At 33.7% G+C, this 71,065-nt stretch overlaps 7 protein-coding genes and 1 non-coding gene across 10 annotated transcripts; 2 read left to right on the forward strand and 6 right to left on the reverse strand.

Annotated features, from left to right (window-relative positions):
- Window positions 1–1,032: 1,032 nt before the first annotated feature.
- On the reverse strand, window positions 1,033–2,964 carry LOC110655888 (thaumatin-like protein 1). The gene is made up of 2 exons (XM_021812372.2): window positions 1,894–2,964; window positions 1,033–1,667 (listed from the first exon to the last, which is right to left on the reverse strand). Exons 1-2 carry the CDS (start codon window positions 2,643–2,645, stop codon window positions 1,469–1,471), a joined length of 951 nt encoding a protein of 316 aa, XP_021668064.2. The 5' UTR covers window positions 2,646–2,964; the 3' UTR covers window positions 1,033–1,468.
- Window positions 2,965–11,402: 8,438 nt separating this feature from the next.
- On the reverse strand, window positions 11,403–13,758 carry LOC110655886 (thaumatin-like protein 1). Its single transcript, XM_021812369.2, has 3 exons — window positions 13,485–13,758; window positions 12,702–13,392; window positions 11,403–12,054 (listed from the first exon to the last, which is right to left on the reverse strand). Exons 1-3 carry the CDS (start codon window positions 13,546–13,548, stop codon window positions 11,859–11,861), a joined length of 951 nt encoding a protein of 316 aa, XP_021668061.2. The 5' UTR covers window positions 13,549–13,758; the 3' UTR covers window positions 11,403–11,858.
- Window positions 13,759–21,884: 8,126 nt separating this feature from the next.
- LOC110655846 (uncharacterized) lies at window positions 21,885–24,269 on the reverse strand. The gene is made up of 5 exons (XM_058131602.1): window positions 24,209–24,269; window positions 23,957–24,054; window positions 23,778–23,824; window positions 23,206–23,364; window positions 21,885–22,149 (listed from the first exon to the last, which is right to left on the reverse strand). The coding sequence occupies exons 1-5, from the start codon at window positions 24,267–24,269 to the stop codon at window positions 22,071–22,073; spliced, it is 444 nt and encodes a 147-aa protein (XP_057987585.1). The 3' UTR covers window positions 21,885–22,070.
- Window positions 24,270–24,673: 404 nt separating this feature from the next.
- Window positions 24,674–27,360, reverse strand: LOC110655885 (ferredoxin--NADP reductase, leaf isozyme, chloroplastic). The gene is made up of 9 exons (XM_021812368.2): window positions 27,079–27,360; window positions 26,763–26,997; window positions 26,519–26,652; window positions 26,278–26,356; window positions 25,827–25,918; window positions 25,621–25,698; window positions 25,461–25,523; window positions 25,130–25,364; window positions 24,674–25,052 (listed from the first exon to the last, which is right to left on the reverse strand). Exons 1-9 carry the CDS (start codon window positions 27,181–27,183, stop codon window positions 24,985–24,987), a joined length of 1,089 nt encoding a protein of 362 aa, XP_021668060.2. The 5' UTR covers window positions 27,184–27,360; the 3' UTR covers window positions 24,674–24,984.
- A 565-nt stretch (window positions 27,361–27,925) lies between these two features.
- LOC110655884 (chaperone protein dnaJ 11, chloroplastic) lies at window positions 27,926–28,673 on the reverse strand. The gene has a single exon (XM_021812367.2). The coding sequence runs from the start codon at window positions 28,662–28,664 to the stop codon at window positions 28,128–28,130; it is 537 nt and encodes a 178-aa protein (XP_021668059.2). The 5' UTR covers window positions 28,665–28,673; the 3' UTR covers window positions 27,926–28,127.
- Window positions 28,674–39,503: 10,830 nt separating this feature from the next.
- Window positions 39,504–42,108, forward strand: LOC110655854 (L-ascorbate oxidase homolog). Its single transcript, XM_021812319.2, has 8 exons — window positions 39,504–39,854; window positions 39,940–40,049; window positions 40,123–40,375; window positions 40,450–40,552; window positions 40,648–40,999; window positions 41,083–41,451; window positions 41,576–41,654; window positions 41,747–42,108. Exons 1-8 carry the CDS (start codon window positions 39,714–39,716, stop codon window positions 41,969–41,971), a joined length of 1,632 nt encoding a protein of 543 aa, XP_021668011.2. The 5' UTR covers window positions 39,504–39,713; the 3' UTR covers window positions 41,972–42,108.
- A 327-nt stretch (window positions 42,109–42,435) lies between these two features.
- Window positions 42,436–42,542, forward strand: LOC131171660 (small nucleolar RNA Z279/snoR105/snoR108). Its single transcript, XR_009142318.1, has one exon. It is a non-coding gene; the product is annotated as a small nucleolar RNA Z279/snoR105/snoR108 (small nucleolar RNA).
- Window positions 42,543–42,611: 69 nt separating this feature from the next.
- On the reverse strand, window positions 42,612–49,411 carry LOC110655883 (protein PSK SIMULATOR 2). 3 transcript variants are annotated; one of them, XM_021812366.2, is made up of 13 exons: window positions 48,962–49,411; window positions 48,570–48,866; window positions 47,157–47,482; window positions 46,976–47,068; window positions 46,788–46,878; window positions 45,729–45,822; window positions 44,768–44,865; window positions 44,309–44,378; window positions 43,954–44,057; window positions 43,759–43,875; window positions 43,550–43,626; window positions 43,349–43,393; window positions 42,612–43,243 (listed from the first exon to the last, which is right to left on the reverse strand). In XM_021812366.2, exons 2-13 carry the CDS (start codon window positions 48,822–48,824, stop codon window positions 42,742–42,744), a joined length of 1,872 nt encoding a protein of 623 aa, XP_021668058.1. In that variant the 5' UTR covers window positions 48,825–48,866; window positions 48,962–49,411; the 3' UTR covers window positions 42,612–42,741. The 3 variants fall into 3 exon arrangements, with proteins under 3 accessions (XP_021668058.1, XP_021668056.1, XP_021668057.1); XM_021812364.2 differs by having other exon boundaries at window positions 48,570–48,829; window positions 48,962–49,410; XM_021812365.2 differs by having other exon boundaries at window positions 48,570–48,846; window positions 48,962–49,410.
- Between the last annotated feature and the right edge of the window lie 21,654 nt (window positions 49,412–71,065).

Genomic DNA, 71,065 nt, shown 5'->3' on the forward strand with positions numbered 1-71,065 from the left:
TTATCATTATCTTGCTTTTTTAAGTATAATATTGTTACTGTTGGCCATTTGGGGTTAACAATCAATCTTTAATTCTATTGACTGCCCCGCTTGACCATATACAAATTGAAGCAGTATGACGAGTGACTTATTTGGGAACTGTAAGTTTCTTTCTTCCTCATTGAATTTGGTTACATTAATCATGAATATGTAAGAAAAGGAACTTGAACCTTTGATTTTTGCTTAAAATCACTACTTTCTTAACTGCCCTAAATTACTTGAACCTATGAGATGTCAAGTTGATCTCAGAGGAACCTGGAAAGATGCTGCCTTTTGAGGATTCTTCATGAACTAACAGCTCAGGAATGCCTTTGAGAAGATGCCATTTCTAAATTTGATGGATAAATATTGTTGCTAAAAGTTGCTGTATCTGTGGTATTGGGCAAGTTGGACCATAAAACACAACACCCATCCATCTTTATTGCAAATTGTATTCCTGTATTGATGAAGGGACAAAATTCTAATTCTTTTTTGCTTTTGAAACTTGGATTTAAGACCATCCTCCTTGCTTATATATATGAAATTGTACACTCTAATACAAGAGCATATCCCATTCCATTAATTAAATCTTTAATTAAGGAAGAGTACCTTCTATTTATTTGTTTATGTTCAAGAATTCTGCAAGACAACAATATAGAATGTCAACTCTTGAAATTATATCACAAGCAATCCAGCCTAAAAATTCCAATCAAATTTAAATTAATCTGTATGGATCTTAGTATAAATATTTGATATAATAGTTATCAAACTCAGAGAAAAGATATGTTTAGTCCCATCTGCTATCCAATTATTAAAGTTCCAATCACTTATTGACTGTGTTTTGGAAATAATCAAATGATGATTCTGTATCTTATACGTCAATACTAATCCAACTTAAGGCAGATTCATGCCACTCTAGCTTCCTACAAGGCTACGCAAACAAGGAAACCTAATGAGAACAAATGTTGGGTGCATGGCTAATTCTCGTACAGAACCATGATAGCATTAACATAATAGCATTTGCTCCTTGGAGCCAACATCAAATCATGAATCTAGAAAATCTTGCAATTCCAGCAAAGTGGGGTTCCTTTACCACTCACCCACCAACCACATTACTCAAGATTCACAATAAAGCCAACACTTTCTTTTCTTTTCTTTTTTTTTTTTTTTCTCATTCGAGTGCCATCTAAATCAAATATAATAATCATTTTCCAATCTTGAAAGTCTCTTCCTTTCTAATTTGTTGCTTTAGATAACAAATCCTTCAGAGTCCAAATAAAAAAAAAAGGGTATATAGTGTTAAACTTCCTGGAAAAAAAGGTTATAATTTTGTCTATGCGTGTGTGGCCTGGAAAATTGGCTTTCCAATCTGGAATTTCATCATCTACTGGTCAGGCTTTCCTCTGAATGCAAAAGTCACTTCTGAAGTTGCATGTGCAGAAAGAGCAATCTACAAATAAAGGAAAGAGAGGAACAGAGAGGAAATTGCAGAAACGATCAATGTGAAGGGCCAAGCAGAAGAAGAAAGAGTTGTGGATGAATCTCCTGAGAAAATGTTTGACAACCATGAACTGTTGAGCCCATCTCCCGACCCTGCTTCTGACCCATTTGTGCTTGGAGTTTGAGACGTGTCTCTAGCAGATTTTTGACTGCAGAAAGCAAAAAAGTAATTAGAAAATTGTATGTAAATATGGATTAAGAAGCTTGATGCATACAAAAGCAAAATGAAGAGGGGTTGAAAATGAAATCGAATACTGAAAAGGAAGAGGATATTTTACAGATTCACATAATAAGAATTTCATGACTCATCACACTAATAACAAACAATTAGAAATAGAAAGGAATAAAGAAATTGCGTATAATAATTATCCTCACCTTGTTAATGAAGGGCAGAATGTGATCGCGTAATCGGCTCCAGTACATGTAAATGTGCTCGTTGCATCATCGTATGCATAACTATAAGATCTTGGACACGCAGCTTTAAACATCTGCGAATAAAAAGATGGCTTACACGTGTCTGGTGTCCTATACGCTCCACTGCAACAGTACTCGGGGCTCCCAAAAGCCTCACATGCACTCTTACAAGCCTCACCAGACCCTACCCGTAACTCAGCAGGGCACTGCTGATTCAAATCGGTTATACATCCAGTTGACAAGCAACTACCCACCCCGCCACTGGGTTCTACAATCATTGGTAAGTTATACCCATCAACTAAGCTAACATCGTAAAAGTCTTGGCTGCCGGACACTATTGTGAATTCTGCTAGAGTAGTTGGTGGGTTCGCATTATTACCGTTGCATTCAATTTGGTTGGTGCTACAATCACCCGTTAGACAGCTTCCTTGACCAGAAACTGGATCGAACGTGCAACCGGATCTTCCCCAGAATCGACCCGACCAATTTGGTGGTGATTGAAATGAACGAGACGCACCGGGTGGAAGCTCAAACCCGGTGCTATCCATTGCAGGGCTTCCAGCATTGGCAAGAATACCAGGCCACACTGTGTGGCCACATCTGTTGATTACTGTAAATCCAGCCCCTGAAACTCCTTCAATATTAAAGGAACTAAAGATTGTAAGCAAGGTGAGGGTGACATATATAGCAGAATTGGACAAGATTGGATCCATTTGGAGGGACTTCAGGTCAAAGAAAATGATATATGTGTGTATATATATATATATGTAGGTTATGGGTGTGAATAAGGATTTGAAGTGTTCTTCCAATGAGAGAAACTAAGGCTGCATTGGCCAGACAAAGAAGAAGAGTGAAAATAAGAAAAGGCTTCTTGGGTTGATAGATGTTGGTGAGGAAAGACGAATGGAGATAGGATAGGGAAAGTAGAGAAATTACTATAGTTTAGTAAGAGAGGATCAGAAATGGAAATGGGAGGAGAAGATTTTGATTGGGATTTATAAAATTCAATGTTGGAAGTTGGAATGAATATGAAACTACAAATCATCTTCCATTTTATACAAGATAGAAAAGTTAAGTGAGAGGTTATTAGGTGCATCCGATGTACATGCATTATCTTGAATTCTCTCTTTACGTTACAAGGAAGACTCGCTTTCCTGTAGGAGAATGAATAATACTTTTATATACACCGAAAGTAGATGCCACCTCATCTTTTGTAGTTAAAACTCGAAACCCATTAAGATTTCAGTAATCTATTTTAAAATTAATTATAAGCACTAAATAATATATGCTTCTTACAAATTACAAAATAATAAAATAAGTGAACGAATGAGAATGAATGTGTATTGTACACCATAGCTCATAGGGCAGTTCACGTGGATTCCCACTTGGGAGAAAGAAAAAATGAAAAAAGGGCAGCCTGAGATTTTGGTGATAGAAAAAAAAGTAAGAGAATATTTACCCTAAAGTAAAGATAAGGGGAAGAAAGATTAATGTATTAAAAAAAAAACCCTAATAATCCTTTTTGGAATAAGTGACGAGGATCAACGATAATAAAATTAATTCAAAATTTTTCAACATAAATGAAAAAATTTTCTTATTTTAAATTATATATTTATATAATATTTAACGTCTTAATTTCAACCACGTCCATGCATGCACATTAATAAAAACTTAAGAAAAGAAAGAAATTTAATTTAATCCAATTGCTACCGTCTTAATTATCTTCCTTTTTAATCTTTTGATTTAAATAGATTTAATATTGATCGTTTCTTGCTTTTCATTTTCACATTTTGTCCACTTGTAAAAAGTTCTGTGGGCTACTAATCATTTACATGACCTCAACCCCATCACCTTACTACCAATTTGATTTTAAAATTTAGTTTGATTGATTAATATTCCTAATCATTAAAACGCAAAGTTTTGAAATAATTTTAGTTTGATATTATTTTTTTTATTTAAAAAAAAATCAAATTTTTAATTATAAATTTAAAACTAAACTAAATTATTTAATAAATTAAAACCAATAACACTTAATATATAACTATAATCTAGAAAGCAATTGTATTACAGTATACAGTATTGATCAAATTCATATCTTGAATAGGATCTGAACAACTTTGTCAAAAGCATCTTTAAATTTGATTTGCAGCCAACTTATTATTCCTTCTACCTAGCGTGTTTGGAGAAATAAGCTCTTAATTATAATCATCATCTTACTGTTTTTTATAAAATTCAATGTGGCTGCCTTACACGATATGCATTTCTTTGGTCTTTACATCTCTTTATTATAATGGAATTAGATTCCTAATAATCTGATGGATTATTTATTATGTTTTTAAATTGATTTTTTATTCAATCCAATGATTAATTAACAAGCTCCCCAGCTGTTTCCTTGCATTCAAGATACAAATGGAGATAATATAATATTGTCCTCAACTCCATAATTCGACTGGAAATTAAGGGTAATTTGATAGAGTGCATGGGAAACTGACAGTTGCATGGACAATTGGGACTTGGGATCGTGGGTCGGTGCATCCCAGTTTGCCACGCGTATGCCCAACACGGTGTAACCGACCATCAGAGACAATGACTCCGTTGGTAACGCCGTCAACTGCCACCCGGCAGCAACGAAAAGATCCGTGGACTTTGCTGACGATACCTCGTCTTATGATCACTCTCACATTCCCTCCTCTCACTCAATTTTAAACCTCACCTTGAAAAATGGCCACTCTCATAATAATAATAATAATAATAAATATAAATTTAGTGATATTAAAATTATAAAAATTTTAATTTTCTATGATTTTGAAATGAAGAAGAAATGAAATATGGTAAATGGGCCGAGTGGAGGGGAACATGGGGGCCCGTTTGGAACCTTTAAAAGCAAAAAAGTTGTAGGATTTAGGAACCGACTTTGCTTTTGAAATTAGCAATAAGAGATGCCCGATGCTAACATGTTATGCCTCATCCACGTCACTGTGTTCATGGTGCTGTGGATGTCACTCGTTCGTGGGACCCTTCTCTCCTATCCTGATAGTAAATTATTAGGTGCATCCCTATTCATTAATAAAATAATAAATTTTATATTTTTATTTTTATTATACAATTATTTTTATGTAAATATATGATATATTATTTTTTAAGTGTATTGAGTATACTCTATAATTTGTCCTTTCTAATCTTCATTCATTAGTTCTCACTTCACACACGATATCATTTCAATTCTATATAATTATTTCTCAATATAATATAAAAAACAAGAAGAAAAGCAAAAACATGCAAAGGGTTTTAATTTTAGAAATAGATGCGTGGAATTAATATCTATACATATTTAATTTAGAGCATGAAAGAAAGAAAGATCATTGAAACTTCATATCTAGATAATTAATTATTATTTTTAAACGATACTTATCGATTGGTAATACTTTATTTACAACCTTTTCCATATGCTTGATATTCGTCTCATCTCTCTTGTGGTTTATATTCAAGGTGCTGAAAAGATTTGGTTTGTAAGCGAAGCTTGGGCGGCCATTAATAATCTAATTAGCATTTTTTTTTAATCTAGGTTTGATCTATTATAGATTATTAATAATTTTGTGTCTTGAGTTCATTATAAATTGATCTGTACAAAAATTTCCCGATTATCATAATTAATTAAAGTTGCTAAAACGTTAATAAGCTAGTAGAGGATAAGATGGCAAGAGATTATACACTTTTCTGCTGCTGGAGTTTGTTGAAACTGTCTATAGCTCACCAGAATTAGTGGTTGACCATGCATGAAAGCTAGTCGTGCATATTAACATAAACATTACACCATGTCATGCAAAAGTTAAATGCTATTTTATATTGTAGGGCCACGCATTTGTCCTTTCATCTGCGGAAACTGCAGGAACTATTTCTCATATCAAGTACCGAACGCTGTATCTTTTAGACAAAAATCATCCTTTACATTCTCAGAAAGACTGATCAAATTATAAAGTCTCTTCAGCTGAGTAAATATGAGGTGGAAGCCATCTTCACCACCTCACTTAACCTTGGAATCAGTCGCTGATAGTTAAGTTTACGTCTTTGAAGAATCAGCACAGCAATTTTCACATATATAGTCCCTTTTTATTAATTTTTACATATTGCACATAGACTTGTGAAATATGATAAACCAAATGGGTTATCGAACAACTTATATGATGTTGACGAAAAATATCAATCTAGATAATGTTGGCAGCAACGTGCAAGAATTCTTGAAAGCAGGAACTTGGTGGGGGGTCAACATGTACAAAAAAAAAACAAATTGACAATTCCTAGCTAGTAGCTACCAACTTTTTACAAGTGAAGGTCGCTGTTTTTAAACATCTGCAAATGGTTGAATGTCCTTTGCCACATGTTATCTGTCGTGTAAAGTATACCATTATGGATAATTGTTACCGTAATATATTGCTTTTTAAATGTTAACTTTGCTTTCTTTACAAGAGATTTGCGTCACACTATAACAATACATATCTACAATATTTCAAGGCTACCGAAATTGTTCATCTTTTTTAAACTTCCCCTTCTTGCAATACTACCGTCTACCCATTTCATTTGTATTCCAACTTAATTTCTTCCCCTTCCTTCTTCCCCATGCAAGATCTCTGGATGTGGATTGCATGAATAAAAACATTGAGAAGATGCATGCTTTAAATTGGAGAAACTTTCTCTGAAATTTGACTAGCTTAATGCTGGTTGGAGGTCAAAAAGCAAAGTCATCAGTGATCAGATAGGTGTAAATATGACATCAAAAGTGAAGGTGGAGGAATTGTTTATTTACACATTACATTCCATCCTTTTCATTATCCCTCAGAACAGTGAAACTAACAAGCATCACTAGCTTCCAAGCTAAGTTTTTGCCCCTTTTATTTTTAGAAAATTAAATAATAATAAAGAAATTAAAACGAAGGCAGTAGCCGCACGAACTTCATTCTTAAAGATTTCTTTATGACTTTCTATTCAAACCCAGTAGTAGAAAAATGTTCATTGCATATGTTTAAACTTCAAATTAAAAAGGTTTTAGGGCCACTAAATTAACCTAATATTAATTAACAAAAGTGGAAGTGGGAAGTCGAGTGGCAAGTGATCGAGGCATACTCCATTAAAGAAGACGTATTCTCTGTTAAAATGCAACTCTAGTTTGCCATTGTATATTTACTACATTTGATATCCCAAGTGACGGTTAATCATTGATGCTTTAATTGAAGAGTGTGTGTATATATATATATATATATTAAAATCATTTTCTGATCTTGGTAGCTAATTCACTGGAAAAATATTTTTAAGAAAATGAGAGAGAAAAACAAGCTCATGCAGGCATTTATTTGCATGAAGCTGGAGAGAATTGAGTTTGCACAGAGAGTGAGGGCCTAGCCCATCTTAGGGAATTGGAAACTGAAGCCCAGTTAATTAAAGGTTCTTCTCGAATGACAAGACCCATCTTTCTCCACTGGACGTGGTGGTAGAAGGCAAGTATTTGCAAACATTAACTTCAGATAAAAATTTTTCGAGCTTATTGAAAAAAAAATTCAATTAAAACATCACAGGATGACCTCCAGAGGAATCAATAATTTATTAGAAATTTTCTATTTAATTTTGGATCGACTCATGAGAAAAAGCCAAGATACTTTCAGTTACTGCTTTGAAATTTTCAAAAAATAAAATACTTTCGTTTAGGTAAATCCATTGATCTATTCTGAAGGTTTCAAATATGCAAAGTTGTAAAATACGTTTTAATATTTAAAAATATTTTTTCCTAGAATATTAAGAATCTAAATATATCAAATATTTTACGCTAAATTATTATTTAGCTGATAAATTTTACCATTATTAATATTTTCATTCATTTATTTTAAAAAAGATTAAACCATTTTTGAAATTATAAAATAGTCATTCAGTTGATTTTTGCATTATTTAATAATTTAAAATAGATTAAATTATTATTTTATCTCTAAATTTCGTTCTCTTTTTTTTTTTAATATTTCTCCTCTTTATTATTTTGTCTCGATAAATTATAATTTAAATGGGTTATTCTATGTAGGTAATCATAAATAGAATGACAAACTAAACATTGAATAACAATTAAGTTATAATGGATCTTACAAAATTCAATTTTGTCTATATATTAAAAATAAATTTTTTAAAAAAAAATTATAACAATATTTTTGTTCTTAATTGCCCTTTTATAGTTGGTTTATTATTTCATATCAAATACTGAAATGAAATCACGGTTATTATATATAATTTCTCTTCCCTCAACCTCAGCTTTTGTCTATATCTATCACTATTTATGTCTTTCTTTATTTACTATTCATGTCAAACTCCAATTTATTAACATTAAAATCAAAATCAATATAATAAATTTAACTACTTGCAAAGAGAGCGAGAAACAGAAAATTTGTTGATTTTGATTTAAAATTTGATGAATTAAAGTTTGTCAATAACAGAAGTAGAAAGAAATGGAAGAGACCAAGAGGAGGAGAAGATAGAAAGGAAGAGAAAGATAAATGAGAGAGGAAGGAAGAAACAGAAACAAGCAGTGCTAATATGACCAAAGTGTTAATATCCAATAATTGTGTATATAATTTACATACAATTGTTTTAATGTCCAATTTTGCATATATTCAGAGTATGAACTCACGAATGTTCAATCAATCTACTTTTCTTGTTTGAGATGGTTGGATAAGACTGCATTGCTGCAAATTATCTTTAAGGAACAAAAAAGTCGTGATTAGAGATAATAAAGTTTGACTAAGATTTGATGCAATAGAGTAAAAGAGTCTCATTTTGTGAAGAATTTGAAAAGGCCAAAACGGTGAAGGAGAAGGTTCATGCAACAACCACATTAACTGTCTTTGTCTTCCTCTTAACACGTAGGATGGGGACTCTGTGTGTGTGTATTGTCTATGTTTCCGCCTCTGAAAAAACGATGATGTCTAGTCAAATTATTTTGTCTTTTATATCCTTTATAATATATATTAATTAATCCACAGCTAACCATATTCCATCCTCTTGTATTAATTCCTGTCTCACATCTTTGACTCCTCTCATTTATTATTATTATTATTGCTGAGTCCATGAAATAAGAATGGCAATAAATATGATATTCATAAAATTATTATATTTTAATTTAAAACTGTTTAATAATTTAAATATTTAAAATTATTATTGGGCTCGACATTCACTCATGCCCTCAACTCACGGGTTAGGTTGCGTCTTGTGGGGAAACTTTCAAAAGAGTTAGGTTCTTTAAAGCGAATGGCTGCTTATGGATCGATGAGCTCTTTCCAGCGTAACTTTTCTCCCATATGTGTCAACTCTAGAAGGCGAGAAAATGTGCCTGTCCAGTAAGAATCGTACCTACCGGCTGCTTCTGGAAATTAAATTAAGTGTTTTTGGACATCATTGGCTTGTTTTGAAAAGAGTCATGTCTGCTTAAAATTATTTAGAAAGCGAATTTAATTTTTCATGTATATAAATTGATCCGCAATTATTACGATATAAATAAAAATAATAATAATAAAATGAGTGATGGACTACATCCAAAACAATTGCTATGAAGCTATATGTTGCAACCATCCACACTTATATTTAGAAGTATTTGATTCACTTTTTATATAGAACTGATAACTTATGAGTAATGAATATAATATTTATCAGTTGTAATTTATATCAACTTAATTTTTAAAATTGATTCTTATCAGCTAATCTCTGATTTGATTTTGTCATTTATTTAGATCATATTATCATTTTTTCATGTAATTCAAAAATTAATATTATCTTTTTTAATTAGCATATTATGACTGTGTTAAAAATATTTTTTTATTAACAACATAAAATATAAAATGCTTATTTATTATGAAATAATACATTTTTTTTATATCTAATAACTTAAAATTAGCTATAAATTTTTTCTTTATTAATAATAAAAATTAATTTATTATTTTATAACTATATTTTTAAAGTTATTTAATTATTTTTTTAAAGAATTTAATCATTTTCTTATTTTAATAATAAAATAAGCAATATAATATAATAAATCAACAATTATATATCTATTTCAATAATAAAATAAATGATATAATGTATTAAATCAATAATTATATATTTATTTTAATAATATAATAAATGATATAATATATTTAATCAATAATTATATATTTAATTTAATAACAAAATAATATAATATAATATAATAAATTTATAATTTTATATTTATTTTAATAATAAAATAAATTATATGATATATGTACTTATTAAACAATTTATATATCAACAGCAATAATTAAACATAGTTTTACTAAACACTTAACATAAATTAGCTATCATCAGCTACTAGTTACCAACTAATAGTAACAGTTATCAATTGTATCTAACAGTTAAACTAAATATGCTCTTAATATAATATCTAATAATCCATTGATACACAAATATTTTAATATCTAATTTTTTTATATATGTAAGGGTGTACAGTTCCGGTTCAGTTTGGGATTTACCTAGGAATCGAAACTCAACCGAAATTTCATTATGGTCTCGGTTCGATTCTTCATTATTTTGGTTCCTGTTCGATATGATTCTTGGTTCTTCTGTTTTGATTCTGTTTGATATAATTCTGGTTCGATTCTTAATTCTTAAAATAATTTGATATAATTATTTTCTTAAAAAGTTATACTGAAATTAGCATTTAAGTTTTGAATTGGGTTGTTAATACATAATATATCTTTTAACTATTTCTAAATTATATAACCCTTAACTATAAGGTGCATATATAATTTAAGATTAAATATATTATATAATATAATAGTATAAGTATATCATATAATATACATTTTAATTATTTATTAATCATATAATATTTAATTATAAGATAAAAATATAATTAAGAATATATATATATAAAATAGTATATTTATAATTAAGAATTATAAGATAATTTAATATATTTGTGACTATATAAAATTATTAAGAAAATATTAAAAAATGAAATATAATATTAGGTTATATTTAATTCATAATCATGTAAACATATATAAATATATATAATTATATTAAAAATATATAATACATATAAAAAAATATATGTATAAATTTAGTTTTTGATTCTATTCTGGTTTGATTATGATTTAGTATGATTTCGATTCAATTTTGATACGGTTTCGGTTCGGTTTGCAGTGAAGAATCAAAATCAAACTAAAGTATCAAAATAATTTCATTTCATTACGATTTTTATTGGTTCGATAAGATTATTCAATTTGATCCTCAAGAATTGTGCACAGCCCTACATATATGCTCTGGCATATTCCTTATTATATGTACAAATTGCCAAGTGACAATATGACCACAAACATCAAGGTAAACTTTGTTTTGTCAGTAAATAGACACATATACATACGACTTAATAATAAAAATAAATGCTTGTTAAAATCATAAACAAGACAAACTTGAAATTGAGAAGAGAAATTCATGTTATTATTGGGCATGCACCAAAATGTGGTGGGTTACGTACATTTAATATTTATGATGTAGAAACCAACAAATGAATCCCATTCCACCATTAAAAAAAAAAAATACTATATCTAATCTAAAAACTATAACTAGAAAATTAGAAAAATTCCATCTCAACTTCACCACCACCTCCCACTACAATATAACCGTACAAATCGGTGTATTGGATTTTATGGGAGTAACGGGTGAGCTTTTTCCATCAGGACTCAGTGCCGCGTCACCACTAGGTCACATGGCCCATGCATCGAAAAGTGCAAACCACCAAAATAGTAGGGGTCCACGAACAATACGACAAATCCCATTCCGGCCAAAAATTATATTTGCCTTTTTTTGTAGCTTCCTCAGCCTACCCTTTCGCCACATTTATATAATTAGCCAGCTAATTAACGAGTTAGAACTCAGAAGAGATGTCTCAACTGCCAAATTGCTACTGTGACGGTGACTATCCTCGCAATGGCATTTGAGCCGAACACGTGGGTACGCGTGGACGGTGATGCTCCACTTTGGTCCAAGGCTGCACCTTCATAAACCATGGTGCTGTTGACTGTGCTTGTAATTGCACAATCAGTGTTCTGACCCTGCGAAGCTTTCTGGCTGCAAAATCACCCAACAACCATCCGTTAGGGTCTGTAAGACGGTAACATACACGTTGCTTATAGAAAAAAACATAAAAATACTATCCACTTGCGCTCTTAGGATTGGGAGTCAGATTAGCTACCATCACTGGCAGTTACGAAGTTGGGTTTGGGGAATGCGCATCACTTTAAAGTTATATAGGGATTCGGGAATAGCTTGTAGGCTTGTGCGTCTTTGTTTCAGATTCTGCCCCCTGCTTTCAAGACCCCGCATGTGGCGTGGCTTTAGCGTAAAGCCAGAAACGATTATAAACTAATTACTTTGTTTTTTTTGTCTACTACAGTATATAACCCATTTCTTAATTTTGCTCGAAAAGACTATAATGCCCCCATTCAATAATGCAAATTACTGCCAGCCATGTAAATTATACACATAGAGCTGAAGTGACTTGATGCTTTGGTAAATGTCAGAACTGACAAAGTAATCTCAGATATTCTTTGTTTAGCAGCAACGTTAAAATTCGGGTGTTGTGTCAGAGGACAAAATTAACCCAACGTTCATGTCTACTCTCCATGCCCTTAATTTTTCCAACGGTCATATATAATTACCTTTTTGACGGTTAAACTGCTGTAAATCAGTAAAAAAGCGAGAAATTAATTATTTACCTTGTGTTAGGGGTTGGGCAAAAGGTTATGAGGTAATTCGCGGAGATACATGTGAAGGTGCTCGTCTTGTCATCGTAAGCGTAGCTGTAGGCGTCTGGACACGCGTTCTTGAAGATCTCAGAGTAGGAGGACGGCTTGCAAGTGTCGGGTGTAGCATATGCGCCATTGCAACAGTATTGTGGTTGCCTGAAAGCTTCACACGCGCTTTTGCAAGCTACGCTGTCGCCGGCGGAGCTCGTAACCTTAAGCTCCGAAGGACACAAGCCGTTCAAATCCACCACGCAGCCGGTTCTTGAACAATTCTGCCCGGAGCCACCCTGAGGCACCACCAGCAGAGGGAGATTGTACCCATCTACAAGACTCACATCGAAATAATCCATTCCACCATAGCCGTCCAGCTTGAACTCTGCCAGTGTAGCCGGAGGAGCAGCTCCGCTGCCTGAGCATTCTAGCTTACCAGAGCCGCAATCACCTGTTAAGCAAGAGAATTTTCCAGTGGAGTCTTCGGAGCAAAATGTTCGACCCCACATGCGGCCACCCCATGAAGTAGGTGCGGTGATGGTCTTTGTCTCACCCTTTTGGAGGGCGAAACCGGTGGTAGAAAGCGCCGGCGCATCAGCGTTTGAGAGAATGCCTGGCCATACCGTATAGTCACACTTATTTGCTATTGTAAAGGTAGTTGAAACAACTCCTGCAAAGAGAAGAAGAAATCAAGAATACCCGTTAATTTATTGAAGCTTAAGATTTTGAAAGACCCCTTTAAAAGCAGATTGCCATTATTACCTGATATGAAAGAATGCGCAACAAACAGAGAGAACATAGCAATCGATAATGTAAGTTGAGCCATTGATGCAGAACAAAAAGCCTATAAAGAATATTAATTATATATAATATATAATTAAGGGAGAGAAGGAGAGGAAGTTGTGAGAATTCTTCTTCTTCTTCTTCTTCCAGATGAAATTGTAGAGATCGTAGTGAGATTTAAGAAGACGGAGGCCAAATGGGTATATTTATAGGGGCTGCAAGCGAGCGCATAGGCGAAATGCCGCCGGACTCCCAAAAGAAATTTGAATTTGCTATTAATTAATAAGAAATTATTAGGTGGTTTGGTGTAAATATATCATCTCTAATAGATATATTTTTATGTATCTTAAAGTGTTTTTTATAGAATATTATTTTTTAATATTTTTAATATGTTTAATAATTAGCCATAATTAATACTGCCAACACTCAATAGTAACAAATTATATGCTAACATTTCACTAGGGATAACTTTAATGGATATATAGAATGATAAATAAATAAAAAATTGATAAATAAACAAAATTAAAATCTATAAAATTAATATCACTGTTGTTATCTCTTTATTTTTAATATAATTAGACGTTTTATTATAAAATTTTTCGTTAACCTTGATATGTCAAAATGAATACAGTTTTATTAATTAATTATGATAGGATTTAGGTTGCAATTATATATATAATGATTATATTCAGTAATTTTTCTTAAAAAATGGTTAAGAGTTTAATGTGTGATTTTCTTATTTCTTTTGAAGTTGAGTAAAAGATATTTGTGAATATATTCGAAAATAATTGAATATCAAACAGGTTTTGTAATTTTATTTTAATAAATAAACAGGAAGTACCTTAAAAAAAATAAAAAACAGGAAGTAATATGTGAAAAAAAAAAAGGATGTAATGGGAAAGAGTTGGTGAGTTGCAAAAATGGGCTAAATATATATTATTTATATTTTAATTAATATATATTTTACTCAAATTTGTTTATATAATTAATTAATTATAAAATATATCTTTATAATAATATTTATAAATTATTAAATATTATATGTTCAATAAACATAATTTAAATATTTTGAGGATTATTAAAATTTTAAAATTTAAATTGTTAATAAAAAATGTTTTAATATCAATTAATAATAATTAAAAGATTTAAATATTAGTAATTAAATTTAAATTAAAAAAAAAAGATTTTCATAAGTATCCTACCAATCACCATCTCTATAACCAATCAATGGGTTTCATAAAATTTGGGCAGTGGAATGTCTCCAAAAACAAGATTCGAAGTTTACCTTGTCTACCATTAATGGAAAAAACAATGAATAAAAGAAATAACTTATAAAAGAGCCATGACTTACCTAACGCTAATTGGCCAACAAAAAATACTAAATATTTGAGTGTATTGAAATCCAACAAATTCTTAATTTAAATTAAAAAAATTTTAAGCATTCAATTACGAAATGAATAAGTTGATGATTCAGTGATTATGCACCAAGAATAGCTAAACCAAATGCGAGGAAGATGCTTGGAATTGGAATTTGGTCCTAAATCCAACTGGGGGACCAACGAATGACCTGGTCGAGTTGCATATTCTCATTAATTAATGTTATCTATAATGAATGGATAATAGAGAGTCGTCCTTGGTTTGCCCCTCCATTTTTTATACATAATTATAAAGGCACGTTTTTTAAAAAAAAAAAAAAATCTCATAAAGAGTCAAATCCTAATAATAAAGAATTTTCAAGTCAGACAACCAATCAGCTCCACATCACCAAACACAGATTTTTTTTTTTTTTAGACTAAAACCTTGATTTTTTCTTTTAAGTGACAATAAATTTTTATATTTTTTTCAAAAATGATATTCATGAACCAAGAGAAACAAAAATGAAGTTGCTGGATTGGAGGGTGATAATATTCACTGATATTAGAAGTATTGTAGATGAATGAAACGTGAATAACGTCTCTGAGGGTATGGATACAGTGATGGGAATACGGGTGATTATTTGGGTTCAATATGTGTTGCCCAAATGATAAGAACTTTTATCTAGACTGATAGGAAGTAATCTATATCTGCTTCTGCAGGATAGTAAGTATTAGAGAATCAAAGGGGAGTTGTTCCATGGTGGCGTTCCGATTAAGTTAGTAAAAAGTTAGAAAAGATAATGGTCAGCAAAGAGAATAAGAAATTTGAGTATTTGAGTTCGAATGTTTTATCTTGCTGCCATAAAATTGTATGTACCGATTGTTAGATCAATGATGGAGTGCCAGATGCTTTTACAAGATATAGGTTAGGTGGTGGTATTTAGTTTTAATGGCGTGGGATGCAAAATTTGTTTATTATGTCAGGAGCTTGCTATCACTGCAGTTGGTTATACTATCAATAATGTTGACATTGGTCATACTTCATGATATTTTATGGTAGCTCATTAACGCACTTATCAAGTTTTCACTCTTTCTCTTCAATTTCCTGTTCGATCCTTATTCATGAGCTATCTAAGGGATCGGTCTTAATAACATTTAGATAGTTTTTCTAAGTAATCTGATGAACTCCTTATCCGCTCAGCTAAGGATCACTACCATTCGTATGCGGGCATGACATTCTATATATGTGAAAGTGATAGTTACCATAAACCCACGTGTCATCAATCTATTGGATAGATATTTTTACATATATAAAGGGAAATTTTTTTATTTAATTTTTATGAATATTTAAACTTGAAAATTTTATAATTATATAAATAATTTAAAAAAATTATAAAAAATATCATATGATTTAATATCTTTTTTAAAAAGTTATATGATTTGGTTTTTGGTAAAAAGAGACATGTAGTTTTGCATTATTAACAAAATGTCTATATATCTAATGACGTTACTAATATTAATGTGGCATTTAATATTCAAATAAAATAATTTTAATTATAAATATAGATCCCAATTAGAATAAAAATAAAGTAAATGTTCAAATCCAATTAAATCCACAAGCATAATTAAACATGCGCCTTAAGATTTAAGTTTTGAGGACTTATTCAAGTTTACATGTTCATGTATTATTAGTTAATTTATTATTTCATGTAAGTCATAATTTGAAAAAATAACTTACAATTTTATAATTTTATAGCTAACTTACAATTTTTTCTACATATTTATATATTTATCTAAATATTAATTATTTTATAATTTCATGTTAAATGTTAACACAGAATCATCTCGATACTACATAATTTTTCCACCTGGAAACCAATCAATTGGAGCTTTTAGTATGGCGAAACTCCATTGTCGAAAATGCGACGACGGTGATGCAATGATTACACGTGTTGGTATGCAGTGTACTTTCTTTTTCTATTTATTTTATTTTAAGTTGGATCTAAATTTATAATTAAAAAATGTTTTAAATTATGTGTTAAATGTCGCATTAGCATTAATATTGGCTGACTTTATGGAACAAGTCATACTTTGCTGCCAGGAGAAAAATCAAATCACATAACTCTAATTACAAATTATTTCAACCATAATCGTGGAAAAGTCGTGCTACCGTCAAGTTGGCTTCAACTTCCAACCGTCTCAAAAATCCCATATGTTTGTAATTTGTTTGTTGAACTGCCTAGGGTTTGGTATCTGTCGTACACTAATTTAATTTCACAGGATTTGTTGTTCCACAGAAAATGGTCTTACCAGCAAGCAACTACTCGTCCATATCAATTCTTGAAAGATAGCTTATTCAGAGAAATGTCTGCCATATAAATACATGATTAGACCATGCTGAAGAAAAAAAAGTATATTCATAGAGGTTGATTTTGGAGATTTCACGTAAGAGTTACATAGCCACCACCTTAGACTATACCTTGTATTGTTCAACTTCAACCTTGCATGTTAGAAACCAGAGCACGCTATCTCCAGGGATTATATTACATCCCTATATGGTTGTCAGAATGGTTGTAGCTGAGGGTTTATTTAATTTGTTTAGCCATGGCCCATGGGGTCACTTGCTGTAATATATACAAAAGCCAGTCCAATAATCATGATGATTTATCATATCAGTAACTGCAGCTTATTGGGTGGTCAAATAACATGTTCAAGAATCCAGAATAATAAATTAAGGCTTCTTTAGTCTGCTCAAGCAATTACATGAATCTTTTACTCCATTCAAAAGAAGGCTGTTATTCTATCACTTTCCCTTCAGAGTTTGCAAGGTCAAACACTTTCAGAACTAGTTGAAAAGGATGAGTCCTTTGAATACCATGTTCGCAGCCATGGAAAAACTGTCTGCAACCAACTAGTGAAAGATTCTTAATTTGGGTAGCGCAGAGGGATTTTTAGTTGTCCCAAGTCCCATGGGTGCTGCCTGCTGCTTTTCACAGTAAAAGTGATAAAACCTTTCAATATGAGATCTTCTATCTTTCATTCTAATATCTAATATTTACTATTAAAATATTAAAAATAAAAAAGCTCAGATACCATATAATAAATAATTTTATCAATAAAAAAAATAAAGCAGTCGGCAGGGCATCAAATTCAAATCATTTTCATTCCATTGGCAGAAACTCATCGCATCGTCCCCCACACAATAACCGGCAATTAAACGTGGTGAGTTACGGTGTCCAAATTCTATGCTTCTTTCTTTTTGATGTAACGGTCAGAATTGCATTTCCGTTGAAAAAACAAAAAAAAAGCACTGTCAGATTTGCATGTGTAAACAAAAAACATTAGCCGACTTTGCTAGAATTGCCAAAGCAATGGGAAGAAAAACCCTAAACCAGTCGCCCTCATTAATGTTGGGGCCACATAAAGAATTTTTATTTTGTCATAAATAAAAAGAACTTTACAATAATCATGCAAGGAGAGCTTGTCACAGCTGGCACACTAATTAATTAGAAAATGACATTATAAAATTAGAAAATTTTTATATATACACATGTTATTTATATATTTAATCAATAAAAAAATATAACATCTATTTCTAATATTAAATTTCACGTCACCCAAGTAATATATATAATATATAAGTATGTGCATAACTACCTTCTAATTAGCAATTATTTGAAAGCGTAAATGTGTACAATAAATCTTCTCTATATCATGTGCACGTTTCTTAAAATTAATTATAAAAAAAAATCAAAATTAATAATATATTCAAACTTAAAATTTTATCTAAAAATTCATTTATTTGTTTTTATATACTTTTAAAAACAAATATAAATATTTATTCATTTATTACTGTTCTTAACAAGAATAAATTTATATTTTATATTAATTTAATTTTTTTAAAAATATACATTTACATATAAAAATAATTATAGGAATAAAAAATTTCTCTATATATTTCTTTACAAACAATATTATTTGTCTTTAAAATTAATTTTTAAGATTAAATTAGTTTTTAATAATTTGTATTATCTATTTCAGGATCAAATAAATTTATTTCTATAATAATATTTAATTTAATTTAATTTATTTTTATATAAAATTTAATATTATATCATTGACTTTAACTTACATATAATTTAATTTAACTTTCTTAAATAAATTAAATATAAGATTTAAGTTAAAAAAAGTAATCAATAGTAGACTTAGAAAAACCCACACTTTTGGTCATTTATCTTTTATCTGGGAAGATTTTTTTTTTTTTTAAGTAATGGAAGGTTTTTCACCTGAATTTGTGTTTGGAGAAAGGTGAGGTTTTTTAAAATATGATTTTTGGAGATTTTTAAATTAGTAGGTTAAGGAGCTTTTCTCCATAAAAGCTTTAAATATTTTAAAAAAAATTTTAAAATATAATTTTTGGAGATTTTTAAATTAGTAGGTTGAGGAGCTTTTCTTCTTAAAACCTCTAAATATTTTAAAAAATTTTACCTTCCAAATTTTACTTTGTAAAATTTTATTTTTGCTCCACTTTCTTCCAGAGAGTATTAATTGAGTATGGAAGGAGATTTCCTTTAACAGATAAGCCAAGCCTCCCCAAGCCATCTGAGAACGATGTGGGACTAGTAAGCTTCACATCAATTTTTTCCCCTTATTTTAATATATTTTTTAAATTTATAATTTAAAATTTTAATTCATATAAATAATTTATCATAATAATGACTTAATAATGTATTAAATTTCATTATATTTATTATAATAGTTTAAAATGTCAAAGCATAAATTTAAATAAAAATATATATAAAGATTTTTAATTATATATAAATTAGATTAAAAAAATAATTTTATTATTTTAATATATAAAAACATAATACAATAGAAGTATATAAATTTATATATATGCATGTATTATATTTAATTAAAAACATAGTTTTATTATTTAACTCATTATAATCTATATGTACTTAACACCTTATATATAAATAGGTTAATTACTTATTAAAAAAAATATTTTTAAACATTTTAAAGAAAAAAATTTTTAATGACAAATTAAAAAAATTTAATTAAAATTTTTTATATAATAAAAATTAACTTTAATGTAGAAACAAATAATATAAAATTTAGAGATTAATAAATTTTTACTAAAAAATTCATTATTAAAAATAAGTAATATAATATTTAAATATTAATAAGTTTTAATATCAAAAATTTATTATTAAAAATAAATAATATAATATTTAAAGATTAATAAATTTTTATCTCAAAATATTTATTATTAAAAATAAATAGATAAATAATAAAATTTTGACACAAATGGACAATTTTGTAGTCGGCCACAGGGCCACAACGCGACGCCTATGAATCTAATTCGGGCTTACACTTTTGACTGGACCATGTGGTGTCCTGGTCTGGCAACATTTTAAGAAACAAGCTATAAATGTGAAATTTTTGTTTGGATCACAGGAAAAAAGGTGATATTACAGATTCTAAAAATCTCGCAATTTTTGGGTGTTAAAACCTTTATGAAAAAACCAAATTCAGATAACAAAAATCAAGAGAAGAGTCGTAAGGGTAGAAGCAAAACTGCTTTTATGATTGTATTTGAAAGTGACAGGAAGCACAGACAAATGAATGTGGAGCTGCTGATGCTTGGAGCAACAATGAAGGCCACCAGGAATATATGTTGAAACAAACATCATCAGCTGCTCAATTATGAAAGATTTTATTCACCCTAACATAAATTATATGTCTGGAAGCATCAACCAGCACCAACTAATATGAAATCATATTATCACCAGCTGACCAAAGACAATAGCAAGAGATGAGCATGATTCACTTTGTAACTTTTCTATCAAGGGAAGTGATAACATTATTTAAGCAATCTTGTTGGATTGACATCAGCTGATGCAAAAAAGGATGCCTAATCGGAAGAATTCAACCACCATTATTGAGAAGCAGGACCTTGCAATTCAGCCGGCCTGCTTTTGTAGGTATCTATCATGACAAATACGTTACTATCTTCTACCATCTATTGCCTCATCCCCTACAAAAATCTACAATCCCTACTTGTGTCACAAAAAAATTATGATAAATAAACAATGAAGATTGTGAGCCACTAGGATCCACTAATAATGAAGACATCAAACGTAACAAGCGCGCAGAGATCACAAAACCAAAGTTTAATAATAAAGGACATAGATGGTTAATCTTGAGAGCACGCCATGAAAGGCGGAATTCAGGTCACAGTATGAATATCAGATTCAAGATTTTCATCATTGCTTAAGTCACTGATCCGTCAATATATGCTCTCGTTTGAAACTTAAAACTGTTTGACAGGTAACCTTTCAAAAGTGATACAAAATTTCAGTATTTATTCCTCTTCAAACATATTGGAGCCGAGTGGCCCAAGTTCTCCCTGCACCATCAATTCTAAATCCGGAACATTTTCAAGTACCCGTATGTAACAGTCAATCTTAGAAGACCAAGAATGGTGACATCCACGGCAAAATTAGGGAAGCCCCAGCCCAAAAAGCTACGAGGTAATTTGCCAGACTTGGTAATCCTCCATGATAAAAATGGCAATGGGACTGGTCGAGAGTAAGAATCGCTCTTACCGTACTCGCCTCATAGGAGTTTAAGGTTAGAGTGGGGCATTCTTTGTCAGGGTACGAGGCGAGGTGAGTTTTCCTCGCTGGAAAATTTCTTTTTATTTTAATTTATTAATATATAATATAATTTATTTATTAAAAAATAAAATATAATTAAAAATACATATTTTACATATTACTTTAATAATATATTTATATATTTTGTTAAAATTATAATATTTAAATATAGTAATATATTATTATTTAATAAAAAATAATAATATATTACTATGCAAGGCGAATTACAGGGTTTCGAGACAGAGAGAAGGTCTTTCTGATTTCGCCCGCACAAATCGGAGTCAAGACAAAATAAGAAAAAATGAATCAAATTCGAGACGAGGCCAATCGGGTTCGGAAACTTTTGCCATCACTACTCCATAAAACTGCTAATATCAAGCTTCTTTACGGTAATGATCCATGAAAGACATTTATAATACGTATTAAATTATTTCAAAGAAAATTGATAATGATACCGACAAATATGAGTAGATTCAGTAGGCATATTGCTTATCGAGGGCTCGAAGGAAGTGGGTGGGGGAGATTTTTGGCAGCCATTATTGCAGCTTCTACTTCTTGCTCATTCTCCTCATTGACATTATCGCGTTCTTGAACTTCATGAACACTTCGAACAAGCCTACGAAGTTCCTATTCAAAAAAATGGCATCATAAGAAACACAAAAGCATAAACAATCAATGTTACCAATGAAAGCAGCCATGCATTTAGATGAGATGCATAAGCTAGTCTTATATGGAAAATGGGTTCAAAGAGTGGATTCTATATTGGAAAAGATATGTAGGCTAAAATATGCTGAATTAACAAGGGTTAATTGTTTCTTTTTCATTTTCATCCCCTTTTCTTGAACAGAAAGCAATAATAGGGAGAACTTATTAGATATAAGACACAATACTATCTAATAAGTTTTTTCTTGCCCACCTTATTTTAATTATTGATTTTTTTTTCTTTTTTTTCTTTTTCATTCCACTCTATTTCATTTTTTTGAATTGAAAAAATTTTTGTTACATTAGAATCTGATTCTACTTATGATTCTATTCAATTAGTAGAATACAAAAAAGTGCATCTACTTAATCACACAAAACATGACAAATCTCCAACTGTCCTACATTTCATTTCTCTTTTGTCATTGCCATCCAAACCACATGTTTTCATCAAATAATGCACAGTACACTTCACTCGTAAAAAGTGGCATTTTGCTGACCTGACAACCAAAATTTATAGTGCAAACAGCATAAACTTCATTTGCATTAAAAAAAAAAAAAAAAACACTTCATTTGTAATCTTTAAGTCCATATTAATTTGGCCATCAAGCCATCTAATTGCCATGTCAATGTACTGCTGTGAAACCTGAAGATATTGTTCAACAAGCAAGATGGAATGTGTCACCATGGTCCATGGACATTGATGTCCATCTCATTAAGCTACTTCCAATTGTCCATTTCCAGTTAAAAATTCCAAATAAAATCCCTCTTCTGTTACAGTGCCAAAAATATTAGGTTCCACATGAAGTACCTTTTTAAGTGTCTACTTTGTCCATATAGATGGTAATTGCAGTAATTCAGGGCAAGAGAGTGAACTTAAATAATATATTTAGTTTAAGCGAATAGGACCACATGGATTCAACCTATTAATAAAAACAGCAGTTATACAATGATGAACAAATTTATGGATGATCATTACCATACCTCCTTTTTCTCTTCATATTCAGTTTCTTCAGATTCTTGTCTTCATCCCCAATCCTTGTCTCAAGACCAGACACAGCGTGGAGCCTACTCCAGTCACCATCTTTTGTTGCAAGAATCAAAGCATCCATTAATTCCTGTTTTACCTCCAGCAGCAGTTTCCTCGTCAACACATTGACAAGAAGATTAGGAAAATAAACACGTAAACCGTTACAAATGAAAAGTTATTTGAAACTTAAAAAATCTTTTTAGAGGGCCTTTGGCTTAATTTAAAATGTATTTTTTAAGTTAATTTATAAATAAATAATTATTTATTTGATAAAATTACTTAAAATTAAATTTTAATTAACTTAAGTGTTGGTTAAAAAAGGTAATGTATTTTAAACACAATTTAGAATAACTGGCAAACAGAAATCTATCTTGTCGAAAATCAAGTGCACCAACAAAAAGTGCCCTTTTTTACACGACTACAGGATTAAAAGCAATATCACATTCACGGAACGATCTGCTCATTGTCGGATTCGTTTGAAAGCTACTGATTAATACTATGGTTTAGAAGAAATAGACTTGAATACCAATATAATTGCCTCCGCTTTCCCTCTCGAACACCGGGTCCTAGTCTCTGCGACCAAAAAACAAACACCTTACCTCGAGTGTTTAATAAACAAAGTACCACATCGACTAATTTCTTCTACTGCTCTATAAGCACAGAAGAACAGTACTAAAACAAAACAATATCCAATGATGGAAGCACCTTAACTAGCATTAAAGCATCGTGCACTTCTCGCTCAAGGGACGCCGCTCTAAAATCACGTGCAAAACAGGTTAAGAAAGCTACAGTTGAAGCATTACCTGAGAATGCGTCTGATTTGAGGGGCGGAGAAGGAAGCCAGCTCCACACGCCAACGGACGGCGCGCCTGGCCTCTCGCTTCTTCTGGTTGCGGGTCTTCTTCACATCGGAATCCGATAAGATCGATAATGTATACTACAACTAGAGTAGTGCACCGCTGCGAAAGCGATACGATGAGAAGATGGTGAAATGCCGCGGGAGAGCAGTAGTGGCCATTGGCTACGAGGCCGTATCAGCCAAGCCACTGCCACTCTGTCTCTGCAAGCTTGGTTCAGCTTCGTCGGAGCAAGTGAAAATCGGGTAAATCTAATTTAAGTTACTCACAGCCCCAATCCAACAGGTTAGGTAGCTTAGACCCATGTAAAGAAAACCCAATAGGAAAACCCTGTTTTAGATTTAGTGAGCCTGGGCTTCCTTTGCTGGGTCTGAGATTTTGTATTGTGCATTTGGATGCTTTTTTTTTTTTTTTTAATTAGCAATAAATAAAATTTCTTTATATTATCACAATTCAAAAACTATTAATAATAAATTATATATTTATCTATAATAATTATCATGTCACATTAATAATAAGTTATTCATCAAATATTATACTAACGTATAAAAATTTTGTAGAATAATTTACAAAAAAGGTAATAAACTAGATCTACTTAAGAATTATAGATACTTTCAATGCCAAACTCGGTTTCGTTTCAGGAATTTTTATACACTGAAGTGCTCCAGGATGCTACGACTAAAGAAGTGCAACGTGTGAATTTGATCGATCAAGCAAATGTACCGTGTGATCGATAATCGATAATCATTCCTGGCATTGAATATACCGATACATTTGTTTCATGGCGAGAAAGAAGAAAAATAGGAGAATAAATTATCAAAAAAAAAAATGCAGGGAAATTTACATATCTACGTTATCCAGAAGAAATCAGCAAAATCAATAGACTTCAACGTTCCATTGCTCACTCTTCTTCAGCGATCTCTTGTATTCAATCCAATCAATGCCTGAAAAGAAGGGTAAAATTTCATATCAAATTTACTTATGCATCAATTTAAATTCACTGGTTGGTTATATAAGCTACCATCTTTAGAGGCCAAAGACACCATAATGTCATCAATCCCCTTTTCCATTCCCTTCAGCCCACACATATAGACGTAGGTGTTGTCTTTTTTGAGTAGTTCCCATAACTCCTCTGCATATTGTGCCATTCGGGTTTGAATGTACATCTTCTCACCCTTCTCATTTGTTTCTTCTCTGCTCACAGCATAATCAACTCTGAAGTTATCTGGGGCCTTCTCCTTCATCTTCTCAAACTCCTGTTTGTGTAGCATGCACAAATCGTTCTGAGTTTAATACACATATTCAAGAAAAGAAGAGAAAATTTGGATTGAAGACCCGATTATTTAACTTGCCTCCTTGTAAAGCAATGAGCTGCTGGTTGGGACACCCAAGAAGAGCCAAGCCAACCCATTGAACTGCATTAAAAATGTTCATCAAGTGTCATTCTTAATTTTTTTCTTAGCCTGGCATTTCAGGGTTTGGCCATTTGTTGGTATTTAAATTTGTAATTACCTTGTAGTCTTCGTGTTTCTCAAAGAACATCTTCCACAAGAATGACCGGAAAGGAGCAATTCCAGTTCCAGTTGCAAGCTGCAATAAGGAAACAGAACAAAATCAAGCAATTGACCAAATAAATAAAATAGTAATGACAAGGGGGAAAAAGTATTTGATTAGTCCCAACACATTGCGGATTATTAAGCTGGATTTACAAGACCTACCATAATGATTGTGGCATTTGGATCTTTTGGCATGAGCATTTCTTTTCCTACAGGTCCTGTGATTTTAACTTCAGCCCCAGGCATCAGGTCACCTGGAAAGAAAAGGAACAGTGCAGTCAAATGATAAGAGACTCTGTGAGTCTGTGACTGTGAACTATTTGCAGAACTCTACAAATAGAAGTTGGAAACTGGAAAACTGCATTTATGCTATCTATGAGTAACTGCGAAATTCAATTTATGGAAAATATTTCTGATATTTAGCAGTCAACAAAATTTTGGAAATATGACTAGAAAGCTGAAATAAAGGAATTGGCAAAATTAGAATTCTTTTTCTGGCATTCTTCTCTAGATGGCTTTTACAATATTACAAACAAGAACATGTCAAATTATTCTTCTAAACACAACTGCATATATTCTAACCCAGAGAATAAGGATGCATATAAATCCTTACACAAGAAATTCGAGCAGACTCCTTTCACAATCTCTCCTTGTTCATTGGTGTAGACAAGCCTTTTGACACACAAAGAAACCTACCAAGTGCATGCTCAACAAGATTAATTTCAACATCAAACTACAAAGAAACCAAGAATTTTTTTTTTTTTTTTTAAGTTCAAATAAAATTAAAATTCATATCGGCTAAAGCCTAATTTCCATTGCAATAGTGAACTACAATAATGTGCACGTTGTAATACAGTTTTAGAATTGCCAAAGTCTCCCAGAGCACTACTGGCAATAGAATATAATCGTAGCTTGTGCGGTTTTCCATTCTTGTCAATACCATCTGGAATGACACCGACGGATTGGCCTTCTCTGTATGGTACTTCCCCTGCATCATCCAACTTCCAAATGATCAATGCCCGTCAAAGAATTCAGTTAGATAAAAAGAAAGTTTTTTTTTGTTACTCATTTAATTTCTAAATGGGGAAGAAGTGTCACCCTCAGTACTGAAGACCATGTGCCAGGTTTCTCCTGGGGCATCATCACCAGTAATTTTGGTGTTGAGAAGACATGTCCCAGTGTATGGATTCTTGGGCTTGAACTTGTTGACAACTACATCCTCCTCAATCTTCTTCGACTCCTTTTCTACTTTAGCAGGAGCCTGTGTGGTGACTTGAGCTCTTATAGTAACCTTTCTCCCACCGGCAGAGACATTTCTGGGGCAAAGGAAACCCTACAGCAACAGAACTCAAGGATTATCATAAGTTAATAAGCAGGAACCTTACTGTATATAATTGTAGTTTGAAGCTGATACCTTGTTGAAACTGATTTTTTCTGGGTTAATGTTGGAGATTCTGGTTGGAAGAGAAGATGACTTGGTTTTAGGTAGCGAAACTGCAACATTTACAGTGGCAGCCATGGTCAAGATTCAGAGAGAGGGGAGAAGGGGCTATGAGGTTAGGAAGGAGAATAAAAAACAAAGGGACGAAACAAGAAGAAAAAGGAAGAGGAAGAGAGATATGTGTTAGCGGATCATAGAGCGAGTGGATGAGAATTGGAGGACAAAATGCTGTGGCACTTGGTGCTTTCGGTTGTGCATGCTTTTAGATTCCATTGAAGATAATTCCATGTATTATTTATCCTAAATCATATTGTACCAAATCTTGGATTGAAAAATAAAAAAAACTTTACGAACTTGCCAATCAGTTTTTTTTTTTTACAATGATTTTATTTCTTGTCCCTTTTTTTTGCATTTAATTTAGATTTAAAATATTTTAATATTATAAAGAAAAGTATTATTAAGACTAGTTTTGTTTCATGAAAAAAAGTTAAAGCTAGTTTTAACGGATGACTAATGGACCGGACTTGGGCCAACCTTCGTGGGCCATAATAGGTCTGATTCCATAACCACTCAACCCAAATATCAGCGACTTGCATCTCGTTTCAGAAACTTTGGGGACACCGCCCAAGCCTCCACATTTTCAGTTTCTCTAAGATGAATTAATACTAAAATGGTGAAAAAAAATACAGCTTCATCATCCAGCTTGAGGCCTGTTTGAACTAATTGCTGTTCGAACTAATTGCTGTTTTAACACAAAAATTCAATCCATATTTGTTAGAAAAAGGGGAGGAAAGAAATGAGAAGTAAAGAAGCAGCCACATCTGGTAAGAATAGTTGCATTAAATTCATCGAACAGGCTGAAAAAATGCCGCCTGTTTTCGTGTTACAGAAGTTTGGAATCAATCTTCAGCTATTTACATTAGTGCAGCAACAATACCCGCAAGCCTACTATTTTTTCTACTATCCTAATCAATTAAGAATTAGATCTACCATTCTCAATAATGAATTAATTTCAGTGTCGATTACCAACACTGATCGGTTTCCCATTTACGACTTGTATACCCGGAAAAGCCAGAAGCTGAATAACTTCCCATTTTGGTTGCAGCCGCCGACATCACAAACGGAGAACTCATCTGCCGGCCACACCAGAATAGTGAACGATCATAATCAGCCCGTTTCTCGGGATCGGATAGAGTTTCATAAGCTTCGTGTATTTTTATGAATTCGAACGTCGTCTCCTCCTTTTGACCGTTAGCTGCAACATCAGGATGCAAAACTCTTGCCAGTCTCCGATAAGCAGCCTTGATCTCTAGACACGTCGAGCCCGTCTGAATCCCAAGGACTTCGTATAGCGATCCTGGCGATGCAATGTGGGAATGTGTTGTTGTTCTCTCGGCAGTGGTGGAGCAAGCGGCGGAGACACGGAGTGGACGGAAGCTGACGCGAGGGGCTTGTGAACGGGAACCGTCGATGGGCAATCGTGAGCCAATGAAATGAGGAGAGGAGGAGCTGAGAGGGGCAAGAGAAGACGCGGAGGCCATATTCAAATCAAAATTCATCACACTGTGTTTGTTGCTTTTGGCTGTGAATGAGTGATTAATTTATAACGAGGTTGGGGCTTTTCTTAACCATGGTTAGTTGGGCTTGGTTAGCGAATTACAGCTCAGGCTTATCCATTTTGGGTATTCGGATCTGTCACGTGCTGACTCAGCTAACAAACGGTGGATAAGAATCTGAACTTTACAGTCACCTTATTCCGATTTTGATTTGGATATTGGTTTAAATCAAATTTAATAATCAAAATTGTAATACCCCAAAATTTTATTATTTATGAGTATTTTTAGTATTTTAATTTTATTTGAATTTTAGGAATTTTTCTGAGATTTTTCGGATTTTAAAAATCGGGTTCGATTTTCCAAAAATATAAACTTTGATGATTTTTAAAAATTAATTTAAAGACCACGTGGCAAAACTAAAAATATATTTGGAGTCTACGTATTTTTCTGAGTTTTATGGAATTTTTTTCGGAATTTTTGGACCTCGTTTTCGGTCCCGAGGCAGAGTAAAAATTCAAAATTTTGTATTTCGAATCGAACCGGCCGAATCGAACCGGATCGGATCGTACCGGTCGAATCGGACCGGCACTTTTCCTTCTTCCTTTTTCTTCTCCCGCGCGCGATGGCTCTCCCCTCTTCTCTCTCTCGTTTCTCTCTCCTCCCCTCCGCGGCCGCCCGCCTCCCTGCGTCCTCCCATGCCGTACTGCCCCGGTATCGGCCGTGACCGAGCGAAAACGCCCGCGATCTCCCTTCCTCGCCGGCGTTTCCTCGCCAAATCCCGATCCGCCACCGATTGGACCGGTCTTGTGTCCAAAATCATCTACTCGGTGAGAGCTTTCCATAGACACCAAGAACGCCGAAATCCATCGAGCGGATTGTCCGATTTTTGCTCGGGAAGATTTTAGCCCAATTTGACATTTGGGCTAAATTTCTCGAAAACCGTGAATCCACGAGGAAACCGAGGCCACCAAAGACGCTCCATTCACCGAGAGCCGCGCGACATAAATTTAATTTTTCCGACATCGTTTTTGGTGGGTCCCACGAACCGCGGTGTATTTTCGACCATTAAATGAGCTTAGAAAATTCTGAAAAAATTTATGTACTAACCCCCGTGTTATGGGCTTCGTGTAGGTATCCTCGATTCGCGGAAATTCGAATGATTGGCCAATGCAGAAATTTCGGGCGAACGGACCGTTCTAGGAAAAGTCTCGAATTGGACCGAGGTTCTAGCTAGCCCCCATTGTCGGGCGTCGGCGCGTTCCCGAAGTCGAATCGGCAAAGGTAAACCCAACCTTGTTTTTTCGTAATTTTCTAGTGCTTAAATAGGATTAAAAATCCATAAAATATTCGTGGTAGCTTAGAAAATTATGATTCTTTTTGAAATAGCTTAGTAATATTGCTCAGGACCGCGGGGCAAAGTTTTATAATTTTTAGAGCTTGTTTGGGCGCTTTTGCAAAATGATCAATAATAAGGACTAAATTGAAATTTTGCGTATTGTGATGAATGATTGATTTGATGGGCCGGGAGGCTGTGTGATATGATTGAACTGTTGATATATGAATTGTGAATATAGAAGTGCGTTTTTAGCCCTTTGCGGGTTGGGTAGGTCCTAGGTATAGGGAGACTGCCGGATTTTCGGCACGACTTAGGACGTACTTGACCTTTTTCTTTGTTTGTATTGAGTCAAATTTATTAAATAGATGTAATGTAATTGTCAGGTGAGCCGGGACAGCCTTCTTCCTCCGCCCAGCCGCCACAGTGATTGTCGTCAAGTCTGTGAGTAAAATATTAATTTTAATTGTAATTTCGATATTATTATATGTTCAGCATGCCCATGCATCACTTATATGCATATATTTATGTAGTTAAACTCTAGGCACGATTTATGATGCATTGATAAATGTTAAAGTGCCATGATGTTGTTGTGGTAATTTGGAGCAGTGTGCGTGCGTTGGCGTGCGTGTGATGTGGTGTGGACTATGGATAGGACGGGTAATCACGGCTTGAGTTCTTCCGGGACCCGATCCTTCGAGGTAGTCACGGCTTGAGTTCTTCATGGGACCCTCGATTTGGTTTATTAAGCGAAAGTCCGGCTTGAGTTCTTCACGGCACCAGGTTGGATTGAAGAGAGCTGTATAGGGGATCAGCTCCCATATGTTATGATTGATGCTACAGGGTGCGTGAGTGCTCCAAATTACCTTTTTGATGCTATGATGTGAATTTATTGCTGATGTTGCATTTCATTCCACAGGTTGCATGAGTTTTAGATAGTTATAGAGATTATGGTTAAAATTGATATTTTACTCTGAAGTCGAACGCTCACTCCTCTGTTCAAAAATTTTTACAGCCACGGGAGGATATTTTGTTCAGGTTAACTCGCTTTTCTACCTCGCAGGTTGTTTATCAATATTTGTGTAATTTTAATTACTCCTAGAATTTCCGCATGTGTTAGCAGTAATTATTTGAATTTGGTCTGTAATATTATTATCATGTTGGACCTGTAAACTAAATATGCTATGCATGCTTGATGGATTGGATGAGGGAGTTGAGCTCCCATTTATTTTTATGTTGATGAGTATGTGGAGGGTGAGCTGAGCTCCCCAATTGACTATATTGTGTTTACAGGTCGGTGAGTCGAAAACTCCCCGTTGGAAAGTCCATTTTATGGCCGGACTCTGTCCGTTTGTTTTCTTGAAATTGGGCCCAAATGGGCCTTAGAATTGGGTAAATGAACAGTTAGGCTTACTACGGGCCTCGGGGCTTTAGGTGGCCAGTCCTAGTGCCAGTCCGGCCCATAGGTTGGGTCGTGACAAATGTGGTATCAGAGCTTAGGCTCCAGATTCTTAGGGAATGTTGTCTAAAGTGTTGGGAAGAGTCTACTAGGAGTCACATGTGGAAATATAGGGTCCACATTCGTCTTGCATTGTCATCTTTGCTTCTAGTTTCTGCTCCATATGTTATGTATAAATATGAGTCTATAGAGCTGTGTAATGTGCAGTTTTGAATTTTGTGGACTAATGCTGCTGAATTTCAGGAAAATGCGTAGAAGCGAGAGCGCCCATCGCACGAGCGGATGTGCTGGCGATGTGTCAGCACAGGATGAGGCGCCTGCCCCGAGGAGGCGGGGTAGGAGGCCTAGAGCTGCTCAAGTAGAAGAGCAGCTACCCACGCTCGAAACGATCTTTCATGGCACAGGTCCTATGGACCCCATGGCGCCTACTCTAGCCGTCTGCAGAGAACCATCGACATGATGGCGCGATATGGTCCACCCTCCACGCAGCAGCCCACCGCACCAAGAGAGAAATCTTACATACAGATCATAAATTTCATGAAGTTGTTGCCTGGTACTTATGATGTGTCGACGATGCATATCGGTTTTTGGATTCTGCGCAGCGAGCAGCAGTCTGATTGGTCGATAGAAGATTGATAGAGTGTATGCAGCACGTCATGGGGCACATGCCTAGGCAATGGATGAATGACTACGTGTTACCGGATGGAGGGTTTGACATGGGCTCGGTTGTAGAACTTTTATCAACCGTTTGTGCGAGAAAGTTTCGAGATCGAAGCGGTAGGCCTTTGAGGCCTTAAGACGAGAATGGCAGTGCAGTAGATGAATATGCTACAGAATTTCTGGAATTGAGCAGATATGCCCCTACAGCAGTATCTACAGAGACTATGAAGGTGAAAAGATTCCTAAAGGGGCTTGACAGGAGATATGCAAACCTGGCCATGATGTCTGATCAATCTTTTGATGTGGTGGTTGACCGAGCTAGACAGATTGAGATCAGTTATGCTGTAGATGACAGCGGAAGAGCAAAGAAAAACAGAGCAGAGGGTTCCTCAGGTGTCCCTTCCATGGGTACTCCGGATAGTGGTGGCCAGAGTAATTACAGAGGAAAGAGTAGGAACAAGAAAAGTGGTTTTAGACACAAACCACGAGGATTCAGACCAGGGTACGGATCCAGCAGTGGTCATAGTTCGGGGTACAGCAGTTCTGGGTCTGGCTCAGGATCCTCCTTGGCACCTTGTGCACAATGTGGAAGAGGACATTCAGGACCTTGTTTGATGGGATCAGGAGTATGCTTCAGGTGTGGCCAACCAGGTCACTTTGCTAGGGAATGCCCCGTGTTCAGCGAGCCACAGATGGGGTCACAAGGTTCTGTTGCGAATGTTCCTCGACAGTTGTATCCGGGCGCTTCCAACATGGCAGCGATCGATTGATGGCCAACAGGCCGAGGACAAGGGGGACGTGGATTTGGAGGCGGTCAGAGGTAGAAGTCGATGTCGGATTCGCCACTCGTAGGGGTCAAGCTCGGGTTTTCACCCTGACCCACCAGGATGCTCAAGCTTCAAATGCAGTTGTGGCAGGTATTCTTCTGGTCTGTTCTTATGAGGCTCGTGTTTTGATAGATCCGGGTGCTACGCACTCATTTGTCTCCCCTGTGTTTGCCATGAGGTTGGGTAGAAACCCTACAACTTTAGAGTGCCCTTTGTCAGTAGCTACCCCACTTAGTGACAACATAGATGTAGATATGGTTTTTCCGGGTAGCCCAGTGGTAGTGGATGGAAAGATCCTCCCAGCAGACTTGGTTCCTCTACCAGTAATGGATTTTGATGTAATCCTGGGGATGGATTGGCTGTCAACTCACTATGCCACCTTAGACTGCAGGAATAAAAAGGTGTATTTCCACATACCCGGTGTGGAAGAGTTTAGCTTTGATGGTGACAGGAGCGTAGCTCCATATAACTTGGTGTCAGCAATTAGTGCTAGAAAAATGTTGAGGCGTGGATGCCAAGGGTATTTGGCATTAGTGAGAGATACATCTGTAGAAGGTGTCAGCATGGAAAATGTTCCTGTTGTCAGAGAATTCATGGATGTCTTCCCTGAAGAGCTTCCAGGGTTGCCACCAGAAAGGGGAATAGAGTTCTGCATTGATGTTATTCCGGGTACAAACCCCATATCCATGCCACCTTACAGGATGGCACCAGCAGAATTGAAAGAGCTGAAAGAGCAACTACAGGAGCTTTTGGACAAGGGTTTCATACGTCCGAGAACTTCACCCTGGGGTGCTCCTGTTCTATTTGTGAGAAAGAATGATGGGTAGTTGAGTTTGTGTATCGACTACGCATGAACAAGGTGATCGTTGTGAAGAACAAGTATCCACTTCCTCGGATCGATGATTTGTTTGATCAGCTCCAAGGAGCTAGATTCTTTTCCAAGATAGACCTGCGGTCAGGCTACCATCAATTGAGAATCAGGAATGAGGACGTGTCCAAAACGGCTTTCAGGACAAGATATGGTCATTATGAGTTCTTGGTGATGTCTTTTGGACTCACTAATGCACCAGCAGCCTTTATGGACTTGATGAACAGGGTGTTCAAGCCATTTTTGGACCGTTTTGTCATCGTATTCATAGATGACATTCTGGTATACTCTCGGACCGAGGAAGAACACGTGTGGCACTTGAGGATGGTGTTGCAGACTTTGAGGGAGCACCAGCTATACGCCAAATTTTCGAAATGTGAATTTTGGCTAGAAAGCATCTCATTCTTGGGACACGTGGTTTCTAGAGACGGTATTCAAGTGGATCCCAAGAAAATTGAAGCTGTAACTGATTGGCTTAGGCCTACAACAGTCACTGAGGTGCGAAGTTTTCTGGGTTTAGCTGGCTACTATAGGCATTTTGTACAAGATTTCTCCAGGATAGCGGCTCCCCTAACTAAGTTGACCAGGAAGAATGTTCCATTCATTTGGACAGATGACTGTGAGGTGAGTTTCCAGAAGCTTAAGGAGTGTCTAACCACTGCCCCTGTGTTGACACTACCTGTGAGTGGTGAAGGATACACCGTGTATTGTGACTCCTCCAGAGTTGGCCTAGGGTGTGTTTTGATGCAGAATGGAAAGGTAGTGGCTTATGCTTCAAGGCAGCTGAAGAGGCATGAGCAGAACTACCCCACCCATGATTTGGAAATGGCGGCTGTAATCTTTGCACTGAAAATCTGAAGACACTACCTGTATGGCGAAGTGTGCGAGATATACACCGACCACAAGAGTTTAAAGTATATCTTCCAACAAAGGGACTTAAACTTGAGACAGAGGAGATGGATGGAGCTTCTGAAAGACTATGATTGCACCATCCAGTACCACCCTGGGAAGGCCAATGTTGTAGCAGATGCCTTGAGCAGAAAATCTTCTGGCAGTTTGGCGCACATTTCAGTAGAGAAGAGACCATTGATTCAGGAGGTACATGAGTTGATGGATCAAGGTTTAATCCTAGATCTTTCAGATGAGGGGGTATTGTTGGCTCACTTTTCAGTGAGGCCAGACTTGAGGGACAGAGTTAGAGTTTCCCAGCACAGAGACCAACAATTGATGAAGATCATAGAAAGAGTACAGCAAGGTGAAGGTGGTGAGTTTGGATTTGCCAATGATGGTGCCCTAGTACAAGGTTCTAGGATATGTGTGCCCGATGTGGACAACCTCAGGAATGAAATCATGCGAGAGGCACACTATACACTGTACAGTGTCCACCCAGGTTCCACCAAGATGTACCATGATGTGAAAGATAGCTATTGGTGGAATGGCATGAAGAGAGACATTGCAGACTTTGTGTCCAAGTGCTTGACTTGTCTGAATGTTAAGTTTGAACACATGATACCGTCTGGGAAGCTGCTAGAGCTCCCTATCCCGCAATGGAAGTGGGAAATAATCACTATGGATTTTGTGATCAAGGTTGCCTCGTACCACGCGAGGATATGATTCGATATGGGTAATTGTAGACCGCTTGACCAAATCACTCACTTCTTACCCGTGAAGGCTACATATTCGTGGCAAGTATGCCCGGCTCTACATTCGAGAAATAGTCGATTTCATGGAGTTCCGCTTCCATAATATCCGACAGGGCCCCGATTCACTTCTCGGTTTTGGAGAAAGATGCAGAGGCTCTTGGCACACGCTTGAACTTCAAGATGACCTTCCACCCTCGAGCAGACGGACAGTCGAAAGGACAATCCAAACATCGGAAGACATGCTTCGCATGAGTGTCTTGGATTTTGGAGGTCAATGGGATGAGCCTAGCTTTAGTGGAGTTTGCCTATAACAACGATTATCACTCCAAAGATAGGATGGCACCCTATGAGGCACTATATGGAAGAAAGTGTAGGTCTCCTCCGTGTTGGGAGAAATGGGGGAAGCGAAGGTGCATGATGTAGACCTAGTGCAGTACACTTCAGAGGTAGTTCCTTTAATCAGGGAACGACTGAAGACAGCTTTCAGCAGACAGAAGAGTTATGCAGACCCCAGACGGAGGGATGTGGAGTTTGCAGTGGGCGACTATGTATTCCTGAAGGTTTCTCCAATGAAGGGAGTCATGAGATTTGGAAAGAAGGGCAAGTTGGCACCTCGGTATATTGGACCTTTTGAGGTTACGGATAGAGTAGGAGCAGTTGCCTACCGGTTGGAGCTACCACCCAACCTCTCTCACGTTCATCCCGTGTTTCACACCTCCATGCTCAGGAAATACATTCCCGATCCTTCTCATGTACTGCAGCCGGATGTGATAGAGCTAAAAGAAAACTTGACATTTGAGGAGCAGCCTGTAGCCATAGTGGACTACCAAGTGAGACAGCTGAGATCAAAACAGATCCCTATGGTTAAGGTTTTGTGGAGGAGTCAGTCAGTGGAAGAGTGCACCTGGGAGTCAGAACGGGACATGCGTAGCAAGTACCCTTACCTGTTCAATGTATAATCATGTACTTTATTCTGCCTTGTGTAAAAATTCGAGGACGAATTTTCTGTAAGGGGGGAAGAATGTAACACCCCAAAATTTTATTATTTATGAGTATTTTTTGTATTTTAATTTTATTTGAATTTTAGGAATTTTTCTGAAATTTTTCGGATTTTAAAAATCGGGTTCGATTTTCCGAAAATATAAACTTTGATGATTTTTAAAAATTAATTTAAAGACCACGTGGCAAAACTAAAAATATATTTGGAGTTTACGTATTTTTCTGAGTTTTATGGAATTTTTTTTGGAATTTTTGGACCTTGTTTTCGGTCCCGAGGCAGAGTAAAAATTCAAAATTTTGTATTTCGAATCGAACCGGCCGAATCGAACCGGACCGGATCGGACCGGTCGAATCAGACCGGCCCTTTTCCTTCTTCCTTTTTCTTCTCCCGCGCGCGATGGCTCTCCCCTCTTCTCTCTCTCATTTCTCTCCTCCTCCCTGCGGCCACGGCCCGCCTCCTGCGTCCTCCCGGCGCCCCTCCACTGTCCCGGTAGCCGCCTGAGCAACGGAAGCGCTCGCGATCTCCCTTCCTCGCGCGCGCGGCATTTCGGCTTCCCCGGCCAAATTCGGCCGATCCGGCCACCGATTGGACCAGGTCTTATGTCCAAAATTATCTACTCGGCGAGAGCTTTCCATAGACACCAAGAACGCCGAAATCCATCGAGCGGATTGTCCGATTTTTGCTCGGGAAGATTTAGCCCATTTCGACTTTTGGGCTAAATTTCTCGAAAACCGTGAATCCCACGAGGAAACCGAGGCCACCAGCACGCTCCATTCGTCGAGAGCTTCGCAACGACATAAATTTCGAATTTTTCCGACACCGTTTTTCGGTGGGTCCCACGGAACTTCGCAGTGTATTTTCGACCATTAAATGAGCTTAGAAAATTCTGAAAAAATTTATGTACTAACCCCCGTGTTATGGGCTTCGTGTAGGTATCCTCGATTCGCGGAAATTCGACGATTGACAGTGCGCAAATTTCGGGCGCATGGACCGTTCTGGAAAAGTCTCGAATTGGACCGAGGTTCCGCTAGCCCCATTGTCGAGATGTCGGAGCGTTCGAAGTCGAAATCGGCAAAGGTAAACCCGAACCTTGTTTTTCGTAATTTTCTAGTGCTTAAATAGGATTAAAAATCCATAAAATATTCGTGGTAGCTTAGAAAATTACGATTCTTTTGCAATAGCTTAGTAATATTGCTAAGGATCGCGGGGCAAGTTTTATAATTTTTAGAGCTTGTTTGGGCGTTTTGCAAAAATGATCAATAATAAGGACTAAATTGAAATTTTGCGTATTGTGATGGATGATTGATTTGATGGGCCCGGAGGCTGTGTGATATGATTGAACAGTTGACATATGGATTGTGAATATAGAAGTGCGTTTTTAGCCCTTTTGCGGGTTGGGTAGGTCCTAGGTATAGGGAGACTACGGATTTTCTACACGACTTAGGGCGACTTGACCTTTTCTTTGTTTGTATTGAGTCAAATTTATTAAATAGATGTAATGTAATTGTCGTGAGCGATGACCTTCTTCCTCCGCCAGCCGCCACAGTGATTGTCATCAAGTCTGTGAGTAAAATATTAATTTTAATTGTAATTTCGATATTATTATATGTTCAGCATGCCCATGCATCACTTATATGCATATATTTATGTAGTTAAACTCTAGGCACGATTTATGATGCATTGATAAATGTTAAAGTGCCATGATGTTGTTGTGGTAATTTGGAGCAGTGTGCGTGCGTTGGCGTGCGTGTGATGTGGTGTGGACTATGGATAGGACGGGTAATCACGGCTTGAGTTCTTCGCTGGGACCCGATCCTTCGAGGGGTAGTCACGGCTTGAGTTCTTCGCTGGGACCCTCGATTTGGTTTATTAAGCGAAAGTCCGGCTTGAGTTCTTCGCTGGCACCAGGTTGGATTTAAGAGAGCTGTATAGGGGATCAGCTCCCATATGTTATGATTGATGCTACAGGGTGCGTGAGTGCTCCAAATTACCTTTTTGATGCTATGATGTGAATTTATTGCTGATGTTGCATTTCATTCCACAGGTTGCATGAGTTTTAGATAGTTATAGAGATTATGGTTAAAATTGATATTTTACTCTCTGAGTCGAACGCTCACTCCTGTTCAAAAATTTTTACAGGCCACAGGAGGATATTTTGTTCTGGGTTAACCTGCTTTTCTACCTCGCAGGTTGTTTATCAATATTTGTGTAATTTTAATTACTCCTAGAATTTCCGCATGTGTTAGCAGTAATTATTTGAATTTGGTCTGTAATATTATTATCATGTTGGACCTGTAAACTAAAAATGCTATGCATGCTTGATGGATTGGATGAGGGAGCTGAGCTCCCATTTATTTTTATGTTGATGAGTATGTGGAGGGTGAGCTGAGCTCCCCAATTGACTATATTGTGTTTACAGGTCGGGTGAGTCGAAAACTCCCCGTTGGAAAGTCCATTTTATGGCCGGACTCTGTCCGTTTGTTTTCTTGAAATTGGGCCCAAATGGGCCTTAGAATTGGGTAAATGAACAGTTAGGCTTACTACGGGCCTCGGAGGCTTTAGGCTGGCCCAGGTCCTAGTGCCGGTCCGGCCCATAGGTTGGGTCGTGACAAAAATTCTTTATTTTTTAATTATAATTTTAATTATGAATTAAATCAAATTAAATCAGTTAATTATAATTTTTTTTAGAGGGAATTGATTAATTTTAATTTAATTAAAGAAAATAAAAAATAATACAATGCAGATCAGTTTTAATCCAATTTTAATTCTGAATTAACCAATTTAGTACCAACACAAATTGAAACGTGGCGAGCCTAATCGTTACTGTCATGAATTCATCAGAGTTCTTGCAAGCCAAGTAATAAGCAAGGTTAGTGCTTATCCAAGACTCGAACAAATCATAAAAGGGAAAATTCTTTGAAAAGAATCCAAGAAAATTTTTATTTATTTATTTATTTATTAAATCAAGCTCTATATGTGGTACCGGCGTTATATTCATGAATAACCTGTCTTCGATAAAGGTTTTAATCCTATATAAATAAATAAGACAGGAATTTAAAACTGATGTGAAGACTGTAGTAAAATATGAAAAAGAAAAAAAAAATTACGTAGTGAAAGGTAAATATACACTCAGAGATTGAGCAGAACTCTGCAACCCTCTGTATCTCAATCGTTTGGGAATTCTATTTCACGTGAAATTTTTTTCACTTCAAGTTTCTTATAAGAAGGAGATTGCAAATTAGCTAGGCAGAGAGAAAAAAAAATGAGGAGTTTCAAGTGCATAGCAGGAATCCTCTTCCTCTGCATTTTCACAACATCGTTTAAAGCTAACGCTGACGACTCCCATCATTATGAGTGGATTGTCAGTCTTTCTGATCGAGCTCCTCTGGGTGTTAACAAACAGGTACATATCTTCACTTCCTTGCTCAGTTCGACAATGTAAACTAAGCTTTGTTCATTTATACTTGTGTTTTTATGATATATATCAGGTGATCGTAATCAACGATCAGTTCCCAGGACCACTCTTGAACGCTACAACCAACGATGTTGTGAATATTAATATCCATAACAACTTGAGTGATCCTTTTCTGATGACATGGTAAGTTATAATTAACTGGAGTGCTTTCGGGCTATAAGGTCTCGGAGTTCCTAATGAACCCCGTTGGATGTAGGAATGGAGTGCAGCTTAGGAGGAATTCGTGGCAAGATGGAGTGGAAGGGACCAACTGCCCCATTCAGCCTGGATTTAATTGGACGTACAGTTTTCAGATTAAGGATCAGATTGGGAGTTTCTTTTACTACCCTTCACTTTTGCTGCAGAAATCTGCTGGTGGATATGGTGCTATTCGCGTGAACAATCGTGATGTTATTCCCATTCCAGATATTGATGTGCTCATTGGAGATTGGTATAATGCAGATTACCAGGTATAAATATTATCATCAGAACATAGTCTATCCCTGATCATAGCCTTGTTTCATACTCAATTGTTTTTTTGCAGGACTTGAGGACTTCCCTTGATAACGGGAAATCTTTGCCCTCGCCTGATGGAATTCTCATCAATGGACTTGGACCTAATCAAGCAGTTTTGGATTTTGAACCAGGTGAGTTCGCAACCCTTGGTGCATAAATTTTCAATTTGTTACTCGTTATTCTTTCATAACCAAGTCTAGGGTCTTCCTTAATTTCTGCATCGCAGGGTTTACCTACAGGCTAAGAATTTCAAATGTAGGCTTGAAAGCATCCTTGAATTTCAGAATTTATGGTCATATTCTGCGTTTGGTGGAGACAGAAGGGTCCTACATTGTTGAACAATACTTGGATAGTTTAGACATCCATGTTGGCCAATCTTACTCAGTCCTAGTCACGGCAAAGAACACCAGTGGGGAGTCTTATTACATGGTTGCTAGTTCTCGCTTCACCGATACTGAACTTTTTGGTGTCGGTATCGTTCGCTATCCAGATTCTGCAGGGGATCCTGATGGTCCCCTTCCCTTGGGACCATTCTTCAGGGATTATCAGTTCTCCCTTGATCAAGCTCGCTCGATGAGGTACATATTACCGATTCTAATCACACGACAGGAATATATATTTTTCATTTTGATAGTGATTTGATTTTTTTTTTTTTTATCAGATGGGACTTGTCAGCAGGAGCTGCTAGGCCAAATCCCCAAGGTTCCTATCACTACGGAAGCATCAATGTGTCACGTACACTGGTCCTTGAGAATGGTGTGATGTTTGATGGAAACAAAGAGGTGTTCACGATCAATGGGGTGTCGTTTCTGCAGCCAGACACGCCACTAAAGCTGGCAGACTACTTCCAAATCAGCGATGTGTTCAAGCCTGGAGTCATTTCTGACAGACCAAATCCAAACAATTCCCCGGTATTTGGGACATCAGTTATTTATGCTAATGACCACGAGTTTTTCCATATTGTATTCCAAAATCCTTCTGAGTATTTGCAGTCATGGCATCTTGATGGCTATAACTTTTTTGTAGTTGGGTGAGTCTCCTTAATTATTCTCAGTTTTTTATTCTCATTTCTGCTTTGAAAATGCATAAATTTGATTTGGTTCTGCTCTAATGGTATCCTTCTTTAACAAAATATGGGTGAATGTTAATTGCAGCATGGATGTTGGTATGTGGGATGAGAGCAAAAATGCAACATATAATATGATTGATGCTGTTTCTCGTTCCACTGTTCAGGTTGTCTCTCCTCCTCATAACTCTCCATCCTAATTCTAATTCTAATCACAATGCCATTAAAATAAAATTTGTTGATTGTGATTTTGTGGCAGGTTTATCCATTCTCGTGGACAGCAATATTGGTGAAGTTGGATAACAGAGGAATGTGGAATCTGAGATCACAGGATGCAGTGAACTCCTATCTCGGACAACAGCTCTACATAAGAGTCGAAGGTACAGAGACGGACCCATCAAAAGTTTCTGCAAGAGATGAAGCTCCAATTCCTGAAAATGCAATTTTATGTGGAAGGACTGTTTACCATGATTATGTTCTTTAGATTTTTTTTATTTGTATAGGTAAAATTAGAGATTAAAATTTTGGGATTTCAGTAGAAAAGTTGGTTTTATGGATTTAAATTTAATAATCTTTAATTTTTTTTACTCTAATATATGCAGCATAGAATTTTGATTGAAAGATTATATTGCTTTCTTGATATTTGTATGTACAAGCCTGTTATCTGTTATATTTAAAATCAATAAAACTATGGTGTATTTTTAATGGGTAAAAATTATTCTATGCCTGATCCTAATTCTTGATCAAGATGGACATCAATCAGCTATAATACATATAAATTTAATTTTAATTAAAACCTTCATTGGTTCAATATTCCCTCATCAAACAATGGTACTTTGTTGCCATTCTGTCCCACATCGACTCTAAAAAAAGAGAAGGGGTTGACGTCCTTGCTATAAAAGGGCGAAAAGAATCAGGTGAAAACCATGATCCTTCATGGCAGTTAACGGGATATGATGAGTGGTCATTTCTCGCAAATAGAGATGCGAGATGGGTGTCCGCCCCAATGCCAGTTACGACAACACGGGCACTCCCATTTGTAACCATCTGATCCCTACTTCTTGTTCTGAAAGTAAACTTGACATAGATCCCACTGCATTTCAAGGATCTATTTTGGCATGGCATTGGTGGTCAAGAATATTAATCTTATATCATTATATGCAAATCATCACAATACATTAGAGGGTTAATATACTATAGAATGAGAATTTGACGAATGAATATACAGGAAAAATAAACAATTCACCAGGGAATTCAATGCCTATAATTAATACATGGTGTTGAGTGTAAGCCATCCATAACGTACAATTTATTTGGGTGTTGTAATTTTTGTCTTGTATCAATCTCCCTAACTGGAGAACTTCCAGCGCTCCTGCTGGATCCCCAGACTTTACCTCTTTTCTTGGCTGTGCAAAATTCTTGACTCTTGCTTATTCCTGGAACCAATCTCCTCCTGCACACCTTGTCTAATAAATCTCTGTCTTCTTTAGAAAGTTGAACGCTGTTGGTTGTAGTACTGTAGTTGAGGGATAAAAGTTGTTGCATCTTGGTTTGGAAAACCAGTCCCTTCCGAGTAGGAGATCGAACTGGCATAGCTTTGAAACCATGATCTCTATTTCTTACTAAGTTTATCAACTGATGAAGCAGTGTCACCAATTCAAGAATGTATGTGTCAGTCGTCTGCTTGTGAGCATGGTAAAGTGTCTGTAGGCGGATCAGGTTGTTCTGTGTTGTTGAATTCTTGTCAAATTCATTTCTATCAGAAAAAACAAGCAGCATCAAGATTAATTCCACCAAATATGAAGCATCATTTTCTAGTAGAAATTAGGAGAGAGATGAATGGGAAGAAATGTCAACTAACCCAGTATTTGCCCATTCTCCAACCCACCCAAAACCTTGGTGTGCTCTGTAGCAAATTGCAAAAAGAAATTGTAAATGAAAGATAATGGTGACCACTTTTCTAGAGAGAAACAGGATAAAGAAAAAAAAAACAGACAAGTCATAAAGACCACCCTGACTTGAGAGTTCAGAGAGATTTATTTTAAACACAAATTCAACCTACTTGTTGGTGTTGGTGGCGATGGGTACAAGCCACTGCAGAGTCTTTTCCATTTCAGCTTTCACCTGAGCTACTGTGAGCTGCAGAGAAACATAGTAGGAAGCAGCTAATAAGTGCATGCACAAGCAACACAAGGAAGAAGCAGCAATTATGCTTGAGCACTACGGCAAAGATTAAAAAGAAAGATGATTGTAGGATTTTTGCAGGCATACCTCTTCCTTAGTGTCAACCATCTGTAGTCGGGAACGTAGAGCTGTCTTAACACTGGTAGGCAACCCATGATATAAATTATCCCTTGTATTAGGAGGAAGGGAGGTGGGGCGAGATGCCTAATAAAATACAATTTTTCTTTAAAAATAATCCCCTGAGAAGAGGAAAAGGAAAAAGGAAAGGAACGGTATACCCACAATGTTGTCAATCTGGTTGATGACATTAGCATAGTGCAGTGCGAGACCAGATGCACCTAGCGTTTGAGGATTCTTGCCAGGCTCCTCACTAGCCAATCTGACACCTGCCATTAGTTTTGCAACCTTGTAAGTATTTATCACTTTCCAGGATCCTTATGATGCATAGCCAATAAGGTCAGAATAATATACAAAAGCAAATTCACATATGTTGGCAAATTGTTTTTGTAGGCATGACCAAATCTAAGCATTAAAAAAAAAAAAAAATTAAGTAAATTTATCAAATTTCCTGCCAATATAAATGCACAAACATGCATGTATGTTCTGCTAATTTCAACATAAGATAATGGGTGCATACCATTGTTTCCAAATGCTTCTAAGATAGCTTGGTGTAAGTAGGTAGCTATATCAACAAGCTTCTCCACAATCTGCAGAAACGCAAGGTATAGTCATCAGATAATTTGATTGTTTAATTTACGGTAATACGCTCTGCGGTCTCCTATGGAAGCCAATAGCAATTAATGCTAATCATCCCTCCATGATCAACAAAATTTTCCATCTAAAATCATAATTAATTTAATTCCATCTCCCATCTATTCTAGAACCTCTACTCAAATTGATGAAGGTTGAAACATCCAAGGACCATGGTATGCCAGAAAAATAGCAAAACTACCAATAATTCATTAATAGAATTATAAAAGAGTTCTAGAAAAATTAGTGAAAATGAAATGATTATACGCTCCTGCAATAGGAGTATGCAGAAATCATGGTGTAACTTTTAAGAAGTAACAAGTGGTTCATGAGTAATAACATTTACCTCCTCCAAATTTTTTGACCATAGTGATTTCTTTTTCAAGCTCCTTACAAGCTTTCTTTGTTGTTTTAGCTCACTTTGTAAAATTGTGAGACTCTCTCCTACAATTACGAAGAAAATAGCTTGTTAATAATATAACTGCTCCAGTATGCTTAGCAGGAGTCAAGCAGATATTGGACCTGAAGCAGAGAAGAAAGAAGAAAAAAATTGTCTAGAAACCAGTTATAAAATACCCATCCATGACAAAATTTTATCCAGCAACTCAGAAAGATAATGATCAAAACAGGAAAGATAAGGCATATTAGGAATATGATACAATTAAGACAGAAGTGACAATTGAGGCACGCCCTTCATTTCTCTTCAATGAAAGCACATTATTAAGTGTTAAGAAGGTATCCTTGTTGCTAAATATATTGATGGTTAATTTGTAGAGAAGGCGTGTTGGTGTAGTAGCACAGGGCAACACAATGTTGAAAAAACTCATGACCTAAATCAATATCATAGTGATGCAGTCAAAGAAAATAGAACTATGAATTATTGTGATCTAATTTTTCATTGTAAAATTAAGATATTTAATTCAAATTTTCTATTGTTGTTAGAAAGTTTAGGTTTCTATGATTTAGGAATGTTTAAAAAAGTTCTATTAGGTTTAGTATTTTCTTACTTAGTATTGATTCAGTGTTTTCCTCTTTTGGGATTCCTAATACTAGTAGTAGTAGGACTACTTATTAGTTTATAAACACCTATGCAATCTAGGTATTGTGGTAGAGCTTATTATTATTGATATTGACAACTAAGAATTTTATTCTTTTCCCTTTGAGTGTTCATGTGGTTCTACATCACACAGCAATGCACATAAAGTCACTTCAGATGTTGCTGATCAATTGCAAGCAAATGCACTTAAATCACCGACACACACTTGTCTGAAAAATCATTGGAAGAGAAAAGGTTGTCCATGACTAACCTTTTTTGGGGAGATGTAAGGACTCCACTTCGTCAAGCCTCTGCTGGTAATCCTGTTCAAATCTGTCCAGAGCATGCAATTCATGATATAATTCCTGCACAAGCAGAACATATATTCTTATAATAGAAAATACAAAGCAGTCTGGCATTCAACTGCAGAATAAGTGTGACACAAAATGTCTTTAAAGCTTGAAAGATTAGCGACATAGTATTTTCTTCAGAAGGTCCATAATGCACATGAGACATGCTGAAAGGGTCTTAAAACAGTCAATGACATTTTTCTTATAATTAGACACTTCACAATCCTTAGTAATAAGCAAATGGATTTTCAACAGCATTATGCAGCATCATTACTCAACTCAACTAAGTTAAGTTTTGATCCCAAAAATTTATTGGGATCGGTTATATGGATTCTCTTTCTCCACTCTAAACAATTTTAGGTTAAATCCTCGAAGATGTGTAATGCTTCTAGGTCATGTTGTACTACTCTCTTCCAAGTCAGTTTAAGTCTACCCCTTCTTTTCTTTCTATCCTCTAACCCAATATGCTCTACTTGTCTAACTGGAGACTCCGTATGTTTACGCTTCACATGACCAAACCATCCCAATCTCCCTTATCTCAACTTATTTTCAATTGGCACCACTCCTACCTTTTCTCTAATACTCTCCTTATGGACTTTATCTAGTCTAGTATGTTCACTCATCCACCTTAACATTCTCATCTCCACAACTCTCATCTTAGACACATACGGCTCTTTCATTGCCCAACACTTACTACCATATAACATGGCCAGTCGTATGGCTGTACGGTAAAATTTTCCTTTCAACTTATTGGGAATCTTGCAATCACATAAAATTCTCGTGGCACGTCTCCATGTCAACCATCCGGCTTTAATCCTATGACTAACATTCTCCTCATATCCCCCATCTACTTGAAAGATTGAGCTAAGATATTTTGCATAGGCATTAGTTCAATAAATAGCAGCATCCCCCAAAGACAGAATGCAGCATAAAAACTGACACAAATGAAAACTTCTAGTTAAATATGGAAATAAACTTACAGAGGTATGTTGAGCCAGAGTAGTCAACTCCTGAATTGTGGTTTCTGCCGCTGCTCTAGGTTGTCTATCAGCGGAATACTCTGAATCTAATCTGATGTATTACAACCATGCCAAGAGACATAATTTCTTCGTTAGAAAACATCATCAAAATGACGAGGAAATACTGCGTCACAAAAGTTGTACCTTACTTTGTAAAATATCGACCCAGGCCATGCCATTGTGGGTCTTTACATAGATCTCCAAACCGAATTACTTCACGTGCAAATACATCAAATTCCTCTCTACAAAGATAAGGTAAGATATGACATGTCAAAAGCCAATTACGCTGGACATAAAAGAGGAGGCAAACTAATGTCCATGAGCAACAACCTTTTATCAGCAGCAGCAAGAATTAGCAACTCTTTCACATCAGTCGAAACAAGTTGTTGTACTCCTTTTGAATGTAATATCTCCTTTTTCAGGAATTGAACATTTTCTTCTGAAAGTGATTGAAATAAGTTTGCACCTTTGGCTATTGTGTTAGCTACTTCAAATGCCAATATAGATATTCTGTTCCCTCTAGAAGCCATGCCAGAGACAAAGCTACTCCTGGCATTCAGATTTGACATGCTACTGCCAAGAGTGTCTAAAACTTCAACTGCTTTTTTCAGGCTCACAGCCCCAGCTTTTCCAATAAATGAACTCCTCTGGCCATCCTACAGAAAGGAAAAACGTAACATAGATAAGAAAAAGCTAGAACCAGGCAACAAACAGGGAAATTCATATGTCACATGCTAGTAGAGGGTGTCTTCCACCATCAGAAAGATGATTTGAGTTCATCAGTTTAACATTTTAAACAACACTAAATATGTGCAAAGGTAGCATTCTTGAGAATGTTGTGTGATCCCTAGATTAAAACTAAGGCAATCAGAATCAATTCTAGCCATTTTCACACCCCTACGCATTATGGAACATACTTCCATTTCCTCTGCAATTTCTGACTCCAAATTCTGGATGTGCCATGGCAATATTCAACACATTAATAATCTATGATGATCTTAGTAAACAGGCCATGGCATATCAATTAGCTAACACTTTTGCAAACTATGGCAGCAGGCTTTTTTTGGCATCTTTTTCACCATATGGAAGTGGGTCTCTTCTTTTTGCTGCATACACTGGACAATCACCATATCTTTTCAACTCTGTGGAGGAAAGACTCGGCAATCAAAGACCTTGGCATCAGTCATTGCCAATGAAATGGGTAGCACTTAGAGTTGGATGCACCACTGTAATGATGACCACAAGGATTTATACAGGAGATCAAAAGGAAAATCTAGATAACAATCCAGCATATGGTAGATAGCGATTAGAGACAATAAGATAAGGAAAATATCATCTTGTAGCTTCAATACCCATCATGCATACACAGATTATCTTCTAATATGTCTGAGCATGGCAACAATCCACAACACTTGGGTAAATGACTTGTTTCGCCAATCTGCTATTTTAATGTGTTGCCTTTGCAAACAACCACACCCCCACAACCCACCCCCCCCCCCCCCCCCCCAAAAAAAAAAAAAAAAAAAGAAAAAAAAGAAAAAAGGAGCAAAATTGAGCATTAATTAGGGAAATCCGCGAATCCCATTTCTCTTTCATCGACACTTGATTCAGGAATAACCGGTTAATCACATTTCCTTGCCACTTTAACGTAACAAAGAGAGCTGCTCGAAATATATCCTAAGCGTATAAACAATTGTAAACCATAACCAATAAATAATAGAATATCATAAAAACCAAACATACCTTGGCAGCTCCACCCCTAGCAGGCGTTGACGGCTTAAGTTCTCTTGAGAAAGACAAGAACAGCTCACCGGATTTATACCTCTGCGGTGTGGTAGTCTTGCCAAAATTATCATCGACGTTATTAGTAAAGGAACGAGAATTCTCTTTATGCTTGGTAAAGCTCTTGATTGAGCTTGGCTTCCCAGAAAACTCATAATTTTTCTCTGCAACTTTAGCTTGCTTTGCTTTTGTCCCTCCAGAACAAACCCCTCCCATCGTTGCTGGAAAATGGAAATACCTTCAAATTCAAATAATTTCCTAATGAAAAAAAAAAATCCCAACTCTGTTTGGGTCCAATCCAATAGTAAAAAAAGGAATGATAATCAAGTTTTTCAACAACAGCATTAGCATACCTGATTAGAGAGAAAGAAAGGAAATGGGATTAAGAAGAAGAGATTGAAGTTCAACGGCAAGGAAAAGGTCAGAGTAGTTACAGTGTGAAGCAAATTAGAAGAAGAAGAAGAAGAAGAAGAAGAAGAATATAATAAAGAAGATTATTAAAGTTTTGGTGCGTGCGTGAATGAAAATTGAACGCGTTTACGTTGGCAGCAATGGAAATCTCGTTGGAATGGAATTTTTGACTGAAATTGAATTGAATAATGGAAAAATGCCAAGGGGAGAAGGAAACTTAAAGGAAGGATTGACTATTCTAAAATATACTAGAAAATTAAATTAAATTAAAAAAGTGTGATGAATTGAAGGTGTTTGTGTAAATGTAAAGATTTGATGAAGGTGGTGGAGAGTGGAGGAAGGGGACACATGACGCTGACATCAACTCTTTCGTCCCCGCCCACCTTGGCCTCGTCTGAGTTCGGTGTTTGTGTTTGACTTCTACTCTTCCCACTCTTTGTCCTGGATTTCCATATTCTTTTTTTACCGCTTTTCTCTTTTCACAGGTCAAAATTCCCTTAATATTAGTCTCATACCTGATTACCTAATTTTCATTTAGGACTTTATAATTTATAATAATTAATTTTAAAAAAAATAAATTATAAAAATTAAAATTCACATATAAAAAAATTTTAAAAATTAAATTATAATTTATTCAAATAATAATCACATAAATAGAATTTTATATAATTATAAAAACTTATTTATACATAATTATAATTTTTAAGAATTAATTTATAAAATATATAGATAATTTTATAATTGATCAAAATTTTTAAAGATTTTAAAGTAATTAATATATATTTTAATATTTTAAAGTTAAAAATTTTTAATTTAATGGGATCTTATTTTAAAAATATGGAGATTAAATTATTAATAAAAAATTTTAAAAATTAATAAATAAAATTTTATGAACTAAATTAATTTTATATTGATAATAGAGATAAAAGTATTTTAACCATTATTACTAAAAGTAACTATAACTTAACAAAATTTTAACAGTAGGAATTAAATTATAAATTTATTAAATCTTAATGATTAAATTGTTTAATTATGAATATACAAAATTAAATTATAGACTTTATCAATTTTTAAAGACTAGATTATATTTACCCTTATTTTTATGTTATTATATAGATGAACTTAATTATTAGAGGTCTAAATAAATTGACTTAATTATTAATTACTTTATTAATAATAATGACAAAAAATTTTCAAATTTCCTTCAATTTATAATTAATAATTTTAATTCTTTTAACCTTGCATATACCATAATCATAATTAATATGAAAACACATGTAGTAAATTACAGTATTAATTAAAGTATAATTAAGTTAAAATTGTTCATTAGTTTACTATTTTGACATTTGATTTTGAATTAATTAAATGATTGAGATACATTTAAAGTTACTTTTATATACAATCTAATTGCAATTATCTACATAATAAATTACATAAACTCTTATTATATTATCCAAAACCATTGCAATTTTGGCTTTTCTTGAAAGTAGTTTTTTTTTTTCTTTAACAAGTATTTTTTTTTAATAATAGGACAAATTGGTATTATTATTATTGAAATCTAGACCTACTCTACACATTGAAATCTATCATTAAAGGAACATAAGGGTAAACATTCGTCATCAAAACTAAGAATATAATAATTAAAAATTAAAGGCAGATATCATAGTGGATTTGGTTAAGGTTGGCGTCAGAATTAACTGCTAGTATATGGAAGGAATGGATGTTAATATAAAATTTCACCTATTGTTTTTAATGATTTTTTTTTTTTGAATTATATAATAATTATTTTTTAATTTGATAAAAAGTTAAAAAAAAAAATGAAAGTAAAAGTTTAGATTGGATTTCATCCTCAAAGACAACTTCAAAGTGACTTGAGTTTCAAAACATAATACTTTTCAGCAACTTTTATGTTTTTTCTTATCTATTTCCTTGCTAGAGTTTTTAATATTATACAACAAATTTGGTTATAATTCCACTCATAATTAAATTAAAATTAGTCTGAAATTTAAAAATGATAACGAAATAGCTCTAGAGTTTTGTCCTATAAGAAACTGAGATTGGGATGAGAACTTTTTCCTAAAAAGCAAGACGAGTGGATTTTCAGCCATAATTTATTTTTTTTTTATTTTAATTTATTATTATATAATATAATTTTATTTATTAAAAAAAATATAAATTGAAAATAGAAGTTTCAAACGTAATTAATATTTTCATTAAATTAAATTGAAACCAAATTGGTTAGGTTGAAATTGATATTTGAAAAAGGAACAATTGTTGCATCAATGTAAATTAAGTTGAATCCAAATCAGATGGAAATTGAAATCAAAATTTAGACACGAATATCTTGTGGTCCGCACACAAATCCTCCATTTAAAATATCGAAAAATATACTTTACGACAGCAATTATATAATAATAGTTTTTGTAATAAGTCAGATACTTGTGGTTGTGAAGATAAACAATGACCATTTTTTTATGCGACTTCATGGCCAGTTAATGATGCAATTGGCTAATTTAAATATTCTTGATTTTGATTTACTTAATTTAAATTTTTAAATTTTAATCAATTAACTAAATTTAATAGTCAAACAAAAAAAATATATATAAATTTTGAATTAAACAAAGTTAATCAATTGATGATGAGCTATTCGAGTAGTATGTTGAATAATCAACATGTGGATAGGATGTTTATATGTAATTTTAAAACATATTTTATAAAGGTCTAAATTAAGAATATTAAAATAAATATCTAAATTAAAATTATGAAAATATTTAATTTTACCATCAAATTTTTTTATATACTCGTTGTATTTACTTGCAACATAAATTCTTTATATGTAATTTTAAAAATTTATATGCTAGTTAATTAACAAATCTTAAAATTAAAATGAATTGTTATGAAAATTAAGGAGATTAAGATAAAGGTCTAAATTAAGAAAATTAAAATAAATATCTAAATTAAAATTATGAAAATATTAAAAAAAAGTTTTTATTATATTCATAACAACTATGTTAGTTCGGGTAGGACTTATAGTTTCAAGGGCTCTAGCTAATCATGATGAGCAATTTCCTATAAAGGATAATAGAGGATGATAATGTTAAATGGTCAAGTTGGGAAAGGAGATACAAGAAGAAATTTCTATGGTCAATTATAAGTGTCACATAATGTGAAGGATGTACTAGTAGGAGCCAATCGTAAGGTTAGAATTCAAGAAGTAATGAAACTAGTAAATAATATAGGACTAAGAAATTAAAAGAAGGTTAAAGTTGATGATGGGATGGATATCCTTAAAGGAAAAAGTACAAGGGTGAGACCGGACAAAGATTAAAGAATAAGTACAGTAGGCTGGAGAAATGTCAACAATAGCAGAAACAAAAAAAGAAAATGGATAAGATTCAAAGGACAGAAGAAAAGCTCGGTAGAGTTGGTCACAATGATGAGAATCAGAAGGAATAAATATGTTAGGGACACACAAAGGGATGTTTAAAACAAGTTAAAATGAGATGATAGATTAAAAGAGTAGTGGAGCCTAGATCTACATGCCAATGTATCATAAGTATGCCACATAATAGGAAACTTTAAGAACAAGTCAAGATACTTCCATTATAGAGAGGAAATGGAAAATGATAAATTCGCATTAACTGGGTTGTCAGGTAATACAAAACTTGTATCATAGAGGAGAAGAGATCCAGTTCACTTTTCAATGTTGATAGATGGTGTAGGGTACGCTTGGCACTTGGATGGAACTTTACATGACTAGTTACATAAGATTGATAGGAGTTGGATTAAGGACCTTAGTAATGACACAAAGTAGATTGGAAATTCGAAGTATCATGGGAGTGAGAAGATACATAGGTGTTGACCATTGAGGTCATAGAACAAGAAGGATTTCGAACAAGATGCCTATGATAGGTGTTACAGAAAAACATCTCACAGGATACTATAGGATAAGAGATATAGGTCATGTCTTTGGGGAGAAGAAATTGTTAAAATTGAGGAATAGGGATTGAAAACAAAAAGAGACACATTAGGGCGCAATGAAAGAGAGGTAAACACCAAAGTTGATAAAAGTTATGAGATATCAAGTCAAGCACAACAGAGGTAAAGTGGGTAGTAGAGATGTTAGAAAAAGGATGAGTAATAAAGGTAAGAGTTTCACTACGAAATAATGATAATAGTTAGGACACTACAGTAGAGTCAAAGAGTAGTAGGATGTGATCTATAGCATACGAAAAGTTTGAAGGATAAAATATTTTAACCATCTCTGCATAGTTTGAGAAGTAAATGCTTGCACCTATCCCCAGTTTATTTAAAAATTCGAGGATGAATTTTTTTATAAGAGAGGAAGAATGTAGCATCCCAAATTTTTAAATAATTATTTTATGTGTAACTATATATTTTTTTACTATTTTGGAGGGCTTAGGACGAGTCATATGATGTTAATGAGATGTGATTGTGGAAATTTGAGATTTAGAAGTGTTATTTAGATCTTTTAGCAGGTTGGGTAAATCATAGGTATAGGGAAAATTCAGTCGGATTTTCAGTGAAATTTATGATTGTCCCTTGATTTTTTAAAATTTTGTTTTAAATAAATATTGATAAAATTTTTAATATAATGTTTAGGTGAACAGGGTCAGCCATCGTTCCCACACTCAGCCGCCATAATAATCTCCGACGATCTGTGAGTAGGTATTGATATTGTTTATAATTTCAATATTATTATATTTCAGGCATGCTCATGCATTACTTGTACATATATGTATGCAGTTAAATATTAGGCATGTTCTATGTTGCATTTTTTCTTGTTTGAAATGTGTTTGTGGATGTCGCTTTAGGGTAATTTGGAGCTATGTGTGTGTGTCCGCATGCGTGTGGTGTGGTGTGGTGTGATGGATATGGGTAGGACGGGCAAATCGGCTTGAGTTAGTCTCGCTTGGGGCCAGGTCCTTTTTGAGAAAGTCAGGGTGAGTATGGCTATGAGTTGATCTTACTGGTAGGCTTTGGACTAAGAGAGTTATATAAGAGATCAGTTCCCATATGTAATTTATTGATATGATATATGTGTGTGTGCGTGCTCCAAATTATTATTTGTGCGAGTATTATTTGAATTTGGTGAAATTTGCTTATCGATGTTACATTTCCATCATTAGGGATGCATTAGAATTAGATAATTATAGAAATTATTTTTAAAATCAATATCTTACTCTATAAGTCGAACACTCACTCCTGTTTGTCTTATTTTTCCAGGATACGGGAGGAATTCCTTTTTCGAAGTAACATGCTTTCTTCCTCACAGGTTTATTAATAGTTGTTTATTTGTAATATTATTTTCTACATTCGTAATCTAGTACTCCACACGTGTTAGTAGTATTATGGATCTTGTTGGAGATAGTGTTAAATTAAGTTATTGGTTTTTGTTGAACAAAAATTTTTATGATGTATAAGTAACTTGTAAATGGTGGTAATAAGGTCAAGCTGGGCTCCTCTCACTTTCGTAACCGATAATTATCAAGTTAGGTTGATCCGAATTAAAATAAAATATTTTATTTTTATTTTATTTATATGTTAGGCTTCAGTTTTTGGGTCTTAGTTATGGATTTTGGAACAATAAGACTTACTATAGGTCTTGGAGGCTTTATGCCGGCCTAGGTCCTTGTGCCGATCTGACCTATGGGTTCGAGTTGTGACAAAAAACTTATTTTACATGGTTATAATATTTAAAAATCAATTTACAAAATATATGAATGATTTTATAATTGATCAAAATTTTTAAAGATCTTAAAGTAATTAATATATATTTTAATAATTTTAAGTTAAAAATTTTTAATTTACTGAGATCCTATTTTGAAAATATGAGGACTAAATTGTTAATAAAAAAAATTCAGGGACTAATAAATAAAATCTCACGAATTAAATTATTTTTAAATTGATAATAGAGATAAAAACATTTTAATCATTTTTACTAAAATTAACTATAACTTAACGGAATTCTAACAGTAGGGACTAAATTGTAAGTTTATCAAATCTTAATGATTAAATTGTTTGATTATGAGAATACAAAATTAAATTATAGACTTTATCAATTTTTAAGGACTAAATTATATTTACCCTTATTTTTATATTATTATATAGATGAACTTAATTATTAGAGGTCTAAATAAATTGACTTAATTATTAATTACTTTATTAATAATAATGATAGAAAATTTTCAAATTTCCTTCAGTTTATAATTAATAATTTTAATTCTATTAACCTTGCATATACCATAATCATAATTAATATGAAAACACATGTAGTAAATTACAGTATTAATTAAAGTATAATTAAGTTAAAATTGCTCATTAGTTTACTATTTTGACATTTGATTTTGAATTAAGTAAATGATTGAGATACATTTAAAGTTACTTTTATATACAAACTAATTGCAATTTCCACATAATAAATTACATAAACTCTTATTATATTATCTAAAATCATTGCAATTTTGGCTTTTCTTAAAAGTAGTTTTTTTTTTCTTTAATAAGTATTTTTTTTTCGTTGGACTTAATAAGTATTTTTTTTAATAATATGACAAATTGAAATTATTGTTATTGAAATCTAGACCTACTCTACACATTCAAATCTATTATTAAAGGAAGATAACGGCAAACAACCATCATCAAAACTAAGAACATAATAATTAAAAATTAAAGGCAGATATCATAGTGGGTTTGGTTAATGTTGGCGTCAGAATTAACTAGAAGGATATGGAAGGAATGGATCTTAATATAAAATTTCACCTAATGTTTTTAATGATTTTTTTTTGAATTATATAATAATTATTTTTTAATTTGATAAAAAGTAAATAAAACAATGAAAATAAAAGTTTAGATTGGATATCATCCTCAAAGACAACTTCAAAGTTTTTGCAATACTATCAAGGTGACTTGAGTTTCAAAACATAATACTTTTCAGCAATTTTCATGATTTTTTCTTATTTATTTACTCGTTAAGTTTTTAATATTATACAGCAGATTTGATTATAATTTTACTCATAATTAAATTAAAATTAATTTAAAATTTAAGAATGATAATGAAATAGATCGAAGGTGCCGCCTTACGAGAATTTGATATTAGGATGATAAAATTTTCCTAGAAAGCAAGACGAATGAATTTTCTATGATAATTTATTTTTTTATTTTTTATTTTAATTATTATTAGATAATAAAAATTTAGTTATTAAAATAAATTATAAATTAAAAATATAAATTTTGAAAGTAATTTTATTAATATATATATATTTTTTTTATTAAAATTATATAACATTTAAATACACAAATAAGTTATTTTTAAATAAAAAAATAATATATCATTATATGGACAGATTATGAGAATTTAGATGGAAAAAGCTCTCCCCATCCTCACCCTGCATAATATTAAAATTGAAAAAAATTAATCAAATCTGAAACCGGTTGGATCAAATTTAATAATTGCCATCCTTTAAGAAATTTAAATACTTAAATTGGAATTGAATTATTTTTTATATTTTTATTATATTAAATTGAAACCAAATTGGTTAGGTTGAAATTGATATTTAAAAAAAGAACAATTGTTACATTAATTTAAATTAAGTTGAATCCAAATCAGATGGAAATTGAAATCAAAATTTAGACACGAATACTTTACGGTCCGGACACAAATCCTCAATTTAAAATATCAAAAAATACAATTTACGACTGCAATTATATAATAATATTTTTTGTAGTAAGTCAAACACTTGTGATTGTGAAGATAAACAATGACCATTTTTTTATGCGACTTCATGGCCAGTTAATGATGCAATTGGCTAATTTAAATATTCTTGATTTTGATTTACTTAATTTAAATTTTTAAATTTTAATCGATTATCAAATTTAATAGTCAAACAAAAAAAATATATAAATTTTGAATTAACTAAAGTTAATCAATTGATAATGAGCTATTCGAGTAGTATGTTGAATAATCAACATGTGGATTGGATGTTTATATGTAATTCTAAAACACATTTTCATTATTTTAATTAATAAGAAACAAATTAAACTTAATTAATTACGATATTTAATTTTACTATCAATTTTTTTATATACTCAACATAAATTTTTTATATGTAATTTTAAAAATTTATATGCTAGTTAATTAATAAATCTTAAAATTAAAATGAATTGTTATGAAAATTAAGGAGATTAAAACAAAGGTCTAAATTAAGAAAATTAAAATAAATATCTAAATTAAAATTATGAAAATATTTAAAAGAAAATTTATTATATTCATTTAAATTACAATTATGGTATATATGCAAGTAAAACAACTATTAAAAAAAAAATATATTCCTGAAGGAAGCTAATAACAGCATTTAAATCACATGCCATATAAACGTTTCTAACACTCACAATTCGAAATAAAGAAATCCTTATATCTTTTTGTAAGAATTTGAGACACACATACCTCCAAATAATTTACTACAAGAAATTTTGTGTAACTAGTTTGAAAATTAAAATATTAATATATATTATCAAATAAAATTAATTCAACAGATATAAGCGAGAGTTTATTTCCTTTGTCAACTAAGATTTAATTATATTACAAAATTAAATTTTTTTTAAGAATTTAAATACATCATTAAAATTATTGAAAAAAAATACCTGAATTATGAGTATTAACAAGAAGTATTAGTATAATGATATATACGATAAATTAATAATTATTGATATGTTATTAAAAATATATAAAATTTTATTCTCAGCATAAATTAGGATTTTTTTTTTAATTTTAAATAATTAAATATAAATTTATCCACTTTCATAAAAGTTTAAAAAAAAATCCTTAATATGGGACGACATAGGCGAGAAGATTTAGCATTGCAAGCCAATAATAATTTTAGAAATGTGTTAAGAATATTTTATTTATCCTAATATTCATCCTTCTTTCCATTTATGTTAAAAATCTTTCCTCTATTTTTTTTTCTTTAATTTTTCACATGCTACATTTCAAGAAATCTATTTCTTAAAATTTTGGAATTTCAAGAAATCTGTTTCTTCCTCTATTTTTTTTCTCTCTAATTTCTTCTTTTTATCACCTTTTTTTTTTCCCTTACAATTTCATTTCCTTAAGTTCTTATTCTATTTTTTGATAATCAAATTTCTACCCTTTCTTGATTTTCTTCGCTTCTTAAAGTTTTTCACGTATGAGTTTTGCTTCCAATCCATTCCACTGGTATCAAAAGAATAACTAGATCTGGGGTAGTTTCTCAAGACTCAAGGATCTCTAAGATGGAGGTATTATTTAGGGTTTTGCAGGCAGAATCCAAGAACGATAAGGATGATTTGAAGGAGGAAATGAAGAAACATGCCTTGCAGAGTGCAATAGAGATTAGAAGGATGATAAGGGAGGAGTTGTAAGCCATTTTTGGGGATTCTTTGTCTGATAAAAGTAAAGAAAGTGGTCCTGGAGTAAATGAATAAGTGGAAAACTTTGTTGCTGTCCTTGGGAGTAAGAGTATTCTCCCTAATCCAAAAGATAAAGTCAACCAGTAGCAAAGAGGAATTGTTAGCAATGAATCAGCAATTGAGAATGAAAATAAACATATAATAGATGAAGATCAACTTTTTGAAAATTATGACAAATCAAATGAAAACCAAAATGCTTTCAATGAGGTTTTCAATAAGAATGACAAGGGCACTTGTAGACTCTTATTTTGTGATTTATTATGAGTATGTGCTTTGAGGCCGTGAGGAACTCGATAATGAAAAAATTATATGACTATAAGATATAATTGGAGGCATAGAACAGAATTATTAATTCTGTGGCATGATCTTGGAAAAAAAAATAATGTTTTTTTGAGAAATTAATTTAATTTAAATAAAATTTTGTTTTGTTTAAATTTAATATGGATAGTTCTTAAATGGACCTAATTGAGTTTAATTAGGCTCTATGAGCCTAAGAAAGCTTAGTTAGGAATTTTAAATAAGATCTATTTAATTTATTTTTTGAAAATTAAACTAAGAAAATATATTTTTCACTATCCTTCTCCTATACAAACTCTCTCTCCCCTTTTGGCCCCACTCTCTTCCTCACTTCCTATTGGTGCCACCCCCTTTCCCTCTCTTCCTATTGGTTGGAACACCTCACCCATATCACAGTCTCACCCAAATTCCTCAATCCCAGTTGCTTAAGTTATCTGAATCTTATCACACTAGGACTTCAAACCCTGTCACGCCTCTTCCTCACTTCCTATTGGTGCCTTCCCCTTCCCCTTCCCCTTCCCCTCTATTCCTAATGGTTGAAACACCTCATTCATATCCCAGTCTCACCCAAATTCTACAATCCTAGTTGTTTAAGTTATCTGAACTTTATCACCTAGGATTCCAAACCCTATCACAACTCTCTCCCAAAATCCTATAAATACCCCACTGACACAAGATAAAAAAAAAAAAGGAAAAAAAAAGGTGGAGGAGAAGACAAAAAAAAATAAAAAAAAAGAAAAAAAAATTAAAGAGAGGAATAGCCAAAATTCTTGTAGTTCTTATTTCTTTCTAGTGATATTTCTTAAATGTTAGTTCTTTTGTTTTCTTTTCAAGATCTTTGCCATGTAATGTTTAATTCTATATTCCTTGTTTTAATTTATTTTATATGTTCATATAGATCATGTAATCATGTTTAATTTGAGGGGATACACAACTCTGCAAATATTTAGTTTTCTGTCTCTTGTATTTTTATTATTTTTTGTTATTTTTTGAATCAGTAAAAAATTTGTAAAAATTATATTCATATTCTACATGAAATTCTATTAATTTTAGGCTCAAGAATCACTAAAAAAGCTTTAATATAAGTTATGGCTATTTGAAATTAGGATTCCTGTAAAATCTGATCTGTAGGATACCCAACTTATGGAGCCCATATCTTCCTTGTTTCTTAATATTTTTTTGTAAATCTGGTATCTAAAATTAAGTTTGGAATCTTGTAAATATTTTTCAATTAGTTTCGCATTCATATCTGTTATGGTTGGTGAGTTATGAATTTTACAAAAAAGTAGTGCGATTCTGTTACTAGAAAACATTACGATTTTTGTAGACCATTCGGCTAGGGTTTTGTTTGGTTTATAAATTTTATGATGTTGTATGATGTTTTGGCTATCTTCTGTGATTTTTTCATGATTTTTAGGCTTGTCTAACTATTTTTCAAAAATCAAATTTCTTGCTACTGTCAATCTGCCAGAATTTGAAAATTGTATGTTTATGCAGATTCTTGTATTTTCTTGGGTTTTAATTGATATTTGATCTATTTTTCTGTGCTTTTTCAATTTAAGAAGTATTATGAAGTGTTTGGAATATGTTAGAAGATATGGACCCTTAGGTAGTTGTAACTAATTAACAATCTTAACCCTTTAGGAGACTAGAGTTAGAATCCAATGTAAATTATTATTAATATTTTCTTATTTTCTTTATTTATTTTATTTTCTTTAGTTTCTTTATTTCTTATTACAAACAAAATTGATAAGTAGCCCTAAGGTAAATACCAAAGAGGACATTTGCGTGGAGCTTACATGGAGCTAAACGAGAGCAAGCAAGCATTGCCATACTAGAAGAGAAGACCATTTTTTAAAGGTAGCTTACTCCAATGGCAACTGCAATTACTAACAAGTGAGTAATCATAAATTGGCATGAAATTATAGTAATAATAGGATTTTTATTTGATAAATTAAAATTAACTTTATTTTTAATTTAACTGACGCTTGCATGTAATTAATTTAAATAAATACTTTGTAAATTAAAATTAATCTAGTTTGTAAATTAAACTAACATTGGCATGTAAAATAAATTTAATTTAATACTTGGTAATTATAAAATAAATTTGCATATTAGAAATCTTTATTAGGTTGTGATTGTTTGGGCCTTATGTGATATTAGAATAAATTGCGCATGTACATAATTAACTTAGTTCAATTATCCTTACGGTAACTTGTTAAAAATTAATTAATTAGGTTAAATAGAAATGTAGGGTTATTTAAAATTGAATTTGTTTGTAAATTAAATTCTCAATAATAAATTAATTTTAGTCATCTGGTAAATATCATTTAAATAATTAGCAACCCCACAGATAGGAATTACTTATGCACGAAAATTATTTGTAAACAACAATCCTTTTATGAATTACTTGCGTATGTAGGATTAGAATTACATTTTTTAGGATGAAGTTTAATAAAGGAATAATAAACAAGACTTTTAGAAACATTAGTAGAGGACTGGCACTCGAATTAACAAGGTTAGACCAGGCGTAAGGGGTGCCTAACACGTTCCCCTTACATACCCACTATCCCGAACCTAGACATTGGGCTATGGTAATGACGATTGTGGAAACTCTGCAAGGAGTAAGTTGCCATCCATGACCCTCGGAAGAAACACTGAATATGTCCCGGTTATTACCTGAGTGGCGACTCCTGTCTATCTATGCTTTCGTGGCATAAATTCTTAGTACCGTGGTAATGTTACCGGAAGACGGTACTTACCAGTGGTCTAATTCTATTAGGATTGTATGAAGTGCATGTCTAGGAAGACAGTACTTACCAGTGGTCTAATTCTATTAGGTGGTACTTAAGTGAGACCATTGTGACTCCACCATCTTTCCTAGGCATTACCTGGTGTATTTTATATAATTCTAATGGATGATATTTCGCCTCATGTCCCCCTCCTCCAGTTTGGCGACTCCTCTGGGGACTAAATGGATAGTTACACCAACATTTTTCTATTAGTCTAATATTATTCCTTTGTTAAACTTTTTGTATTGCACTACACTATCACACGGATCACCCTTACCCTTTTAGCCTCGTTAGTACTAGCCAAGGAGACCATGGTTTTACTCGAGCTATGACGAATTGGTAAATGGTAGCACCCCATGCTCATACCTTCGAGTATATAAAAAAGCCACAGCTCCAGCCGTTGTGCTTAATGGACAAGCTCTCGCATAGGTGACCCTTTTCCTACCCAATGAAGCCCATGAGCCATAGATTTCAACCCTAGGTACCCTGTAGATTTTTGTTGTGCTGGATTTATATCCTTGCTATTCAAACCATACGTTCTAGTGGTAGTTGAGATGAACCTAGGCCTATGCATAAACCCAATGTGTGTATAGGCTTAAGTCCATTTTAAAACCCATGTTAAGCATGAGGATGCTTACTTATCGTTAAACTTTAATGATACAAATCATTTGTTTATAAAGGAAAGGTCATCTTGGACCACCCCCTATTGGTGCGTCTAGTGTACCATAGCCTAGGATAGAATTTTTTTCCTACCCTACACGTGAGAGTTGAAGGTATAAGAGGGTGAAGATTCAGTGCTGGAGACATTCTTTTCGATTTTTTATTCAGTTTTTGGTCCGATCTTAGTTCGATTTATACAGTTTGGTTTTGTTTCAGCTTTGGTCCTATTAGTACGGTTCGGTTTTGGTTTTTAAAGGCAAAGGTAAAAATGAAAGTGCATATTCATGCATTCATGCATTGCATTTGTACATAGCATAAGATGTTAAAACCTTGTATTTTTTTTCTCTTGTAGTAAACATAGCTTTAGAACACATCGGAAAGACTTCTAACGAGGTCACTTGTGTTAGGGAGGGAAAGAGATTAGTAAGAGTCACACCTGCACAAGCTAAAATGGAAGACACTATGGTCATGTTTAGATAGATGCTTGAGGAAACTTTGAATGCCAAGATGGCTGAGCTTGAAGGAAAAATCATGGCCAACTTTGAGAAGAAGCTAGAGATAGGTGGGCCTAGTGACATTCAGGTGAAAAGTCCCGAAGAAGAAACTACTAAAAAGAAGGCCTTTGATGACCTTTGGGATGAAGAGGATTATCTCCAAGACAAGGCTAAAAAAAAAAGAAAATGGGACAAGTGAGGAGATTAGAGTTGTTACTAAGATGATGGAAAAACTTCAGGCCAGTGTGAAAAAGCAAGCTGAATTTACTGGAATGGAGTTGTTAGATGTAGATGACTTTGACATCCAGATGGATGGAAATCTATCTGAAAAATTCAAAATGCCTGATTTGCCTAAATTCGATGGTATTGGTGACCCAAAAACCCACCTCAGGTCTTATTTGATAATCATGAAAACAATTGGTGTGACTAAGAATCAAGTCACTCAGTTCTTTTCTATGTCACTAGAAGGGGTTGCATCTTTATGGTATCATGGGCTAGAAGCCACTGTGAGAAAAGATTGGGAGGAGTTAGTTAGGAGATTTGTGCAACAATACTCCTATAATACAGCTTTAGATGTTACCCTGAGAGATTTAGAGACCACTAGGCAAAAACTAAATGAAACCTTTTCAGAGCATCTATTGAGATGGAGGAAAAAGGCCATGAAGATGACCAATAGGCCTACTGAAAAGGATTGGTAGTGAAAAATCTGCAGCTTAGTTATTATGAAAAACTTTGTTATTATCCCTTGGCTACCTTTGAACAGCTATATGATGTTGGGGTATTGGTGGAGGATGTATTGAACAATGAAATGAAGGGTTATCAGCCCAAGAGGGGAGGATATTAGTCAGCTGGCAACATTACTGGGGAAAACAAAGTTATTGAGGTTCAAATTGTGTCTCACACCCCAAGGAGATTTTTCCAATTCAGCTAACCCTTATCCAAAGTTTTGGAGCATCTCAAAGCTCAAGACTTCCTACAGCTCTTAGCACCTAGACCACTACCAAATCCACTCCCACCTAGCTGTAATATCAACCAATGTTGCTGGTTCTACCAAGCCCACAGTTATGACACCGACTAATGCTTTCAACTTAAGCATGATATCTAAGACCTAATTAATGCCAAAAGGATAATTGACCCAGAAAATCAACCCAAAAGCCCCATGCCTAACCAAAATTTTTACCTATACCAGGTCTCTACATGATCTCTATCACCCTAAATAACCCTAACAGAATTATTGACTTTATCCAACCCATCCAAAAGCCCAATGAACCTATCCAACCCATCCAAAAGCTCAATGAGCCTCAGTCTATAATGGTTGTTGACATTTGTGATAATTCTAGCTATGATGAGGATCCTTTGGATGTCTGGACTGATTCTGAAGAGGAGATAGTTGCATTACAACTAGATGGTTCAGTTCCACTAGTGTCTGATTTTCAAGTTGTTGGCATCTATGAAAAGTAGATGGATCTAAAAGTGACTACTATGAAGAAATGGATGAAGTTTTTTCTTAGCATAGGCCTAAGAGAAAGTATAGATAGTCTGATGACTTTTCTTGAGATGAAGGGGCAGATCACGAGTCATGGTTTGAGCTATGAGCCAACAGAAGAGGAAGAAGAGCCAAAGCCTCCTAAGTTCTTAAAAGAGGGGCCAATTACCTTGACATATAATTAGGGGTTATCACATGTGAAAGAATTAGAGTAGAAAATTAGTGCCATTGATCTAAAGACTACATGAAAGCCAAGCACCTAATGCTATACCCCTAAGTTTGAGTCTGTCTTTTGTAATGCTCACAGTAGTGATACTGATGTTTTCATTTTTGATATACTTGATGCTAATTTTAAGACGAAGATCAACAATATGACCAGTCCTTCTGCTTACTTGTTTGATGTTTATTATAATGGGCATATGCATGGCATTCATAATCATTTAAAATCAATTTCTATTAGTGTATTAAAATCGATCTCTATTAATTTGGGTACACCAAATAATCCTAAAGACATTAAGTTAGCTGAAGATTTAACCCAAGAAGAAAGAGATAAATTTATAGCCTTGTTAACAAAGTACCAAGAAGCACACGCCTTGAGCTTAAAATCAGATGGCCGATTCCCAAGCCACACTGGTGTCTCCATAGGAAAAGAGCGATCAAAAGTTGACTTAGCTATTTATCCTAATAAGGAGTAAAATTTCATGCTGTGAATAATTAATAGTAGCACATATGGACGTAGAGGGAAAAGAAAAATGATATGAAGACATAAAGAGGTCTCTGGAAGTAAGAGAATACTCACAATAAGCCAACAAAAAAGAAAGAGCAACAATTCATAGATTAGCCACTCAACTTACTTTAGCTGGAGAGTAATTATACAAACTCTTATGCATGATAGAAAAATAGGCTGAGCAAATAATGAAAGAAGTACATGCAGGAATACGTGGTCCCCATATGAATGAAAAGGTTTTAGTTGGGAAAAAATATTAGAAACATAAAAGGATTGGTCTGAAAAACCCCCTTATATTCTTTAAGGTTATCATAGTACCGTAAGGACATCCACGGGGGTAACCCTATTCTCTTTAGTGTATGTGACTAAAACAATGTTATCCATTAAGCAAGAGGTCAGATCCCTAAGAGTGATGCTAAAAGCTAAGATCCTAAAAAATGAGTGGACTTAGAAAAGATATGAAGAACTAGCTTTGATTGATAAAAAGAGAATGTGAGCCTTGTATCATATGCAGGCTTATCAAGCCAAGAAAGATCAAAAAGGGAGACATGGTTTTGAAATAAGCTCATCCTGTCCCTTTTGATTTAAGAGGAAAATTTAACCCAAGTTAGGATGGTCCATACATAGTCAAAAAGATATTGTCACTATAAAAAATATCATACCTGGATAGGAATGAATTTTAAGAACCAGTCAATTTAGACAGGCTTAAATAGTACTTTGTGTGAGATAGGCCCGTGTTAGTAGTATGCCGTAGAGCATATCATTTAGTATGTATCTTGTACATATTTTTATTAATAAAAGGCATTTCAACTTTTCCGTTTACATAAGATATTTATGTGTAATAGAAAAAGTCTATTGATATTTTGTTAGAAATTCTATTCTTAAGTTGTTAAGAATATGAGTGACAGTATTTCTAGTATAAAGTATCATAAATAGGTTCACAATCGAGGATACTTCATAATAAAGACATAACTTATCCAGAAAGATTGTATTCATGTTTGTTCCCAAGTTATTTATATGAGATATAAATAAGATGGACTGGTGAGTCTCATGCCATATGACAAACATGATAGGCACTTATACATGATAAGTAGGTCGAACCAGTGACACTTATGACAAGCACATGGAGTTTACTCTTGTCAATGTTTTGTCATAAATCATATCAGTGCATATAATCTTTAGATCTGAGATAGCACAGTTATCTTGTATATAGGTAGTTTGAGTTTGATACTGCTTTCATACTTGTACTGTGTATGGGTATATGGGCATGTGTTGGCTCCTACTAGTTATATATGGAAGTAGGTGTTGATCAAGATGGAATATGTTCCTCTAAGTAAATAGAGATAAAATCCTATATTCATTTAATTGTTCTTGATGTTTTAAGTTTCTGGCCAAGACAGATAGATTTATTCAGAAAAGAGTTTCTGATGAGAAAATCTTTTTAATCAAGAACTGGAATTAAAAGAGAACATAATATTCATAGCAAATGGAGTTTGACATAAACCATGACTCCAGCTTGAGTTGGGATTTTGTAACAGAGAGATTCTAGTGCATGGTAACATATGATTATAGGTTCATTTAAGGTAAACCTTATTACTAATTGGGTGGCCATAGCATGCTATGCTAGGTGTTAACCATGGTCTATGAGGTGCATAAAATGATGTAGAGAAATCATTTATGGTAAGAAAGAGTTCTGATGATATTAAGAGTTGATATCATATCTCATTGCCAATTAGTTATGAGCCTAGTAAGTCACACACATACACAAGTTATCACATAATTAAATATAATTTAATTAATTAATTAAAGAGTTTAATTGATTAATTAAATAGGTTTAGTTTGCAATTAGATTGCAAAGTCCCTAGCATGACTTGAAACCAAATCTAGATTATTTGATGTGTAGTATAAGTTAAATTTATATTTAAAGTATTTAAATATGAATTTAATTAATGAGAAATTAATTAATAGAGATTAATTAATTAATTTATATTTGATATAAATTGATTAGAAGAAGAGAAATAATTATTTTGGGTTAAGAACTCAAAATTAAGACACAAGGGCATTTTGGTCATTTCACAGAATGACATGTGGTACCATGAGATGGTGACACATGGCATTACACATAAGCTTGCCAAATGTCTTTTAATCATGTAAGATGATTAAAATTAAGATTAAATATAGGTTTGACATTTGGCACAATGTGATTGGGTCAATTAAACCTAGAACCAATCAGAGGGTAACATGTGGCAAGGGTTTAATGTGTTGACCTAGCTATATAAGTGTTGTTATAAATTAAAAATATGACAACCAGCAGCCACTCCTCCTTTGTCATGATATTTTGAGGCTCTCCATCTCTTCTTCTTCATCTCTCATCAATTCAAAGAGATTAGCCATCAATCTTTTGAATTAAAAATACTAGAAATCATTTCTAGTATCTTGTTTACATCTTTAATCTCTTAAAAGGTAGAACTTGATTTTATAAATAATAGAAAAAGCTTTAGAAGCTGTTCAAGGACTGCCATAGGTGTTCTTGGTGTGGACAAGCTAGAGGGACAACATCTGGTATCCTGAAGACGCATCTCAAAGGCGCAAATACACTACAGTACATCAAGAGGTTAGTGTGTTTGTTCTTGATTTAATCTAGGGTTCTAAAATTAATCTGATTAATTTTAAAATCTTAAATGGCAAATACAGATCCAAAAATATATTAAAAGAGTTTTAATATGTTGTTTATCATTAAAATGAAATAGATAAAAATAAATTTTGCATGATGCATATGACCCTAGGTGAAAATTTTGAATTCAATGGCATAAACTTATGTTTTTTACCTTTCCGTTCCTTCAGCCCGCTAGGCTGAAAACCCGCAAAAGGCGGTCTAGGCAAAAGCAAGGGTCAAAGGAAAAAAAAAAAAAAAGAGAAAAAAAAATATGCTAGATTGAAAATTTGCAAAAGGTGGCCTAGACAAAAGAAGAGATGAGAGAAGATCTGGATGGAAAACCTAAAAAGGCCATTTAGCAGGTTATACAACTTATTTGTAACTTTGGAAGGTTGAAAATTTGGTAAAACTAAATGTAAGAGGGAGTAATGGTGTACCTAAAAAAATAAAGAAGCTTTTATTGCATTAACTAGGAATATATTTTATTTAACTATGATTGTGAATGTTTGTGTCTTGAGGGATACATCAAAAGATTAAGTAATTGAACTGCATTGTTTTGATTTAACCTATTGTCTTGTGAGTATGATAGAATAAGTGCTTGATATGAATGCCCTGGTGATTGTTTAATTTCAAAAAAAAAAAAGAGAAAAAGAAAAAGAAAAAGAAAAGAAAAAAAGAGAGCTCGCTAAGTGGAAAACCTGAAAGGGCTGCTTAGGCAAAAATTAGAGCAAGCCCGCTGAAATGAAAACTTGAAAGAGCATTTCAGGCAAAAGTTAGGGCACAAAGAATGGAGTTCATGGAAGAGAAATGAGTCAAGGCAGAAGCATGAGGGAGAGAAGAAAAAGAAAAATCAGAGGGAAATTGTGTTGTGACCTTAAGGAAGTCTTTTTTGGTGAATAGTTTTTCTCAAAAATTTTGAGGTTATAAGAAAGTTTTTACAAAAAGAGGTCCCCAGAGGACTAAGTTTTTTTAGAATCTCTAATAAAATCAGCATGTCCATGATAAGAAGTAGCATACAAGAAGCACAAAATTTACAAAAAGAGTTCTGAGACCTGTCATCCCAATTTTTTCAAATCACGAAATAGATATTTTTTGTAAGTCCTTAGATGTTGTTTAGGGCACATGACATAGTTGTGTAAGGCATAGAAGAATATGCATCAATATGTCACCTGTAGGTGTGTAAGGCGTAGAGAACATGCATCACCATAGTTTCAAGTATCGAATTACGAGGGGTCTGATTCTTCCTCAGGAGAGTGAGGGGGTTACGTAGGTAGTTTAGGACCGCGGTCCTAAATATGAATCTACAACATTTCAAATCACACAGTTGCCATTTTCATGAGACCGTAGCTAGTCTCATGACACAGAGTGCATCGACAAAGCAAGATACACTTGATTTTCATATGACACAGTTATCACGGTTATGAGACCGTAGCTAGTCTCATAATATAGAGTATGTCGACCAAGCAAGATGTACTCGTTCCTTATAACCAATATTTCATAGTTATTAGAAGATTGAGTTTCACTTTGACAAAACTTGAGCAATGCTTTCGCATTGATTTCAACTTTCGCCAAAGTGGGGGGAAAACTGTAGACCCTTATTTTGTGATTTATTATGAGTATGTGCATTGAGGCCGTAAGGAACCCGATGATGAGAAAATTATATGACTGTAAGATATAATTGGAGGTATAGAACAGAATTATTAATTCCGTGGCATGATCTTAAAAAAAAAATATATGTTTTTTTGGGAAATTAATTTAATTTAAATAATTTTTTTTATTTAAATTTAATATGGATAGTTCTTAAATGGACCTAATTGAGATTAATTGGGCCCCATGGGCCTAAAAAAGTTTAGTTAGAAATTTTAAATAGGACCTATTTAATTTATCTTTTAAAATAAGAAAATATCTTTTTCTCTATCCCTCTCCTATACAAACTCTCTCTCCCCTTTTGGCCCTACTCTCTTGCTCACTCTCTATTGGTGCCATCCCTTTTCCCTCTCTTCCTATTGGTTGGAACACCTCACCCATATCCCAGTCTCATCCAAATTCCTCAATCTTAGTTGTTTAAGTTATCTGAACCTTAACACACTAGGACTTCAAACCCTACCACACCTCTTCCTCACTTCCTATTGGTGCCTTTCCCTTTCCCTCTCTTCCTATTGGTTGAAACACCTCATTCATACCTCAGTCTCACCCAAATTTTGCAATCCTAGTTGTTTAAGTTATCTGAACTTTATCACCTTAGGACTCCAAACCCTATCACACCTCTCTCCCAAAATCCTATAAATACCCCACTGACGAAGATTAAAAAAAAAAGAAAAGAAAAAAAAAGGTGGAGGAGAAAACAAAATAAATGAATAAAAAGAAAAAAAATTAAAGAGAGGAATAGCCAAAATTCTTTTAGTTCTTCTTTCTTTCTAGCGATATTTCTTAAAAGTTAATTTTTTTTGTTTTCTTTTCAAGATCTATGCCATGTAATGTTTAATTCTATATTCCTTATTTTTAATTTATTTTATATGTTTATATAGATCATGTAATCATGTTTAATTTGAGGGGATACACAACTCTGCACATGTTCAGTTTTCTGTCTTTGTATTTTTATTATTTTTCGTTATTTTCTGAATCTGTAAAAATTATATTCATATTCTACACGAAATTCTATTAATTTTAGGCTCAAGAATTACTAAAAAAGCTTTAATATATTTGTAAGTTATGGCTATTTGAAGTTAAGGTTCCTGTAAAATCTGATTTACAGGATACCCGACTTGTGGAGCCCATATCTCTCTTGTTTCTTAATATTTTTACGTAAATCTGGTATCTAAAATTAAGTTTGAAATCTTGTGAATCTTTTCCAATTAGTTTCGCATTCATATCTGTTATGGTTGGTAAGTTATAAATTTCACAAAAAAGTAGTGCGATTATGTTACTGGAAAAAATTACGATTTGTGTAGACCATTCGGTTAAGGTATTGTTTGGTTTATAAATTTTATGATATTATATGATGTATTGGCTATCTTCTGTAATTTTTTCATGATTTTTAGGCTTATCTAACTATTTTTCAAAAATCAAATTTCTTGCTACTGTCAATCTGCTAGAATTTGAAAATTGTATGTTTATGCATATTCTTGTATTTTCTTGGGTTCCAATTGATATTTGATCTATTTTTCTATGCTTTTTAAATTCAAAAAGTATTATGAAGTGTTTGGAATATGTTAGATGATGTGGACCCTTAGGTAGTTGTAACTAATTAGGAATCTTAACCCTTTATGAGACTAGAGTTAGAATCCAATGTAAATTATTATTAATACTTTCTTATTTTCTTTAGTTTCTTTATTTTTTATTACAAACAAATTTGGTAAGTAGCCCTAAGGTTAATACCAAAGAGGGTATTTGCGTGAAGCTTACATTGAGCTAAACGAGAGTAAGCCAGATATATCATTGTCATACTAGAAGAGAATACCCTTTTTTA

Source organism: Hevea brasiliensis, chromosome 12, assembly GCF_030052815.1.
Source record: "Hevea brasiliensis isolate MT/VB/25A 57/8 chromosome 12, ASM3005281v1, whole genome shotgun sequence".
NCBI classification, from domain to species: domain Eukaryota; kingdom Viridiplantae; phylum Streptophyta; class Magnoliopsida; order Malpighiales; family Euphorbiaceae; genus Hevea; species Hevea brasiliensis.

Excerpts from the sequence above, each read along its gene's own strand:
- LOC110655885 (XM_021812368.2), bottom strand. The coding sequence starts at position 27,183 with ATGGCTGCCACTGTAAATGTTGCAGTTTCGCTACCTAAAACCAAGTCA. Across the intron at positions 25,524-25,620 it reads AGAAACACGAAGACTACAAG|TTCAATGGGTTGGCTTGGCT; the intron begins GTAATTACAAAT and ends TTTTTAATGCAG. Across the intron at positions 25,053-25,129 it reads GTCTTTGGCCTCTAAAGATG|GCATTGATTGGATTGAATAC; the intron begins GTAGCTTATATA and ends CCTTCTTTTCAG.
- LOC110655888 (XM_021812372.2), bottom strand. The coding sequence starts at position 2,645 with ATGGATCCAATCTTGTCCAATTCTGCTATATATGTCACCCTCACCTTG. Across the intron at positions 1,668-1,893 it reads TTCTGCCCTTCATTAACAAG|TCAAAAATCTGCTAGAGACA; the intron begins GTGAGGATAATT and ends TGCTTTCTGCAG.
- LOC110655846 (XM_058131602.1), bottom strand. The coding sequence starts at position 24,269 with ATGGCCACTACTGCTCTCCCGCGGCATTTCACCATCTTCTCATCGTAT. Across the intron at positions 24,055-24,208 it reads ATCGTATCGCTTTCGCAGCG|GTAATGCTTCAACTGTAGCT; the intron begins GTGCACTACTCT and ends ACGCATTCTCAG. Across the intron at positions 23,825-23,956 it reads ATGCTTTAATGCTAGTTAAG|AGACTAGGACCCGGTGTTCG; the intron begins GTGCTTCCATCA and ends TTTTGGTCGCAG.
- LOC110655883 (XM_021812366.2), bottom strand. The coding sequence starts at position 48,824 with ATGGGAGGGGTTTGTTCTGGAGGGACAAAAGCAAAGCAAGCTAAAGTT. Across the intron at positions 44,866-45,728 it reads CTTACATCTCCCCAAAAAAG|GAGAGAGTCTCACAATTTTA; the intron begins GTTAGTCATGGA and ends TCGTAATTGTAG. Across the intron at positions 44,058-44,308 it reads AGAAGCATTTGGAAACAATG|GTGTCAGATTGGCTAGTGAG; the intron begins GTATGCACCCAT and ends AACTAATGGCAG.
- LOC110655854 (XM_021812319.2), top strand. The coding sequence starts at position 39,714 with ATGAGGAGTTTCAAGTGCATAGCAGGAATCCTCTTCCTCTGCATTTTC. Across the intron at positions 40,376-40,449 it reads GGTATAATGCAGATTACCAG|GACTTGAGGACTTCCCTTGA; the intron begins GTATAAATATTA and ends GTTTTTTTGCAG. Across the intron at positions 41,000-41,082 it reads GATCAAGCTCGCTCGATGAG|ATGGGACTTGTCAGCAGGAG; the intron begins GTACATATTACC and ends TTTTTTTATCAG.
- LOC110655884 (XM_021812367.2), bottom strand. The coding sequence starts at position 28,664 with ATGAATTTTGATTTGAATATGGCCTCCGCGTCTTCTCTTGCCCCTCTC.
- LOC110655886 (XM_021812369.2), bottom strand. The coding sequence starts at position 13,548 with ATGGCTCAACTTACATTATCGATTGCTATGTTCTCTCTGTTTGTTGCG. Across the intron at positions 13,393-13,484 it reads TGCGCATTCTTTCATATCAG|GAGTTGTTTCAACTACCTTT; the intron begins GTAATAATGGCA and ends TTCTCTTTGCAG. Across the intron at positions 12,055-12,701 it reads TGCCCAACCCCTAACACAAG|CCAGAAAGCTTCGCAGGGTC; the intron begins GTAAATAATTAA and ends GTGATTTTGCAG.